At 22.5% G+C, this 72089-nt stretch overlaps 5 protein-coding genes across 9 annotated transcripts in view; 3 read left to right on the top strand and 2 right to left on the bottom strand.

The window, feature by feature from the left end:
• The window catches only part of LOC105366882 (Inositol hexakisphosphate kinase), a 7287-nt gene extending 5642 nt beyond the window's left edge, over positions 1-1645 (top strand). The window contains exons 7-8 of the mRNA XM_011505478.1: positions 688-1302; positions 1501-1645. Coding sequence (XP_011503780.1) covers positions 688-1302; positions 1501-1645 — 760 coding nt within the window. The remainder of the gene's footprint in view (positions 1-687; positions 1303-1500) is intronic.
• A 3152-nt stretch (positions 1646-4797) lies between these two features.
• On the bottom strand, positions 4798-12303 carry Hip1 (Huntingtin interacting protein 1). Its single transcript, XM_011505474.1, is given in 18 exon segments — positions 4798-5028; positions 5262-5491; positions 5886-6139; positions 7781-8022; positions 8594-8881; positions 8986-9166; positions 9244-9447; positions 9511-9599; positions 9682-9769; positions 9830-9968; positions 10046-10239; positions 10392-10512; positions 10514-10652; positions 10739-10800; positions 10871-11228; positions 11307-11370; positions 11501-11704; positions 12195-12303. Coding segments are annotated over 17 exon segments (2859 nt in total). The 5' UTR covers positions 11543-11704; positions 12195-12303; the 3' UTR covers positions 4798-4864.
• A 15041-nt stretch (positions 12304-27344) lies between these two features.
• LOC105366877 (facilitated trehalose transporter Tret1-2 homolog) lies at positions 27345-43187 on the bottom strand. The gene is made up of 8 exons (XM_011505473.1): positions 43117-43187; positions 38015-38170; positions 32491-32620; positions 32061-32196; positions 30617-31073; positions 28789-29248; positions 28117-28309; positions 27345-27843 (listed from the first exon to the last, which is right to left on the bottom strand). The coding sequence occupies exons 2-8, from the start codon at positions 38032-38034 to the stop codon at positions 27596-27598; spliced, it is 1644 nt and encodes a 547-aa protein (XP_011503775.1). The 5' UTR covers positions 38035-38170; positions 43117-43187; the 3' UTR covers positions 27345-27595.
• An 8402-nt stretch (positions 43188-51589) lies between these two features.
• On the top strand, positions 51590-53128 carry ND-SGDH (NADH dehydrogenase (ubiquinone) SGDH subunit). The gene is made up of 3 exons (XM_011505472.1): positions 51590-51770; positions 52510-52727; positions 52793-53128. Exons 1-3 carry the CDS (start codon positions 51677-51679, stop codon positions 53033-53035), a joined length of 555 nt encoding a protein of 184 aa, XP_011503774.1. The 5' UTR covers positions 51590-51676; the 3' UTR covers positions 53036-53128.
• A 3843-nt stretch (positions 53129-56971) lies between these two features.
• On the top strand, positions 56972-66567 carry LOC105366874 (uncharacterized). 5 transcript variants are annotated; one of them, XM_011505470.1, is made up of 9 exons: positions 56972-57320; positions 61987-62058; positions 62296-62428; positions 62772-62902; positions 63346-63385; positions 64094-64186; positions 64877-65075; positions 65472-65588; positions 66390-66567. In XM_011505470.1, the coding sequence occupies exons 2-9, from the start codon at positions 61996-61998 to the stop codon at positions 66505-66507; spliced, it is 894 nt and encodes a 297-aa protein (XP_011503772.1). In that variant the 5' UTR covers positions 56972-57320; positions 61987-61995; the 3' UTR covers positions 66508-66567. The 5 variants fall into 5 exon arrangements, with proteins under 5 accessions (XP_011503772.1, XP_011503768.1, XP_011503769.1 ...); XM_011505466.1 differs by having other exon boundaries at positions 56978-57320; positions 63346-63455; positions 64041-64186; XM_011505467.1 differs by having other exon boundaries at positions 56978-57329; positions 63346-63455; positions 64041-64186.
• Positions 66568-72089: the final 5522 nt, after the last annotated feature.

The following is a 72089-nucleotide window of genomic DNA, read 5'->3' as shown; positions in this document are numbered from 1 at the left end:
TAATGGTCAATATTGTAATTTAATATTTAGAAATATAAAAATCTTTATTTCGAGATTTGATGAATTAGATAAAAGTTCATTTCTATTGGTAATACAATATCACAATTAATTATTGATAATTAATTACAGTGATAAGAGTTAAGAATACCTATAGGAATGAAATTATTAACAAATTAAATATTCTGTAAAAAGTATTTGTAAAATTGTAAATTTGAAACATCTTACATTATCTTATTTGTTTACTTATCGCTTTTTATCTTTTCAACAATAAATTCTAAACAATGCAAAGGTAAGTGAAAATATGTAACGCAATCATTGAAGTTCAATATATTTAAGAATCAATTTTCTTTCTTACTAATTTTGACCAATGTAAGTTACATATATATTCTGTCAATAATATGAATTTAATTTAATTACTTCAAAAATATTACAAGTGCACAATAAAATATCAATTTCTAATTTAATTTTATATAGTGTGTTTTGTATTATTTTACAAGACTTAATAATACAATTATATATATATATATATATATATATCATTATATGAAGGCCTTACTCTTCAATTAATAAAGTTTGAAAGTTTAATTTATTTTTTTCTACAGGTTTCTTTATTATCAGCATTTTTTTATTGTAATTGCAATGGACATAGACATTCTAGTTCATTTCGTGTCAATCCTTCTTTTGTAGCTCTCTTCTAGTGGTCTACGAAGGTTATCAAATAAATGACTATTCGAGCCAACGTCATGCAGTGGCCCTGCACACAGATAAGGCTGCAAATGTAAGCTTTATGCAGAAAGTAGTTGTGACATCACACGGTTCTGATACTTGCTGCTATGATGTGGATTCAAGCAACAACACAGCAGATTACAGCCTGCTAGTGCAAGATGAGGTTAGTCGTGTAGCCTTGCATCGAGGGTTTGGAGAGGCAGCCGCACGTGGCGCTAATCAGTCTACTGGCTTTTACCCTGTCAATGAAGAAACAGTTTTCATGGAGCATCCACCGACCCATGGGCTTATAAGTAGTCAACCCACAAATAACTGGATATTGTATGGAAACAGTAGCAGCGGTAGCAGTAGCAGTAACAGTAGCAGTGTTGATGAGTATTGTTGTAACCAGCACACTCTTGTTCATTCAGAAGATACAAGTTCTGACCTGGATTTAAGTCTTGTTTCAATTGGTACTAAATGTCGGCTGAGGCGAAATTGTCAGGTACATCATAGACATCGACTTAGGCTTTATAACAAATCTGTCAAAGATGATGATGAGGAAGAGGAGGAGGAGGAGGCGGAGGAGGAGGAGGAGGAGGAGGAGGAAGAGGCGGAGGAGGAGGAAGAAGAAGAGGAAGGTGAGGAGGATGAAAACGTGTGCACGAATTTCTCCAAACGACTTAAGGTCAAAACAACCTCTGGTGCAACTGTTACTCCAGCACTTCTGTCAGCAACTCTCGACGATTCTATAGTTGATGTACGTATGATTGATTTTGCTCATACAACCTTCAGTCGTAACCACGCAACGGTGGTTGCCAAAGCAGCAGTTGCCTCTAATCCTAACTCTGCGGTACACCAAGGTCCAGACTGTGGTTTCCTCACAGGTCTCGATAGCTTAAAGCGGCTTCTCCTCGAAATTCTCGCAGAGAAGACATAAGAGGAACGCATAACCTTAAAACAGAAAAATGGCAATTTGAACATTCAAGACGAACGCTAAGTAGCGTGAAAAATATAGTGTAATTATATTCCAAGTTCATTCTTCGAAATGGATTGCATTGATGAATGATAATTGTAAGCAAAGCATAGTGAGTAAGAAAACAAAGAGAAAGAGAGAGAGAGAGAGAGAGAGAGAGAGAAGAGTAATAATGCAAGATGTGGAGCATCTAAAAAAAAAAGAAAAATTTTTTCCAAAATTGAATCTAATTTATTAGACATTCTGTGCAAGATCTATGTATATAGTTACAAAATAAAATTTTTAATAACATATACTTTGAAACTGAATGTTTAAAATTATACTGGATAATACAGTGAATCATTATTGCATCAACGATCATTCATAATCATTAAGAATGATATGAAGATAATACGCATTTTTACGTGTATAAATGTAAATGTATAAATGAGGATACTGAGTGTTGAATATGAAAACTTTTGTCAATTCTTAAAACAATATAACTAGACTGTGAAAACCATTAATTATATAGTTTTTAAATAATTTATTAACTTCCATATTTTTTATTAGCTTTTTTCTTTACGTATTGTGCATTATAAGTTTTAGCTTGAAATCTGTGATGCAATGTAATAAAATTGTAAATGTTAATTAGATAGAACCTTTAAGAAACTTTGATTTCATAATAGTTAAAGCTCCAAGTGAAAACATCTTTATAAGTTTGATTCAAGGAAGCAATTAATAAAAATTTTTTTACATTCTTTTAACTTTTAATGCATGAATATATATTGATCAATCTTATCTGTATGAAAAAACTATGTACAAATGCAAATATAATATACAACATTATTTATGTACGCATATAAATACATATACATATTTTCATGAATATTGTCGTAAACCAATACTCATTATAATAATATCAACTAATTTTCATATATCAAAATTTTATAAAACACTATTAGACTAGTAAAACATTGCATTGATAATATTTTAAACGTTTTTATCTTTTCATATAGTACATAATTTATTATGAATATTTGATTAAATTATATGAGATACATTTCATTTAAGACCAATTGAATGTGATCTTTGTTTTAAATTTAATGAAGTTCCTAAGAAATTGTTTTATATATTGTCTAAATGTAATTTCTTTAATATTTGTTAATACAGTGTAATATATTTTAATAACCAAGTATATATTTGTATTAAAGTATCAAAATTATTTACATCAAGAAATGGTAAGAATAAGTAAATATAAAAAAGATATATTCAATTACTTTGTTATTGATTACAATTCTTTGTCACTGTTTCATTAATATTTTTATCACTTCATAATTTGTTGTTTTATTATTATGCTACTAAAAACTAGAAAGTTATCATAATATTATATTCTTTTTTTTACAAATTAAAAATTTTCTAAATTATTAATGAAATAAATTTATTTGTATCAATGGTATTCTTTTTAATCGATTTATATTTTTTATAAATTGCAGTAAAATATAAAATGTATCTTCTTAATGTTTCATAATACTTTTCATTAAAATGAAATAAAATACATAACTATAATTATATTATAACAATTATAATTACTTCGATTAATAAATAAAAATAAACTTTTTAAAAAATTAAGTGTAAATATTTTCTAAATTTCAATGAAATTTAATGCTTTAATTAGTACAATTAAATTTACTTTCATGAATTTCTTATAATCATATTTTAATAACATTTAATCACTTTCATTAAACAAACACAATGTCTTTTATAATATAAATTTAATGTCGGAATAGAAATCCAAATAAAATAAATTATATTTCATATTTTTGCAAAGTTATTTTAATAATATCTTACCAAAGTAGTGAATATTGATTATTAAATTCATGTGGTCAGTATACAATTTAGTATATATATAAAACTATTATGTAGCAATTTTGAGTTTATTACATATTGCATAATATTATTAATGTATAAAATAAGTAATATTTTATTTTAACATTCAAGTATATGTAATCATTTAGCAACATCAAAACTTTTGTAACAAATTATTTCTTCAATAGCACATGTAATTTACTCTAATCAATTTAATAAATTTTATTAAACTATATTATTTATTGTTTATTATATCCCGAATATATTATTAAAAATATTTTAAAAAATGTAATTAATATGGAGACATTATTTTGTTAAGATTAAAAATTTGATTCTAAAGGATACATGTTTTCAAATATAATTTATTAAGTTTCAATTTTATTTTAACTAGTAACTTTAAATTTACTAGTAATTTTTCCATTGATTAATATTTCAATTTAGTTTTTTATTAAGTTAATTTAGTATTTTATTAAGTTAAAATAATCATCATGATAAAATTATTTTAATATAAATATAAAAAATATAAACAAACATTTTTTTATTGATAGGAAAAAAAACTCTGAAAATTTTTATTTTTAATGAAGTAAATTATTTGTACAAACAAATGAAAATACTTATAAAGTTTAACAATGCAATAAATATTTTTCATGATATATCTTTTTTGTAAAAAAAACTATTAATATTAAATTAATTTTTTTAAATTAAATTTAGAAATAATAAAATTTAGAGTTATTTTATTAGGGGCACAACTTCAGTAGTATTAATCATGATATTAAATATGTAATAGTCCTATGATTACGATTTTATTTTTCCAGAATATTTTATGCTCAAACTTAAAGTTTATTTACTTATTTTTTTTACATATAATGTATAAATTTTGAGTTAATATAAAAAAATATATAAATTCTAAAGAACTTATCAAATTGTAAGGGCTAATTTTATAAATGAAATAGATTTATGATTAATATCTGCACGTTTACTCGAAAAATGTTTATTAGTAATAAATAATTACTATTACATAGACAAATAATCAATGGTATTTTTTTCTACAATAATATATAACTTGATCTATTCGACAACATTGAATATAATAAGAAAAATATGGTGATTTTGTAATTTTGAAATATACTGATTAAAACTTATTTTATGAAAATAGTATTGATAATATATGAAAGAAGATAAACAAGAAATTATTTAATATATTTATATTTAAATTAAATCGACAAATTAAAATATATATCATTTATAAAATCCTGTCCAATATTTACAGATTATTTCTATTTTTATTTGCATTTAGTTTTCTCAAGGTCAAAAACAATTTTCAAAATACAAAATCTTTTAACTCTCGTTTTCACCAGCCATTCGATAATGATAGCGACGCAAAGCAGCTAATTTTAATCGTTCAGTCTCTAATGCCTGCTCCAATTCCAAAACGTGTATCTGAGCGTCCATCTCTAATCTTTTTGCTTGATGTAAAGTTAGTCCCGAAATATCTAAATCTTCTGCAATATAGAAAGCATAAGACTTTATATTAGTTAATTTCAAATTCAATTTTCATTAAAATACATGTTACTTTTATGAACATTTATAATTATCATATTTAATAAATTGTTAATATTTGATAACATATATATTATATATGCATAATAGACTTTTTATTATATATTTGGATTATTGGATACAAATCTTATAGATTTGTAACTTAAGTTTTTGATAAATAATATAGAAAGGTTACCATTATCCTCAACGAGTTGATTACAACTTTTCACTGTTGCAACTACACCTCCAGTAGCTTGAGTTACCAAACGAGAGGCTTCTGATAAAGCAGATAGATTGATGCTACTTCTTTCAGCTTTAACTCTACTAGCAATGACCAATTGTGCTGTAGAAGCTGCTATACCTTGAGATGCTACTATTAATTGTTCCAATTTTCCATTTCCAGCAACGACTTTGTCTGCAGCTTCTCTAAAATATATATTTACACTTAATTAATTCTTCTATTTTATACTAATTTTTTAATTGGAACTTTATTTTTATCGTTAACTTTATTCTATCACAATAATTTCGAACTATAGTTTCAATATAGTGAACAATATTTTTCTTTTCTTGTAATTTATTTGTATAATGAAGTATAAAATGTTAACTAATATATATTTAGACAATTTTTAAAATATTTTAAGAAATATAATATTTAATATATTCCAAATGTTTTATAAACATCAGTTTTATCAACTCATAATTTTTAAATATGTATTTTTTTTATTATAATATACTTTTAGTACAATATAATAATTAAATATAAGGGTAAAATAAGTAATGAAAATAGGAAATAATATTGATTTTGTTAAAAAACACGTACAGTAAAAAATTTGCTCCCATTGCAATGGCTTTAGCTGCTGAAATTAAGCCTTCAGACCATTCATAATTACGTTTATAAAATTCAGTAGTAGAAGCCGATCCTTTGCCTTGTGCTACAATTTCCATTTGTAATAATCGAGATTTTTTTACTAAACGTCTAATGGCTAGCATTAGTTCAGTGCAGGAATCTAGGATTTTACTGTTAACTTCTAATTTCACACCAGAATCGGCAGCACGTGATTTATCTAACATTTCCTATTAAAATAATAAGGCCATGTAGTGTATATTCATTAGTAAATGTATTTTTACTATAATATATACTATAGGAAGATTTAGGAGGGTACAAATATTCAAAATTGTAATTTTAATCTCTATTGTTACTATGATTATGAATACTTAATAAGATTCAAATGTACATAATATTTCCACTACGTAATCGATTAATTCATTTATTATTATTCATATTACTAACTTATTTATTGTATCACATAATTTTCTACTTCTTAAAATAGCAAAAAAATTTAATTTAATTATTTGATAGTATATTTTAGTTTAAGATACTATATATCTTAAGTCTTATGCTCATTAATGATGTAAAGATAAATACATTTGTAATTATGAATTAATTGCACGTCATCTTTTTTAAAAGTACTTGATAATTAAAAACAAATTTGCTATTAAATTACGTATTATTATAAAAAAAACGACTAATGTCAATATATATACTAAAGTTTTTCAATACATAAATGATTAATATTATCAATATTATAAATTGATTCTTATATCTAAGCACAATGTTATAGGACCTTGTTTTACAGTTAATATGATAAATCAAATTTTTAAATATTTATATTTAAGTTTTATTTAAAGTTTAATATATAATATAACGTCTTTAAAATGACAATTTATTCAATATTTCAATCGATATCGTTTCCTTCAAAGTCGTTTTTTAATTAGACTCAATTTATTTTTAAATAATTATTAAATTATGATTAATTTCAAAATTATAATTTATATAAAAATGTCTTCTCAGATTGATTAAGTACGAAATAAAAGTAAATTAATTGAAAATTCATAGTATTTATTTTTATATAAACTATATATTACGCAAAGACAAATTTTATCGTTTATATTTATGCTTTGCAAATTAACACCGATTGTTTTTTAATTTCTTTTGCTATTTTAAATATTTTAAAACTTACATAGGTGAATATACAGTGTTTAAAACATTTTAAAACATTCTTTTTCAAATTTTGATTGTTTTAAATTGAATAATAACAATATTTCAATGTATAATATATAAGTTTTTATTAAAACAAATGATTGAATAAAATAAAAAAGAATACTTATAAAATAATTAAAGACATTTCATTAAAGATATTTCATTATCTATTATCAATGAATTTAAATTAACTCATAAAAAATATGTAAATTTAAAATTCAAATATTATTAAAATATATGTATAAAATATATAAAAAAAATATATGTAGATCAATTTTTTTCTTCAATTATAATATTTAAATGCAATTTTATTTTCAATTATTTAAATATTTATATTTAATATTTTAGATTATGTTTTGTTTTTTATACCAAATTATTATTATATAATTTGATTACATATCAGAAATCAATAATGGTCAGAAAAACACAATATAAAAATACAATACTAATATTTATTGGATCAAAATAAAAACAGAAACTTTCAGGATGGATTATTCCATATTACTGTAATATAAATATAGTTCAATGATTTTTTAAACGATTTTTTTTTATCTATACATTGTTACCGATACATACATTAAGGTGAAATATATGTATTTTGTATTACAATTTCTTATAGATTGAATTCAAAATATATTTTTGAATAATTTAACCAGATATAAAAATATACATACTTGAATTCTTGAAGCAGTATCTTCAATAGCATTATCCATATCCATTAATTCGTTTTCTACTAAATCGCCAATCACTTCGGTATTTCCTAGTGTTTTAGGCAAAGAATCTACAAGACTTGAAATTTTCTCTAATTGCCCTCTTACAACTTGAATTTGATCTGAGGTAGATGCAGATTTTTCTTTGATGTAATTCATCATAGTTATACTTTGAGATCCCAATTGTTTACATTCATCTGTTAATCCTATTAAATAATATTTTCATTTATATGTGAAATTCAATTTACTATATCAAATATCTATATTATATATCTGTTATGTTTTTATAATAATTGACGTTAATTAATGAACTATTTAATTCTATATTTTCTTAAAAATAACATAATATACAAGATTAAATACTTCAAAATGGTAATACTAACTAGTACAATTTTAAAGATTTACCATTCAAAGCATTTATAAATGATTTCATAATGATTTGCAGTTTAAGAAGTTTTTTTTGTATTAGTAAATGTATAAATTAAAAGGGGTTTGGAAAGTTTAAAAATGAATTTATACTTTTCATGGAATACAAGAATAAATGTTCTACTGTATGAAGTATTTTCAATACATATATTTTGAAAGTTTATTATAAAGTTCATAACTGAATTGGAAAAAAAATAAAATCATTTTAAGTTTTGTTTTTAACTTCATAACTTTAAATTTATTTATATTTTATTTATACGCGCATTTATGTATATATATATATTTATAAAAGTACACATATATTTTATGATTATAAAATTTATATTACAAATTAATGTACTAAATACTTACTATCTCCAAATGAAATATCTTTTGATGTATTTAAAGCGAACTTTGTATGTACCAAATATGTTGCAAGCGTATATGCAGTGTATTGAGCTATGCATATTAATTGCCCACTTTGAGAAGAATCAACTATATAATTATTATATACTGTGTTCAACTTATTTAGTGTCTTATCCATAGGCTGTATAATATTGATAAGATAAGCTGGAGTACACGTAACTGCAGAAACTGCTGGATTATCAACCATATGTATTGCATGTTGTAAAATACATTCAGCCTCCGATAAACATAATACTGCAACATTTCGTTTTAAATTAAATAGACTTTATGTGCCATTTAAATATACATAAGCGCGCATGCTTCTATTTTAGTCTCTTTTTTCTGCATCATTGACTTACTAAGTAAATCGTATAAGATCGCATCGAAATCGTCTTTTACGTGTGTAAGAGAGTGTTCAGTTTCGATCTGCAAATTTGTAAACTTCATTTCTAACTCATCTTTTTGAGATATTAAGTCGTGTAACTCTCCATCTACAGCAGCTTTTTCGGATGTAATAAAATCAATCTTAGCGAGGAGACTCTGCAAGTTTTTAGATTTAAATTGTAAATTTTTAATAACCAATGAATTTTTATTTAAATAATTTAAGTGAAAAATACCAAATTTTCAGTTTTTGCAGCATCAAACTCTTTTCTAACATTTTCTAACTCAGCTCGTGCTTGCATAATACGTTGAGTTTCTTGTTTAATTGTTGCCTGACCTTGCACTTGTTCTTGAAGACATTGTTCAGCTTCAAGAGTTCGTCTTTCAAACTGATCCAATTGTAATTTCGTATTTCCTAATTGTTTATCGACTTCTGCTTTCTAAAATATAAATAATGTTAAAAATACAAACAAAACATTTAAATATATAAGGTACGTAGTTACTTTTCTAATTAAATTAATGTGTTCTTCTCTCAATTTAGAATATACATCTTTAAGTTTTTGAAATTTTTCTTCCCATATTTTACTTCTTCCTAAAAATAAATAATGCTATAAAATAATGGAGTATATTTACCTTTTATTTATACTTTATCTTTTTTTTTAATATTTACATACTTTCAGTCGTATTGTATTGTAATAATATTTCTTCTTTTTGTTTTAATAAATCTTGAATAGATTGCTTCTCTTGAAGGATTTCATTTCTCTAAAAACAATACAATTAATTTTTTAATTAGAATAATAAATCAATTCATTAAATTAATACCTTGGATGAAAGTATTGATTCAAGTTCCAAAATACGATTTCTTAACTCCCCAACAATATGATGATGATCAGTAAGTAAGCGTTGCATCTCTTGTCGTTGCCTTGAATTTTCATGATGAAAATGATCGATTAAACTGTCTCTATAGACTCATATTAAGTAATTTAACAAATTGAAAAAGCTTAATACAATAATAAGCAATAAATAGAATTTAAAAACCTTTCTGCTAAAGCATCAGGTGAGATTGAACCATTGTGCTCAAAGCCTGGTTGATCTGATAATGAATTAATATCTGAAGTATCTGAAGCATCAATTAAGGTTCCTTCAGTATCAATAGGTTCTTCAGGTGGCAATACCACTACTGGCGTTATATATGTTCCTAATTCAGATTGTATCAAAAAGTTTGGAGGATTCTATTATATAAAAAGAAATTTAAAATTAAATTGAAAAATTTTAATCTGTAAATATCAAATAATGTTTATATTTAGAATGAAAACTTTTATCTTATCTAACTTCTCTATCATTTATTTTGTATTATTTATAAATAAATATTAAAACGTTTTACCTCTGGTAATATTGGTATAGTTATTAAATGTTTGAAATAATGCATATGCATAACTGTATTATAAAAGCATTTTAAATCACGGAATTGCTTAAGAAATCGTTCTCTATGACCAGCTAAAGTAATTATATAATTTAAACAACATTTTCACGCAATAATCATATAACTGAGATGCATCTAGAACACATGGAATTAATGGAGCAAGACGACACTGTCCACATGGAGTCATTGAATTAGATCTTGATAAATCAAGAGATCCAAATACTGAAAATTTTTATATTGAAATAAATTGAATTTACTATATATTTACATTAGATAGTATAAAAATAATAAAAAAATTAAATATTTACCAGCTAGCTGTAAATTAAGAATGTCATCCATATAATCAAACATCTCAACAGTCATTTGAAAACTATAATTATTTCAAATTTCATTTATAATGAAAAGTAAGCTTTTATTAAGTTAATAAAGAGAATACATACTAAACATTTATATCATTTTCTCCGATTGTTTCAAGCTCTTCTGATGTAACTTGAAGATTTCCTGGCATACGAGGATTACGCTTATGAAAATCTAATTTAGTTATTAATAATTGTATATAAAAATGTATTAAACGACCATATTCTTCCCTTAAATGTTGCCATAATTTTCCAATATCTTCTAATTTTCCTCGATGATGTTGTGAATCAGAAATAACACCAGGATGACCTTCACGCAATAGTTTATGTAAAACATGACAAAACTTCCATGCTACAATTCGATTCTCTTGTAACTGTTGTCGTAAAATATAAGTCCAGAAAATAGTACCACCTTTTTCTTGGTAAGTTCCAATAATGGCAACTATTATTTATTTTAGGAAAATTATTTTTAATAAATATATATATTTTCTACTATATTATATAACATAAAAAAGGATACTGCGCACATGTTTTTCTTTAACTTTTGTTTCAGAAGGATTTACGGCTTTTGCGATGCTAGTACTCTACAGTAGAATCAATATATTTGATTTAGTCATAAAAAGTTTTAAATAATTTTTACATTTAAACGATACTATAAATCAATAATTTTTATATTCAGACAATGTTTTGTACATAGTAAAAAATCAAACTTACCAATTGATGAATTTGCTTCTCATTAAATGGTAAAATAGACATGTTAGTGGCTTAAAATATCAACAAAAATAATTTTAGCAGATTTGATAATAATCAAGATATTACAACACATAATAGTTTTGATATTCTCTTGCTTATTTTTTGCCTTGATAATTTATAATGATACACAAATGGTTATTTTAATGATATAAACTATCTCCAAAGCTAGTTTTAAAAACAAAACAAATAAAATAAAATTCTTTTCAATATAAAATTTTGATTATTACTTACTGTTTATTTAAACATTTTAAAGAATTACAAATATATTATTTATATTAACAATTATAATTATTTTATGATGATGATTAAATATCAACAATTTTTAAATTAAATAAATCACTTTATACAATATTAATCTTTAAATTTATAAAAACATAATAAAATTTAATGTGTTTTGCATTAAATTTACCAAGATAAATTAATTAAATACTTTAAAACATTGTTTAACATCAATTATTGTAAAGCTAAAACAAATTATATCTAAAGTATCTTAATAAGAAAAGGTAAAATTTGTTTTCTTAGTTAATTAATCCATTTGTACTTCTATAACATATAGAAAGCGCTAGGACCATGAGAACGATAAAGAAAATGGAAAAAACTAAAAGAATGTATATATACATTGTAATATTATTTCACGTGATTAATTCAATATTACCTGGAATTTTTCAAAATGTTCTTGTTCAAAATCTAAATTGGTCTTTCTTTGTTGAAGTATTTGAGACAAAGATAAAGAGGCCATAATACAAAAAAAAAAGTAATACTCTTTCGATAATATCTATATTTCGAATACACTTTTTAAATAATGTGTTGTTGCAAATATATTACACCATGTGACTCCAAAACAATTTATTTATTTTTAATACTTAGAAATTTCTGGAAATTAATTTAATGTATAATTGTGCGTAGAACAAACAATAAATAAATAAAAGGTAAAATTAAAAAGAGGAAAATAGAAAAGTGATTGATGAAAATGTGCAAATTATAAATACCAAAATCAATTCAAGACGTTTTATACATCATACACACGTGTCGAACATATCGATATTTATAAGCAACCGTTAATCCAAATTCTAACTAACCATACTATTTCTACTACTGCCTTGATAGGAAGGGATTATTTATCACAATGCATATTTGGTGCATTCATCCAATGATGTGTCGACATCCAGCAGTGTCTAATATTCCTCTTTTCTTAACTGTCTATTTCTTTTTATTATTTTGTAAAGTAATAATTGCTCTCCAGTTATTTTTCTTTCTTCAGTTTCTGTATATTTAAATCGTAAAGACTGAAGGATTATGTGTTGTGCAGTAGGTTGATAAGCATAAGGCATAAATACATACAGTTTAAATTTATTTTGAAGACTATTTTTAGTTACAAATTCAATATTTTATCTTATTTTGATAAGGTTTGAATAATAACTATTAATAATAATTTTTATATATATAACCTGCTAGAATTTAAATAAATATAAAAATGTAATAGTTCAGAAATAATAATAGAATACGTATTAAACAATGAAAATTAATATTAAAAAAATATTACTAAAAAAAATATATTTTTTGCCTACCAACATTGGGTTAAAACTTAGTTAAATAATTTTAATGAATTGACTTATCTTCCTAAAATGTTCTGCCCAATACAGGGTGTTGCAAAATATTTAGGTAACATTTTAATATTTTTTGTTTGAAAACAATTATAGAAAGGAGATTTTATATAAATAGCAAAATAAATTGCATTTAACTTCCATTAATACAAATTTATTGATCACTACATAATTACCAAAGCAACTGATATAGTGATTAAGCTTTCTGCATATTATATGTTTGAGTAAATATCCTCACTGACAAAAATAGAGCAGTTAATATAATTTAAATATTAATATTAGCTATTTTCTTATATTATTTATTTATACAACGAACTTGTTATTAATTAGTGATCCGTAATTTTTACATTTCAAATTATTAAAAAGAATTATTTACATATTTTATTCAATTTCGTATTACAATAACATAATGCATACATTAATAAAAATGTAATTATTTTCGAAAATGAAATAAAAATGTACTTTATGTGCTCATTCTTCACCAGCTTTTTTTGTGAAAAGCCTAAAAAATTAGGAAATTCTATAACTATATATAATATCTCCGTATATATATATATATATATATATATATATATATATACATAATATAGATAACTTCCGTATATGAATAGTTTTCTGAAATGAAACATTTTAAAAATAAAAAAAAATTTTTCCAAAATAAAATAAAATTTAATTATGACAATTTTATTTATGTATTGTTTTTCATTTGAAATTCATATAATTTTCTATTCATTCAATTTGTTTTACGATTCACATGTGCTGTTGTAAATTAAATTGTACAAATACACCTACATAAAAGAATCCCTATTTAAATTAATTGATATGATGAAAATAAGGAAGTTTTAATAATATTTTTACATATGTATTTTTTTAAATTAATTTAACATATCAAAATTATTAACAACTTATTCAAAGATATTTAAAATTGTACCATAAAATAAGTGAACAATAATGAACTATTGAACTGGAAAGAACGAATATAATAGGTTAATTATAAACAAACGAATTATTTATTTACGAAATGGTGATCAAAAATTAAATTTTGTTCTCATATTAAAAGATTAATTATTATTATATGACTATTGAGAAAAATATTTAATTGTTGAAACTGTGAAAGTATCGTTATATCTATAGAAGCATATAATCTAAATGATTCAGTATAGAAATAAATAATCTTAGAAGTAAAAAAGTATTTGGAAATAGACAATCATATTGCTAATTAAAATTTCTTTTTAAATAGAAGATTAATTAATAGCGAAATAGAACATTTTTAGAGCAACTGAGACCTTTAACCTAGATTAAATGTTTATAATCATATTTTCCCAATTTTAACTTAATTTAAAAATATAGTAAGCCTAACATTTTAAAGCAGACTTGGCTGTATACATCTAAAAATAAATCTTAATTATAGTAAATTTAATTACTAAACACATACACAGAAAAACAAGGAAATAAAATAAATAAATATCAATTTTAAGCAATTCTCTTAAGTTGAAATGATTTAATAAAATAGTTTGAAAAATAAGATTATTTTAAATATTTATCTTATACATTATTCTTTTATAAATATTTATCTTATACATTATTCTTTTATAAATATTTACATTAATTTCTATAGACCTCATTTTCATGATATTCCCAAAACCTTTACTAATAAAAATTTAGAGATTTAAAATTACTAAAAAATCATGCAATTATATATAAATATATTTATTTATAATTCACTGCACAAAATGTATTCGCCGTTCTGGCTTGTTTTACCAAGGCCGGTTCGAAGGATACAAATTGATGCCGTTGACAACTCGTTGACCACGGGTGTGTGTGGTAGTGATGAAAGGTCACAAGTGGAAGAGATGTTATAATAATACAATATAAATATGGCTGATGTATATGCTATTTATTCTGTTATTTATTGATGACAAGGTTGACTAGTATTACTATTATTAATTATGGAAATAACTCTTGAGTTGGATTGGTGTGTTTGCGGTGGCAAACGTATAGTTATCTATGCAGTTTGACGATTTGACTGGGGAATGGCGCGAAGCTTGATTCGTCGACACTCGCACTGTTTGTTGCTTAATTTCATAAACGTCCGAACTTGAACTAAGGTGTGGGTTGCCGAAAAGACGCCCTTTTAGCGGGCTCGAACTTGACAACGCGTACTGGGATCTATTCCACACTGTTGCTTTGGGGAGAGCTTCTTCGTTCTTAGTTACTTGTCGATGTCATAATCTCTGAATTTCAGAGTATGTAATTATTGTAATAATAATATTACTTACGAAGACTGCTGGTATATTTGAAATTGGGACCTCCTTGTTCTTTCTTCAAGGGAGCTTGTCACTGGACACTTGTTGGAATGCGTCGCCCGGCAATAGGACTTGTAACTATAGTTGTATTGAACTACGTTAATAAGAAACTTCCAACGTGTCTGGATTTCGATAAGGTAATTCGTCTCCCGCCAATAGGACTTCTAACGATAGCTGTGTTGAACTACGTTAATAGGAAACTGCCAACATCTTCGGACTCTGATATGCGGATTGTCGTCGCTCCTTTGAACTTGTAACGACGGTTTCTTGAACTGCGTTAATAGACATACGGGTGTATGTCGTCGGTCCTCTAGGACTTGTAAGCATTGTTCCCCTGACAGCGTTGATGGACTTCCACTTGACACTTATTGAATAAGAACTATATCAAGAGTGTACTATATAGAAAGTGTTATATATCAAGAGTGATAAGTATTGATAAATGCGACCCTTAAATACATTTGCTGACCGTGAATTTCACTTGAACCCCTTCCCTTACTTTTTCGCCCAATCAGAGACTCCTCCCTTACAGAGCGAGGGCAGCGCCTCTTGTGGTCTTATAGTTAGTTAAGGGCCCAATCGTTTCTTGGTCTTCATGGCAAGAACTCTCGTTGCTGTTGACGCATCTGGCGACAGCATGACAACTTGGGGCAGCGGGAAGGGGGGAGTAGGTCCGCTCGCAATAATGCAAAATTGTTACTACATATCATAGTATATATTTCCTTTTATATAATATATTTAAAAATCAATAAAGGAAATAAGATAAAATTAAATAAGTTTGATATTATGTATTACCATACATATTTTACATTTAAATAGATATGAAATACACTAATGGACAGTCACGCTAGGCTATATTTTAAAGTTCAAAAAAGAGGGAATACAAAGGTATAAAAATTGACAGTATCCGATAATTGTAATAACTTATTTAACAGAAACTTTCTTTATTATATAAAAAAAATTAAATTATGTTCGGTATTTTATATGAATATATATATATATATATGCAGTTCTTATAAAAATAATTGTATTTATTTAAAAGAAGTTTTCTTTAATACATCTATTTGAAGTAAGATTTATTTTTTCTAGTAAGAATTAATTTAATCATAAACTTTAAAAATCTTTTTAGATATTTTAAAGCGAGGCAAATTTAAATTTTTATTTGTCTACAGATTCTAATCTTATGGACAAATAAATAAAATGATAAAATTTTTATATAATTAATTATATTGCATAATATTTTATTATTTCGTTAGAATTTGAAATTTAAATTTATATTCTATGCGTTTGAATAAGTTAAGTAATTATATCTTTTTTAGTCTTTAATAATGCAAAGCTTGTTTCTATATCCTAAATAAATACCTTTAAAACATATTTGTTGTATTTAATGTTTACATGAAAAAACTTTCCATAAATATATTAATTTTACGTTATATTTATTAGATTTTTTACTTAAAAGTGTTATTAAGTTTTATTATTTTATTTATTAATTATTTTATAAATTAACTTATAAATTAACTTATAAGTTATTACTTAAAACTATTACTTAAATCATTGATAATAACAAGAAAATTAAAAAATAAATAATTTTAAGTAGTACTTTATGTAAATATAATTGGGTAAGTTATTTTACAGATCAACAACTTTGATCTAGCGCATACGATGCGTATATATCCATGTTACGGTCAAAAAATTGAAAGTCATAAATGGGAGAGGTATGAATGCGTAATTCAGTTATTTAAACAAAATACTAGCAACGAACGTTCCAGGCTATGCCATGATAACGTCACGACCGATAATATTTAAGGGCTGCGCTTTACGCGCAGCAGTCAGTTTGCTTCAGTCTATTAATATTACACAATCATTATAATACGCACTATATATTTTCGACTACATCTACATAAACGACAGTTTAATAATATATAATTAATAATCAATTAAGTAATAATCTACAAAGAAATAGTGACATTTATTCCAAAATTATTAATAAAGTATTAGTGACTATAAAACAATAGTGAAACATAAAATATATTGAAGCAACTCATACACAAGACAAGACCGATGTAACATAGGCTCGGCATCAACCATACTACTAAGACCGATGTATCATAAGCGCGGCATCAACATACTACTATTGAAACATATTACAGATAAGACCGACGTATCATAGACTCGGCATCAACCATACTACTAAGCCGACGTATCATAGGCGCGGCACCAAAGTATAAAACATACCTCAACAATTTAATGTATGCTAAAATAGCATTTATTCATTATACAACAAAAGAATAATACATACATAATACGTAACAATCAAGGGAACTTTATATTTAATCTATTATATTATTTATACTTCATAATTAATTATTATATTTAATAAAGAAACAAAGATAAACATTAAAGATAATCTTAAATAATTGCACTGTCCCTTCACTTGCCAGCAACACCTCCACACACCATCTAAGGAGGTTTTTAGTCTAGTTAGTCTAGGTTCTAGTCCAGACAATCTTACTGTATTGAACGAGACAAACGAAAGCTCAGTAACACCGTTCTCCAAGTATTTATGCTCTTTAAATTTTACACATTTGCTATTTACTATTTGCGATAACGTACTGATCGCTGTTCTATATGCTTTCTGACATCTATATTGATTTTGCAGTTTCTGACAGTGTGAAGTACATATTATATCTCTTTGAAAATTTAATGTTTATTTATATTCACTGTCATTTAGATAAATTATAGAATATTTATATTGATTTAATTCAAACTTCTTTAATTAGCAAATAATTACAACTAATTTATTATCTTTAAAAAAATCAAGATTATATACAGACCTAATACTTGTAATTGATAAATGCAATCCATGCTGCTTTTTGCAAGGAGTTACGTGATACAATTTTGACAATAGAAGATATGTAAATATATATATATATATATATATATATATAGAGAGAGAGAGAGAGAGAGAGAGAGAGAGAGAAAGAATACTAAACAGTAAGTATTTATAATTATATCCTTCCGATGATAAAACAAACTTCTTCAAAACCCTTTTCCAGAATATGTATATGCTTTCGATTTAAGATCGACTTCTGGTTTGCTCCAAGAAAACATATGTAGTAGTACATTTCACACATATGTAAACTATTGAATTTTTTCAACTATAACGATCAATATTAATTACTTTATTAAAACAAATTATTTATTTTATTTAACGCTTGCAAACTTTTTTTTCATGTTTCAGTTATACTTGGCTCAATTTAGCCCCTTCTATTGCTGTTTATATAGCTTTATTTTTATCTTTAATCTCAGTAATGTGGATAGCTTTCTGTGTTGTGCTGTAACATTAAAAAAAATTTTAAATACAAAATGCAGAAAAGATATAAGATGCTACTACAAAGGTAGTATCTAAGATTTCAACCTAATTTCAAAGGAAAAATTTTTTTAGTGATGAACAGGTGATGTTAAATACTTAATAGAAAAAATATTGACCACTTAGTGGAAAAAATATAATTAGAATCGAAAAACTTGCATTGTGTTTTCGAGTAAAATATATGACATATTTTAATTTTATGGATAATCTATATAATTGGGTGACCCAAAACGATTATACAAAATTTTTAAAACAATTTTATATAATTGTAATAAATTATGTAAATTAACATATAAAAATATCCTTATTTAATGCAAAATAAATATATGTTGTTTTTATAATTTTGATTTAATAATTAATCGTGTAGAAATGTAAAGTTCGCTTAATTCATCTATCTTTAATTTAATTATTAACAGATTGGAAGAACGAATCCGCTATTTTACGAATTGTGAATAATTCTGCAAATTAATTGAATTAAAAAATATATAATTAATTTTTGTATTTCAATAAATAAACAGATAGTAAGTCTCACTATTTAATACTAACTCGGGTAAATTCTTATCCTGATTATACTGATATCCTTATATTGGATCATTTGATTAATATTATATATTTTAGAAATTAAAAAAATAATTTTTTATAAATATGTGATACAAGAACGGAAAGTATTTCAACCTAACAAAAATATTTGTTCCCATATAGAAAAGAGTGCTGTGAATTAATATAAGTGCTTTGCAACCTAATATAAAATAAAATCAAATAAGCACCAATTTCAGCTATTGTATATATTCAATATAAATTAAAAAGTATTAAAGGAACAAAGCAACAGTTAAATTAAGGATAATTAAAGTACATTGGCGTTTGTTACCAAGGCCGGTTCGAAGGATACAAATTGATGCCGTTGACAACTCGTTGACCACGGGTGTGTGTGGTAGTGATGAAAGGTCACAAGTGGAAGAGATGTTATAATAATACAATATAAATATGGCTGATGTATATGCTATTTATTCTGTTATTTATTGATGACAAGGTTGACTAGTATTACTATTATTAATTATGGAAATAACTCTTGAGTTGGATTGGTGTGTTTGCGGTGGCAAACGTATAGTTATCTATGCAGTTTGACGATTTGACTGGGGAATGGCGCGAAGCTTGATTCGTCGACACTCGCACTGTTTGTTGCTTAATTTCATAAACGTCCGAACTTGAACTAAGGTGTGGGTTGCCGAAAAGACGCCCTTTTAGCGGGCTCGAACTTGACAACGCGTACTGGGATCTATTCCACACTGTTGCTTTGGGGAGAGCTTCTTCGTTCTTAGTTACTTGTCGATGTCATAATCTCTGAATTTCAGAGTATGTAATTATTGTAATAATAATATTACTTACGAAGACTGCTGGTATATTTGAAATTGGGACCTCCTTGTTCTTTCTTCAAGGGAGCTTGTCACTGGACACTTGTTGGAATGCGTCGCCCGGCAATAGGACTTGTAACTATAGTTGTATTGAACTACGTTAATAAGAAACTTCCAACGTGTCTGGATTTCGATAAGGTAATTCGTCTCCCGCCAATAGGACTTCTAACGATAGCTGTGTTGAACTACGTTAATAGGAAACTGCCAACATCTTCGGACTCTGATATGCGGATTGTCGTCGCTCCTTTGAACTTGTAACGACGGTTTCTTGAACTGCGTTAATAGACATACGGGTGTATGTCGTCGGTCCTCTAGGACTTGTAAGCATTGTTCCCCTGACAGCGTTGATGGACTTCCACTTGACACTTATTGAATAAGAACTATATCAAGAGTGTACTATATAGAAAGTGTTATATATCAAGAGTGATAAGTATTGATAAATGCGACCCTTAAATACATTTGCTGACCGTGAATTTCACTTGAACCCCTTCCCTTACTTTTTCGCCCAATCAGAGACTCCTCCCTTACAGAGCGAGGGCAGCGCCTCTTGTGGTCTTATAGTTAGTTAAGGGCCCAATCGTTTCTTGGTCTTCATGGCAAGAACTCTCGTTGCTGTTGACGCATCTGGCGACAGCATGACAACTTGGGGCAGCGGGAAGGGGGGAGTAGGTCCGCTCGCAATAATGCAAAATTGTTACTACATATCATAGTATATATTTCCTTTTATATAATATATTTAAAAATCAATAAAGGAAATAAGATAAAATTAAATAAGTTTGATATTATGTATTACCATACATATTTTACATTTAAATAGATATGAAATACACTAATGGACAGTCACGCTAGGCTATATTTTAAAGTTCAAAAAAGAGGGAATACAAAGGTATAAAAATTGACAGTATCCGATAATTGTAATAACTTATTTAACAGAAACTTTCTTTATTATATAAAAAAAATTAAATTATGTTCGGTATTTTATATGAATATATATATATATATATGCAGTTCTTATAAAAATAATTGTATTTATTTAAAAGAAGTTTTCTTTAATACATCTATTTGAAGTAAGATTTATTTTTTCTAGTAAGAATTAATTTAATCATAAACTTTAAAAATCTTTTTAGATATTTTAAAGCGAGGCAAATTTAAATTTTTATTTGTCTACAGATTCTAATCTTATGGACAAATAAATAAAATGATAAAATTTTTATATAATTAATTATATTGCATAATATTTTATTATTTCGTTAGAATTTGAAATTTAAATTTATATTCTATGCGTTTGAATAAGTTAAGTAATTATATCTTTTTTAGTCTTTAATAATGCAAAGCTTGTTTCTATATCCTAAATAAATACCTTTAAAACATATTTGTTGTATTTAATGTTTACATGAAAAAACTTTCCATAAATATATTAATTTTACGTTATATTTATTAGATTTTTTACTTAAAAGTGTTATTAAGTTTTATTATTTTATTTATTAATTATTTTATAAATTAACTTATAAATTAACTTATAAGTTATTACTTAAAACTATTACTTAAATCATTGATAATAACAAGAAAATTAAAAAATAAATAATTTTAAGTAGTACTTTATGTAAATATAATTGGGTAAGTTATTTTACAGATCAACAACTTTGATCTAGCGCATACGATGCGTATATATCCATGTTACGGTCAAAAAATTGAAAGTCATAAATGGGAGAGGTATGAATGCGTAATTCAGTTATTTAAACAAAATACTAGCAACGAACGTTCCAGGCTATGCCATGATAACGTCACGACCGATAATATTTAAGGGCTGCGCTTTACGCGCAGCAGTCAGTTTGCTTCAGTCTATTAATATTACACAATCATTATAATACGCACTATATATTTTCGACTACATCTACATAAACGACAGTTTAATAATATATAATTAATAATCAATTAAGTAATAATCTACAAAGAAATAGTGACATTTATTCCAAAATTATTAATAAAGTATTAGTGACTATAAAACAATAGTGAAACATAAAATATATTGAAGCAACTCATACACAAGACAAGACCGATGTAACATAGGCTCGGCATCAACCATACTACTAAGACCGATGTATCATAAGCGCGGCATCAACATACTACTATTGAAACATATTACAGATAAGACCGACGTATCATAGACTCGGCATCAACCATACTACTAAGCCGACGTATCATAGGCGCGGCACCAAAGTATAAAACATACCTCAACAATTTAATGTATGCTAAAATAGCATTTATTCATTATACAACAAAAGAATAATACATACATAATACGTAACAATCAAGGGAACTTTATATTTAATCTATTATATTATTTATACTTCATAATTAATTATTATATTTAATAAAGAAACAAAGATAAACATTAAAGATAATCTTAAATAATTGCACTGTCCCTTCACTTGCCAGCAACACCTCCACACACCATCTAAGGAGGTTTTTAGTCTAGTTAGTCTAGGTTCTAGTCCAGACAATCTTACTGTATTGAACGAGACAAACGAAAGCTCAGTAACACCGTTCTCCAAGTATTTATGCTCTTTAAATTTTACACATTTGCTATTTACTATTTGCGATAACGTACTGATCGCTGTTCTATATGCTTTCTGACATCTATATTGATTTTGCAGTTTCTGACAGTGTGAAGTACATATTATATCTCTTTGAAAATTTAATGTTTATTTATATTCACTGTCATTTAGATAAATTATAGAATATTTATATTGATTTAATTCAAACTTCTTTAATTAGCAAATAATTACAACTAATTTATTATCTTTAAAAAAATCAAGATTATATACAGACCTAATACTTGTAATTGATAAATGCAATCCATGCTGCTTTTTGCAAGGAGTTACGTGATACAATTTTGACAATAGAAGATATTAATATACGACTATAATTCCGAGAAGTAATAACAAATGAAACCTACAAAGCTATGCCCTATTGACGTCACGAGAAATAGCGGCATGGTAACAGCCACCGATGCGCTATCGGCGCGGCCAGTTCGTACGAGAATATGTAAGGAGTTGCACGTTTTGCGATTGCCTATTGCTAGTATCAATCATGCACTCTTCACATCGGGCTCGCTATCCAACCCTGCCATCGCCATTGGGATGTCAAGCATTAAGCAACTTAAGGAACTAATAGCGATGCCACAACTATACTGGCACCCACGCCTCTGTAAGCACCGCAGACGCTCGTTCCTTACTACTTCTTACTAGTTAACAAGCACCCATCACGACAGGACCGCCAATCTACAGTCGCGGTTTACGCCCGCATATAAGTAACGCCAACGCTCGTTCTTACGACTACTACTACAGCGGTTCCTGCCAACTCAAGTAAGATGCGACCAGACGGTCGTTCTTCCATCTTACCTTTACACCGCGGTTCCCGCCAGCTCATATAAGATACGACCAGACGCTTGTTCTTACATCTCATCTCTACACCGCGGTTTACGCCCACATCGAGCACACGAACGTGCAACAATACCAGCACTACATTTGAGCTCACGCACGCCCGCAGTGACGTCACACGGACGTCCTCCCACCACTCCGTACACTACAGCTCACCCCACAAATCACAAGAATATTACAGATTTATAAAAAACAAACAATTATTAATATTAAAAATAATTCATTATATCAATGAATTATATTACGTAAAAATTTTCTTATATCAACAATCTTAAGTATATTATGGAATTTGTTTCTATACTCGATTATTTATTAATTTTTATATTAGTAAAAAATATTTGTATGAATTCATTATACCAGGAATGCTAATTTACAAATCAACGATATATTTAAATAATAGCTTAATTATATAATTTAAATAATATAATTTAAACAATATAATTAAAAAAATATATTTTTTGCTTTGCTGATTGTAATTTTTATTTCTTAACGTAATTACGAATATTTTATTTTATTCATATTTTTATATTGACAATATTTTTATACAAAATAAAGGCATTCTATAATCTTGCACGTGAATTTTTAAATATTAATCTTATCAACATTGTAATTGTTAAACGGTTGGATAATATAGCATTTAAATAAAATTAAATGAATGAGTTTCATTTCCAGAGAATTAAAAAAAAATAAAATCAAAATTTTAATAATTTAAATATTTTTTAAGCAATTCATGACTTAAACTTTTCATATACTAATATTTAAAATACTATTATTTATAAAATAATTTTATTTATTGAATTGGATTTGTATAATGAAGAATTTATTAATGTTCGGGATTGAAACAGTTGAAAGCGGAATTCATAAGTGGGAGAAGTATAAGCTCCCGGACATTATGTTAAAAACAAAACAATATAGCGAATTCGAGAAATTTCCTATGCTGAAAACTCGTATATACGATTATAATTCGGCATAGCAACAGGCACCAGTGCACTGCCGGTGTCGCACCGCTTCTACGAAAAATATTTGAGCAGCGCTTGATGCGCAGCTCTTTTGCTAGTTATAAATTACGCTGTCATCACAACGGACTCACTTTTTTATCATCAAGCATTCAAACTACAGTCATCCCTCACTGTAGCTATACAAATTAATCATCAAGTAACAAGCAATCTAATAAACCAATAGTGATGCCACAACAATCAAAATACATTAAACGATATCCAAGAAGTGTTAGTGCAAGCATAATTTAAGAGTGAAATTAATAAACGTATAACTCCCAACATATGTCAACATAGATAAACAGCGGCGGCTCATCACGCATATGTGTAAAATAATTGAAGAAACTTAATACATAAGTCACTCATACTCTCCATTTATACACTTCTATAACTATCAACTATTATTACATTATTGTATTTAATAAAGGAAAAATAAAGATATACTATTTGTAGAATTGAATAATTGTATTTGCCTCCTCCACTTGACAGCAACACCTCCACTCAACATCAACACGAGGTTTTCAGTCTGATCCCAGACAATTAACGTCATTGAAATATTTCAATTTGGAAAAATATAGCTGTTAAAATAAACTTAAAAATACAAGAGTTTATTCCGTGTTTGCATAAAAAAATAAACATTTGTAAGAAGATATATAATTATGTTTATTTGTTCTATATTCATAATTAAACAAATATTTCATATAAAAATATGCTAAATATTTGGGACGAAATAACACAAATACTTATCACATTTACTTTAAATTTAACACACATTTGTTTACATATTACTGAAAAGATATATATTAATGATAGATTAATAAAAAAAATTATTAGTTTTATTAATGTACAATGTAATTTTGTTATTAATCTACACGGTACTATAGTTGGTCTTGTATTTTAAGTACTATGTAAACTTCATTGAAAATTTAATAAAAATCTATGTACAAATAGAGAAAAAATTTTTTTTAATACAATGTGATTACATATTTGGCACTATTTATTTGTAAAAAGTTAATGTTTTATAATATTCATATATCTATATTGTAAATTACTAAGCACTATTGTGCTTTTAAATATATTATTTATTGATATATTAAATATATTAATAATAGAAAACATTAAAAATTTTTAATTTTGTTTTATGAAATTAATTACATATATAAAATAACATATTCATGGAATTAAACACATAATAATAAACTTAAAAAAATGAAATTATAATTGAAACTGAAATATATGTAATAAAAAATTTAGTATTTATAAAATTTTAATTTTTGCTTCTTTCAGGCTCAATTTTTAACAGCATACCATAAACTATTTTTGTTTAATTTAAATAGATATTTGGTTTTTAATAACAGAATTCTATTATTAAATTTCTTGAATTATTTACGAAAGTTATCAGTATTATGTTTAAATCGTAAAATGATGTTTATAAATTAGTGAAATTAACTTTGTGAATGAAATTATTTTAATGCAAAAGTTACTCAATTAATCTTTCTAGGTTAGGTAATATATCTATTCAAAAATAAATTTTAACTAAAATAGTAAAATACTGCAGGAAAATATATTTTTATTCAAATAAATTATCCTGTACATAAATTCAATAAAAATTTATAATTTATCTAAATCATTGGTTTTATTATATAATACAAATGTACATATATATTTCATAGTAAGAAAATGTGATGGTCCAATTAAATATTAAAATCTTTGTCCAAATGTTTGCTATAGGCAAGTGGCAAGTTTTAAAAATATTAAAAACGTATTTTATAATTAATTATATATATGTTATACTAAGTTATATATTAATTTATTAATATTTTTTAATCAGATATGGATTAGATAGTATAATACAATTTTTATTTAATAAAAGTGATTTATTTTTCTAACAATTTTAAGATATTGATAAAATATCTGATCTTTAAATATATATATAAAAATAAATAAATATATTTTATTTAGCTTAAAAATTATGAAGATAAAAATATAAAATGCTTATCAAGTATGGGTCACTGAAGTTTTTAAGATTTAAATTTTTATTATGAAAATGTTAGATATAATATACTTTTATTACTTTTTATTTATACACATATAAGCATTTTTCTATTTACATTTGATAGAATGCTAGAAAATGAATTTTTTTTGAAAGATTTTTTTTTAAATAAATTTAATTTAATTTGAAAATTGAATTGAATTAGAAGTAAAATAAATTATTTTATACGCTTGCATGAAGTTTTATACATCCATACCTCCCTCTACATATATATTAAAATAAAAGTATAAAAATGTATCTTTTAAAATTTAAGGTAAACTTCAAACATTCAGTTTTAAAATATTGATTGATTGTTACTCAAAGTATATTTCTTTTACATTCATTAAGATTTTATCGAGTCAATGAAATATATATAAACAAACATTTTTGTCATCTCTAAAAAGATTCTGTATCATAGATTGTTAAATTTCTATTAAGAAATTTGAATTTTTAAGTGTTATTGTAGACATTTAGTAAAATAAATTGTGAGTTTTTACATAACAGTTACATATTTTTTTTCTACAATATAAAATGTAAAATAAAAGTAAAAATGGATTAACTTTGTAAAAATAAATTAAGTACTTTCTACAGGCTCATTTAAATCTATATAAAAGAATATCTTTTTTTATTTAATTTGAAATTGATATTCTTATAATTGTGTTTGCTAACATTGTTTAAATAAAATCATATTCTGTTTCCTAACATCAATATTCACAATCTGATTGTGAATTTCGAAATAATTATTTATATAACAGGTACACATATGTTGTGAGTGCGTTATATAATTTAATGTAGTATAAAGTAGAGTAAAGAAATATTCTGATAGAAAAAAAATAGATGAAAGATAATGAAAAATACAAAACTAATAAGGAAGAATACTCATGTTTTATCAGTCGCTTAAGCGGTTTCAGCGGTTTTTGGCGAATTAAGCGGTTGTAAAGCTGCTGTTTGTGTGTTTTGTTGAGCTTGATACTTGATTCTGCGTTTTTTACTTTTAACGTTAACGCCACATGCCAAGAAATTATTATGAAAATAATCCTCTATCTCTGACAACTTTTTACCATGTGTTTCAGGTAGCAGTAGATAGACAAATATAGACGCGCCAATTGACACTGTGGCAAAGAACCATTGAATCCCATGAGAACCTTTAGCGAATTAACGAAATATTTTAATTTTTTTATTATACATTTATTTACTTATACAGATATGGCAAATAATTTTTCTTTTTTGAATTCTGAAATCAATCTAACAATTCAATTTTTAATATTAACATAAATTATTAAAAAACAACTTACAAGCAAATTGATTTCTTCGATTGAATTTATTATTTTAAGTATACCAATATTTTTACTTTATACTTATTATTATTAGAAATAAAATGGTATGGTTAATCAAATTTTTAAAAACAACAACTGTACCTCCTAAAAATTCTGTTAAATTTCTATAACTTTGGACAGCTGCAAACATAAGTATATTAGCTATAGAATAACTAATGGAGTGAGCTATTCCTCTAATTTCTGTCGGAAAAAGTTCGGCTGTCATTGTCCAAGGAATAGTTAGCATTCCCACCATTGAGGTACAAACATATAATAATAAGCAAGCAACAGGAACCTGAATTAAAAATAATCAATAATTAATTCTATTTTATATATTGATTATAAATTGATTTTTTACTTATAATAATTACAAATTGGTAGTTCAATCAATTTAATACATGGTTGTTATATATATACAATAATTAATTAAATTTTTAATTTAAATATTTAAATATTCAAAAAATTAATTGATGCTTTTTATAAAATTGAAGCATTTCCTAACTGTAAAACTAAATGTAAAGTATTTCTGTAAGTCGAATTATTATATTTTATTAACTCATAAAAATTTAAATAAAATATATTTCAGTTTCTTAAAGAATAGAAAGTCTTAAAATTTGTACAGATCAAGTAATTTTATTATAAATAATATTATACAAAATTGATTAAGCATTTAAATTTTAAAGTAAATCTTGGAACTATGAAAACTATAAAAATTGTGTTGCGGTAAATCTTCACATAATTTTTTATTAATATAAAAAAAGCTACTAAACTCACCCAACTACCAGTTTTATCACCGTCATTAATCCTCATAGTGAAGTAACCAGAGACAGTCATACATACAGCCATACCAAGTGATGAAATAATGCAGAGTATTCGCCTCCGATATCTCCTGAGTAGCCAAGTATTGATCATCGAACAGAAGAAGCGGGTGAGGCCTACAAGGATTGAAGCAATATAAGGATCAAAGCCTGCTCCAACCTCTTCGAACCATGTTACAGCATAGAAGAGGGTAATATAAATTCCTGAAAATTGTTGAAAGAGAAAGAGTAGAAACAGGATGAGCATGGGCTTCCATCCTGTAGGCTTGAGGAGAGCGCGAAATTTTGCTATAGCACCACCTCCGTGTTTATTGCGACGCTGTTCACTTAACTTTATCTCATTTTCCTTCATAATTGTTGTAAAGGCAGTTTCAGATGTGGATACTTTTCCTACATCCATCTCTGACTTGTATAACCTATGAATACAACAAAAATTAATTAAATCTATACTTCATTTTATAATCTCTGTTAGAACAATTGGTATTCTTGAAGCATTAAAAAAAATTCGTTTTAAGATAATACTATACACATGAAATAAATTTAATTTTTGATAATTTAAACTTGAGAAAGAACAGCAAATTCTTAATTTATTAAAATTAAATGATATTTATTTTGAAAACTTTGAATAATTCGAAAGAACATTACGGAAGAGAAATAAAATAAAATTGTAATGAATTGTTAACTAAAGAATGTTTTTAATAAAGGATTATGAAAAATTTAGTGTTTAACTACTAAATACAGATTTTAAGTTTCAGATAATTATATAAATTATATTTTATATTATATTTAATTAATCAATAAATCATAAGTAAAATATAAATGTGCAAATAGGTGTAAAATTATAGATTTTTAGAAATATTCATGTACAAATATGATACAATCTATAATTGTCTTTACTATCTAGAGAAATAGTACAAACAATTTTAATTTTAATTTTGCCTTTTTGGTACAAAATATTTTTTAAGGTTTATTCAATTTTCCATATTAAAAGCTTTGTAAATAACAGTATAACCTGAAAATGACATTTAAAAGAAATTTGTCATACTTTAAATTTATAAATTGAACAAGAGTCATTTAGTATCAAAAAATTCATATTGTTTTTTTTTTGTAAATAAATTTTATATTCACTTAATAAATTTATAAATAGTTTATTTATAAAATAGCTGTACTATTTGTTTTGCATATTTATACAAATTTATATTATTTGACAACTTTTTCCTTGAATAAGGAATTTATTGAATAAAAGTAAAAAAAAATTGATGACTAAAATTAAAGATAACTAAAATAACTAAAATTAAAAAATATTTAAAATTTATAGAATTTTATTCTAAAAAGAGTCAATGATTTTTAGTTGATTCATATTGATGGAAATTTTAATAATAATCTTTATGTATACCAATAGCTTTTACATATGAAATTTAAAAAAACATGAATTTTTAAGAATATTTAAATAGTTTTTGCAAAAGCTTACAAGAAAATTAAAGAAATAATTAAAAAATATAATATTTCTAATAAGGATTGATATATGTTTTTAAATTAAATTTTTTATAAATTTGATCCAAAGACAAGATAAACAAAATTCAGTCCCAATTTGTTAATAATTTTTTTGTAATAATTATCATAAATAAGATTATCAAAGATTAAACAATTTTTTTTTTTTATTATAACAAATTTGATTTTTAAATATTGAAGCAATAATTTAAAAAAACTAATTTAAATATTTAAAGGGCTTGACAATTTATGAAGCTTCCTCAATTTACTCATCAACTAATAAAATATGGTACCATTGTAAAGCTGTGCGTGCTTCATCAAATCTATTTTTGGATACTAGCCAAACTGGTGACTCTGGGATAATAAACTGCACAAGGAGGACTGGCACCAGACCATAGGTGATGCTAAGCCAGGCAACAAGACGCCATGGTAAAAAAGCACCCTTAAGGTAGGAGAGTACCATACCAAAAGAGGCAAGAGTTGGACCAAAGGAGATGAGAGAGCCTCTGAGATCAGGCCGAGCAACTTCTGTGATATACACAATAGCTGGTGAGGTGGCAAGGGCGGTAGCCAATCCAGCCAATAATCGACCTATGAGAATCATTGGGACATTTTGGGCCAGAGCGATGAAAATCCAACCTATGACACAGGGTACTGCACCAAATTGTAGTGTACGTAATCTGCCAAAAGTCTCCATGAAAAAACCACCAATTAGAGCTCCAAGTGGTGCTGTCACCACCACTATACTTGCTAAAAAATGTTAAAAGTATTAATATTTTCAGTCATTTTAATTGATTAGTTGAAAAATAATTTTTTTCAGTTAGTCTTTCATGTTCAATTTTTAAATTTATTAAGGATTTATTTGAGGTTAATATAATTTTGAACTTCTGTTATTATTAAGAGCAATAATTATTTACAAAAACTTTCTGTACTATTTAATACTTTCCTATTATATTGTAGAGTAGTTAAATAATAATACAATGATAAAACTTTAATATGCAATTAGGTTTCCTGCTACTTATTCTTGCACCAAGGTAACTAGATACAAATAATTTTAACTAAGCGAATCAATATAAGCTTATATAAAAATAGCTGAAATATTTGTAAAATCATATATCTATATTTAAATTATTTGCAATCCCAAATTGTATCTAATTAAAAAAATAATAAAAATTGTAATTTTTAAATGTTTAATTTCAAGAAAAATATGTATAAAAATGATATATAACATTTAGTTTACTATATTTTATTGTTCATTATAAAATGCTATCAACTAATAAGCAAAAATATCTAATTGTTCAAGAAATTAAAATAATTATAAATGAATATTCTTAAATTTATTTATAATGAATTACTGCAAGTGTTTATATTTAATCAAATATTATGAAAGCATTTACATTGTTATAAAGATTTAATTTAAATTTTAAAAATATTAGTTAATATTAAACCAATAACGGCCAATAATTTATATAATACGAGTTTAATATTAATATTAATAAGTAGATTCATTTTTTGGAAGGAAATAAATATTGTATAAGAAATAATTAATCCTAACATTAAAAATATTAAAACATTTGGTATTAAAAATAAGTGTAATAAAATACAAATTTTACATTATAAACTTTTTTATAAATGAATAAAAGTCAACAAAAAAGACTAATGATATCATTCTTAAGAATATAAAAATTATGGATATAATATTTTACTTAATTAACAGTTTAGACCGAGAAAAATTACCTATCCACGAAGTTTCAACTTTTGTTGCATAAACTTCTGAATTTTGATCTTCTAGGTTAGGAATAAGGACTGCCGAATAAGCCATACTGAGCCCAACGGCTATATGAAATGTTGCTGCAATGATGCATGCAGCGATCTGTAAAAAATGAAATCGAGTTTATTTTTGTAAAATCTGTTATATTTAAGATACCTTTAAAATATTTATATGTAATAAAATCATTTTTAACTAACTTTCTTATAAATGTATAAAATGGATGCATTAAAATTTTCTGTATATACGAAAAATAACTTGCACTTAAATTTGAATCATTTAAATGAGAAGAAATATCTGTTACATACTCCATTTAATAAAAATATATAATTACTAAAAATAAATGTTAACTGAAATGTATACTAGCAATTGTAGTCTTAATATCTTCAGCATATTTACTTCTGGAATGGCATTTTTTAATCGTGTTGGTTCAGCGTAACCTTTGTTAAGACTTCTACTTGAAACGATTGCATCTTTAAAACATTCTCGTTCATTTTCTTCAATATTTTTCGATGCCTCACGCTCAACGCTGTAAGAAAAACATTATCTTATACATAATTATAAAATGGTATAAATCTACAAAATTTTATTGTTTAATATTATTAGATAATATTGATGTATCATCTGGAAAAGATAATTAAATTAAAAGCTTAATTTCAATTATCTTTGAATAAACACTAATGCGTGTACGTTTATAACTTCTATCACATAATTCTATATTTCTGTTGAACTATCGGCTAACTATTTTTTCATATAAAAAATACCTTAAAAAATCAATTTAGAATTGTAAAGTATAGATCAATCATAAAATACTTTTCTTGATAGAATTATGAATTCGCTTAAGGGTTTTTAAATTTATTTTTAATGCAAATTAATATTTCACTTATTTCAGATATTAATTTTTATAAATTTTAATGATAAAATATGGATTACGATAAAAATGTATAATTTTGAAACTCTAAGGCTTAGAAAATTTATATGATTTATTATGCTGTATATTTATATATATTTATATATATATTTATATATATTTATATACTCTTCTTGTACAAAATCATATTTTTAGTATAAAGAAGAATCAACACAAATATTTTTTCAATTTAAAAATAGTCGATAGCATATTCGATACTTGTAAGTATATATTAATTTTATTGTTAAAAAATCAAAAATTGATAAAAAATGATACACATCTTATTTTTATTAAATAAGAATATTTAGATATGCTTAAAACAACAATTTTGTCAGATTTTATTTGTGTTATCTACAAACATGAAACTTTCATTACAATGTTTAAATAATCAGTATTAAATATTGTATACTATCGTGTATTGCATAATCATATTTTGCATACATCTCTAGACATGTCTTATGCAATATTACAGTAATTGATAAAAATTCCTACAATACTCAATATCTATTTCATCAATGATAATGTTTTAAGGAATGATTTAGCTCATCTATATATATTTGACATAATTCAATATTATTATCTTTTTTAAAAAAAAATTTAGAATTTTGGTTAAATATTTGAGAAATTTTTTTTTAAACACTATCACAATTCAATAATTGATCATTGAAATACATTTGAAGAATATATTTCTCGTAATTATTAATGAATTTATGGTATACTTATAAATTAATATTCAATTTTGGTGGTTTCAAATTCGTAGTTTTTATAAGTTTCATAAATTTGTATACGTAATAGTATTATTGTCAAATTGTAATGTAATTGTAATTTAATTATTAAGATATTCTATAAGACCTATTTGAGTAAATTTTTTTTTTTAATTAATCAATTTATTTATATAATGTATCAACATTATATGTTATAAAAATAAAGATACTTTTTAAGAAGAGATTTTTTACAATTCTAAACAAATTTTTTTAATTTTTCACTACTCAAAATATTTCTCTAAAAAATTATAAAGCAAAATGAATTGTATATATGATTGTTCTTACAAATTTAATGTTCGTATTTTAAGACTGATTGAGTCACAAAATAATCTCGGTTAATAATCATTTTTCAATGTTAATGCTTTAAAATGTGAAATTCTTAAATTCTTATCAAATCCATACAACACAGATCTTAAATAAGAAACATTTTTGCTAACATAGCATTAAGATGAAATTCAGTATTAATATTTAGTAGGATTTTTTAATAATATAATATAATTTAAAAAATATATAATTAATTTATAAACAATTTTAGAATAATAGATGATAAATTTTTAACATCTAAGAAATTTTTAATACAAACAAGTACAAAAAAAATTCAATTCAATTAAGTGAAATTTAACTTTGTATTAAAAATTATTTTAACCATAACTCATGATCTTAAATAAAAATCGAATGACATTGTTTTTTCTTAAAAAAAATTAAACAATGGCTAAATAATTACTGCGTAATTTAGAAATAGCACCATAGCCGAGATGTATAGACAGTTCATCAAATGTTAGATATCAGTGATTAAGGAGTTACATTACAAAATACTGCAAGCAACTACATGCAGAATCTGGGAAGACTTCTTAATTATTATACGATAATATGATTATAACATTATTGTTATATATGATTTGTGCTTGTATCCTTTGGTATAAAAAACGTTATCAATGCTAGCACTCATATTTAGACATAAATGTAAGAAAATCGCATTTGTTATTTTGCTACATATACTGGATAAATTCAATCAAATATATTACAAAGCTAATTAGCTTGATAGATTCATCGATAATTACTAAAAAAATCGATACATTAATTTAAAAAATGTACATAAAGTTCGCATATTCTGTAAAAGATAAATCAAAGTAAGTTGACATATACTATAAATTTTAACTTATATAAGTTTTATTTGGCGTAGTCATTTCAAAAGTTTATAGAATCAAAACTTTGTTGAAAATCAAAACGCAGTAGATAATTGGAGAGTAAAATTTTTCATTACTATCGATAAACTGAAGTTAAAATATGCTGAAATATATTTTTATTAAATGAAATATAAAAATCATTCTTTTCTAAATATGTCTAGTATTAAACTGGAAGATAACCGTTTTTATAATTAATTTGGTAATCTAAAAAATGTAAGCTTAAAACTGTACTGTTAATGAGTAATTGTAAATAATGATTTTAATAAAAAGTATCAATTTATAAGAATGCTAAATGTCATATTCAATAATTTATTTAAAATTAGAGTTTAATACATTTTACGTTAATTTTTTTAAAGTTCTGTTTTATATCTCATATTTTAAAATAATGTGAATTGTAATATAAAGTTCTAAAAATTTATATGAATATTAAAGTTTCTGTATTAATACATATATAATACAATTTTTTAAAAATTGCTTAATTAAAATAATTTTTAAAAGTTACTTTTAAAATCATATGAATGAAGTTTTTTTAATTAACATAAAACTCTAAACGTATATTTCTTAAAATAATATTGTATTTAACATTGATAAAACAACAATATAATTTACAAAAAATAACAAATTTATATGTGCAATTTTTTATGGTATAATTAATGTAATTAATATAATAATACTACTTTTAGCACATTTTACACCGCAACAGTTACTAATATGTAAGAAAATTTTAATTGAACATCAGCAAACAATTAAACACTAATTTATGTATATTTTAACCCATTGGTTGTAATTTAAGTGAAAGTTAAATAATATTTTTTTTATTTTAAAATACTGTCGTTAACATTAATCTTTTATTTTGGTAAATTTATTTTTGAAGCATTGGTAGAAAATTAATAAATGATATAATTTATATTTTGTATGTTATTTTCTTAAATAATTAGAAACCGATTGCAATATTAAGTAATTCCATATTTATAAAATATGTTAATATTTTTTAGAATTACCATAGTTATGAATACAAAATTAATGTTTATAATTCTTAAAATTGATAAGTTTTTATATTGAAAATTAAAAATTTTAACTCCTGATTGGTTCTCCTATAATTATACAATAAATTTAATAATCATATTACTAATATTTTCAAACTTTATTTAAATTATATGTATATATTAGTATTATCATATGGATTTAATTAAGTAATCTTTTCTTATTCGAACATTAAATAATCTTCGAATATTAAATATTAAATGTATAATATATCATTATTTATTTGCAAAGACAGGATTTAAAAGTAAGTAAAATGAATTAATAAAAATGACTAAAGAACAAAATTCTGAATAAATGTCCTGGAAATTAATTTAATTAGTTCATACTATTAGTAACGATTTTAAATATTATAATAAAATAAGAATTAAAAATAATAAGCAGTTGTAAAAACGAAGAATTTAAAATACGAAAATTAAAAAAAAATTTAAATATTCATAGGAATTGAATAATCAAGAATATTAATTGTCGTAAAATTTGTCCAATTTGCTATAACTTAAATTTGTTCAATTTGTTATCACTTAAAATTTTGTTGATTTGTGCTAAAACCATTATGTTACTTTACATTACTACTAGTAGTCAAGAATTATATACCATTTATATCGTGCATAAATATCCCATTATAATACATAGTCAAATAAGTAAAATATAATACTATCAACTATAAAATACTAAAAATGGGTTTTATTCTTAAATTAGCTACCATAATGTTATCAGTTTATAATGCCAACTTTAAAATTAACATTTGAAACTGAGAAAAATAAAGTCGATATCATGTTCATAAAATTCAATTTAATTTAAATTTAAATGCATGTTATCGTTATTTAATTGTATAATATTTAAAAAATACATAATATAAAAAATGTATGTAGTTAAATAAATTATTTTGTAGTCAAATCTATAAGTAAAATTCAAACATATTACATTTTTGCATTAAAAATAATTTAATAATAAATTTTTGTTCAAATTCTTAGTTTATGTAGAACTGATTTTTATATTAAGAATAATTATATAAAGGTAATTGATATTTTAATTACTTTATAAAATATAATACTTATCCAATTTGAAAAATTACAAATTTAAGTTTCAAGAAAAAAGACTGAAAGCTCGTGTAATAAAGTTTTCATTTATTCTCGATGATTAAATTTACATCTTTAAAATATTTGAGAAACCTTGAATAACTTAAATTTTTTTATTTTAACAAATCATTTGTAATTTATAAAAAAAATTTAATATTACAAATATTTTTAAAGTAAATTAGTATTTACAACGGATTATTATACATTACTATTTTTTTTTACAAATATTAATTTTTATGAACGTTAAATCACATGTTTTAACTTTCATTACAATTAAGATTAATAAAAAACTATACTATGTATGTACGATAATATTTTAAGAATAACAACTACTATATTGATATTAAAAATTAAGAAATAATAAGTTTAATCAATTGTTATAAAATTTTAATATCGATTCCTATACATTTTGTAAAAGGGTATATAATTATTACGATATCAAGAATTGTAATATATTAAATATTTAATTTCTTATGTTTTCTTTTCATCTTGTATTATATTAATTTGTTTTTAAAGTTTAATCTTTAAATATTATCGTTTTTCAATATGTTATTTATAATACTCTGAATTCAGGTATTTATAAATAACCTACGCAATTTTATTACATAAAAATTCTACACTTCAAATAATAGTATTATATGAAGTTTGTATTATTTAATGTAAATGTAAATAGTATTTGTTTGTAAAAATAATTTGTTAAATTAATTGCAAATAATAATAATCTATAAAGAAACATAAAACTTAGAAGCTTTAAATAAGAAGGTATTAAAAGAACGATAGAGCAATAGATTATTTATCCGCTACTCAATTGGTTCAAAAACATAAAAAAATGGATTAAAAATTGTAGTAATATAACAGACTGCCAACTTTATTTTCAAAGCATATGAATGCAATAATCTGACGGGTTTTGTGATTTGTTATAATCGCCTAAAACGAACTTACCTCAAACAGTAAGGATCCATTATTAGAAAATAAATGTAATAAACTTTCTTAAAAAGTTTTACTTTTGAAGTGTTTGACAAAACTAATTAATGTTAAATATGGTGCACCCTCGTTAATTTCATCAAAGCCTCAATTTCCATCCATTGTTTTTATAGTCTGAAATAAAAAAATCGAATTGTATCAGATGAATGATTAGATGATAAACATTTATGGAATTAATTTCTTTCAACAGAAAGGAATTTTTACTCGTTTCACGGGAAGATTAATTATATTTACAATTATGAAAAATAAAATCGAATTGTTTACCAAGTTGTTTTTTTCTTCCTTTGAAAATTATTGGTATTAATTTTATTCCCGTTCGTTACAAAAAGATCGACGAAAACAATTTTCGCATTATATATTTGCGAATAATTGATTTTTATTTAATTTTATTTAACAAATTTGGTAATTAAATAAATTATACTTATTTTAAGTTTTACCTTTGAATTAATGATTCTTCTATAAAGAATAATATTTTAAAAACTTGCTAATATAATATCTAAATATATCTTGATTATAGGTAAATATTTAAATATTTTATTATAATTTACACGATGTACTTTCATTGTCTATGTATTGATATTAGCAATGTCTAAGATGGCATTTATTGAGAAAATAATCGAATGACTGGTACAAGTACAATTTACGCAACACTATGTTAAGTTCATTTTCGTTAGAAAAAAAGATACAAATTAGTAAAGTAAGACATACTGAATATCGCATCTACGTAATATGAAAATTATTTCATTTTAGTGAATGGGATATAAATGTCATTGTAATGCAAATTCTTGTTTTCAAATAATACAAACAATTGAAACATTTTATTAAACAAACGCTTATCAACTAGAAAAATTAACAAGTATACTGACTTATCGTTGTTGAGTTTATTTGAAATTTTTTAATTGAATAAAAGTAGAGATACTGTAAAAATATTGTTTATACAGGTATGACTGATTTTGTTATTTGAAATTTTATTTAGAATAAAAAACAAAATAGTTTTGTATACTCATATATAAAAATAAATATTAAATATCAAATCAATCTTATACAAAATAATTATATTATTTATAATCATTAACTTAAATTTAATAATTATATTACTTTTATATAACTAAGCTAAAGATTTCTTTATTTTCTTTTAAGTTTTTGACCAAAAATTGGTTAATATTTCAAAGCAATAAAATATTTAAGACTTAAAAATTGGTGCTTCTAAAGAATATTCGTATTTATTTTAATGAATTGTTTAAAATTATAGTGTTTATTTTTATTTGTGATTATTATGTTACTTACAATGCTATTGAATTTTTAAGAATAATTTAACTCTATAAAACTAATAGGTTTTATTTACTTATTTATGATTTTTTTTATCTTTATAGCTTATATATAGATATTAATATATCTATTCATTAGGTAAAACAATTTAACGAAGGTTATCATTTACAAATGTGCATTTCTAGCATTATTCATAACTAGTAATATATTTAAGACGATTAAGATATAATTATTCATACATCAATTAAAATTAAAATTGTACAGATAATAAAAAAAGATATTGCATCAATATCTGTAAATGTATTTCGAATGTTATGATATAACTTAATCAGAAGTTTCATGATGAAATTTAAATAATTTAATTTTGTCATGCATTTAGGAAATAAATTATTCACAATTTATTTTACTTGTTCAAAATTAATGATGGATGATGTCCTAGCTTAAAATGCGTTTATCAATTCATACTTTATTCGGTAAATATTGCTATAATTATGTAATAAATAAAATAAAATTATTATTTGATTTCTATTATGAACTATAAATTATAATAAATGTAAAGATGACAATAATTGTTTATACATTTCTAATTTAATGATTTTAGTAATTTTTAGTAGATTTTAGTAAAACTTCAAGAATAAAAAATCTTTTTAGATAGGTGCAATAGATAGGTGCTTTTAGATAAACTTGCACGAGCATAAAAAAAGCTTAAAGGTCAAACATTTATCAATACATGATTTCATCTAGTAAAATCTGGTTTCCACAATAGTTTATAAATAAATACATTAATGTATTAATTATTAATTTATATTATTATAAATTTATAAAATAAAAACAGCAATCAATAAATTTTAGTTCATATATAAAGTGTATTCTTTAAGAATGTAGAGATATCAAAATGATGTGAGGATCTTTAGTTAAACTCGTACTTTGAATTTACAAATACTTTTCTTGTGCGAAGTGATTAAAGGTTGTACCATAATATGAGATTTCATTAAATTAAAGATTATGATTTGTTGTTGTTATTTATTATGTTTATATATTTTTTATTATTATTTTATTATTATTGTTATTTATGTTATTTATATATTTATTATTGTTGTTGTTAATATGTTTGTTTATGAAAAAGTTAAGAATCTGAAGTTTTTGGATAAAAAATAAAATGATGACATGTAAAGACCAACTGTTATACATCTTGACCTTTAGTCAGAAATAACTTTCAACTACAATGAGGTATTGAATATCATCCAACAGACTGATAGGCAATAATTGACATTTATACAATTCATGCGTATGTATGGAAGAAAAAACATCAATGATGTTCAGCGTAAGAACGAGCTTAAAAATTCATCAACTAATCAACCATTTGTGCTATCCTATTTCGTATCATTTTATTGCTAGGCGTTTCATCGTTAGTATACCAACTTAGACTTGTAATCTGTGACTTATCATTCTTATTTTTTTTACTGAATCTCTGTAGTTTACGTGTGCGCGAGTGCACTACACATTGAGACAATGCTACTTGTTAAAGACGTAAGAATTTGCATTCCATCTTTCCTTATATGTTACTTGACCTATACGAATGACAAATGAAACATAGTACGTCACAAGTTATAATCGAAACATATTGTCCTTATCGTTAAACTCGCTTGGTTCGAAAAGTAATTCGTTTCTATCAAATACAAATTCTGCTGCCGCATGCAAACGGTTTTTCAACAACTTGAGTAAAAAATTTTCTGATCATGTTACAATTGCACGTCATTTATGCTGTTATGTCTAAAATGCGAAAAATTGTTAAATTAATATTGTAAAAGATATACATAATACGCTGGTTATTTTAGAATAAAAAATAAAGAATTTTTAATTTGTTAAAGCGATTAGTTAATTATTTACGTCAGGTCAATGTTTTTAGTACTTCTGTAATTAAAATATTATGCAATTATTTTGTAATTAACTTATTTTTTCAACGTTATACAAGCATATTTTTTCACCTTGCAATTTTTCAAGAAAATGGTTTAAAATTCTGTTATGTATAAAATTTATATTACTTGATTGTTTCAGAAAATATTAGTTTAAATATTAATGTAAATCATTTAGTTACTTTATAAATTATAACAAAATTTCGAAGAGAAATTGAACTAAAAAGAAATTATTAAATTAAATTCACAGACTTACTTTTATAAAACTTTTAAGTTTCAATTAATTAATTCATGTATTTATTCAATTAAAGGAATGAAGTGAAATATAAAAATATTTAAATATCGGGGGAAAAGAAATAAAAAGTAGTAACTGGATTATATCAGTGAATAAAGAAAAAACTAAAAAAGAATGAACAAGCGGAGCTGTAGTAACAATAAATCGTATGACTGATCAGCCGTTTAATAAGTTGGCTTTCGACAATAGACTAGTATGTAAGTGGAGTGCTGTGAAGGTTAAGGCCTCGTTTATTGTATGAATGATTTTTCGTCTCTTCAAGATCTCCACGAAAATAGTAGAATCCTTACATTTAGTGAGAAGCTTCAATCGTTCTTTCTCGTTCTCTACCTGCCTATCTCTTATTCGTTAGTTTGCGCGTGCATGTATTTAAGTATGTTCGCACGCACGCTTCTTTCTGAGAAAGAAAAGAGAGAGTAGGTCACATTCAGAATTTACACCAATATACCTACCTTTCGGCTTCACTTTGCTCTCTCCGTCTATCTATCTAATATATATATATATATATATATATATATAGTCCAAATATCATTTGTTGACTACGAATGATTATATTATAAAGGGTTATGAGAAATGATTTTTTCGTGTCATAGAGAGTTATTGCACTAACAATGAACGTGTAATGTCAACAGTCAAGTTTATTTTCAATATTGTTTGATGCAAAATGATCGCAAGGTATTAAAGATGGTGTAATATATGCGTATCATATTGGTACTTATATTCTTTTGTTATAAATCTTATAATTTTTTATTTTGAAATATGTCTTGATCGACAATTTACGTATATTTTACGTATTATTTTTTTAAACGAAGTTCATAAAAGATTTTATCTTTTAGCCTCTGTTTTCATCACTAGTAGGTTATATCTCTTAGTTATATTTTTGTTGTCTGTCATTATATAATTTCAACCTTTGTGCTTTTTGTACATAATTATTTTTCAACATTACAATCAATCATATTCAATTTCTTATTAATATTAATAAATTTATATTTTTATTTATAATTTATTATTTGTTATTGATACCATCTAAATCTAAACGCAAAAGTTTGAATATGTTCTGTTATTTACCTCTGATATATGTTTATAGTGTTACTTTTACATAGTATTGTTTCATTAAAAGTTACACGATGTAAAGTAATATACAGTTTATAATATCACAAGCTAATTGTAAGTCTGTGTAAGTTTGTATGGATAAAAAAACAAAACTCACTAACATACATATTAAAGCGATGAAAGTAATTCTTTTTTTCCAATTTTCTTTATTCAATTATCGTTAAAGTACATTACGTCTTAAATTAACATAATCAAGATAATTATTGGAAAGTAGTGGATGATTTAATAAATTTTAGTCTTTCTGTGGCAGTGATCATGCGTGAATTTTAAAAATAGCATTAAAAGATGGGAGGATGTCACATAATACAAAAGGTAAGCAAACTTTTTTAACAAACTTTAAGCCTAATAATTACTTCAATAAACAGTAGAATGCGATGTAAGGATATCAATTGGTAAATTTTTTAGTGTGCAAAGTCGTGTTGAAATTTTCAGTACTAAAGCGATGGCTCATTGATAGGAGCACATACCTGATCGCTCGATGATAACCCCCAAGGTTGGGGTGAGCAAAGGAGCTGTCTGTTGGGGGCTGTTGGCCAATATTCCTTAATGCCCGATGTGAGCTGCACGGTTGTTCGGCCGCAACTGCGAGTCCGGCGCTTAGCTCAGTAACCACAACGGCAACTCCGCAGCTACAGGGAATAGCAGTGCGGATTTTGTTGAATTGGCCGACCTTGCACTTCCGTTCTACCGCCCCTTAGCATGTCATAACTATAGTTCTGAGTCAAAGTTGGTAGACTTCATCTTCGTGAGGATCTATTTCCAATTATTAATCCCCAAACTTTTTGAAACATTATATTTCACCTTCTCGAAATTCAACAGCATTATTTACTTTAACAATTTTCTTTTCAAATTTTGGTTGAATATCAAATTATACAAACTTATTCACCTATTAAAAATATCACATAAATTCAAAATTAAGCATCTTTTAAAAACAATTTATAATTAATATAGACGCTTTTAGTACTTGCTTTGTTAAAACACAGCTGCATTATACAAATAATTACTTGTTCTAAGTTTATTAATAATTATTAAACAAAAATAATGGGACTTCTCAAAACAATTATTTAATTATTTATTTATTTTTATCTATATATTGTATTACTTGGAGCTATTAAATAGATACTAAGTAATAAAAAAGAGGAATAAAAATATTTATTTTAAATCATTGTCTAAAATAATAATAATTATTATTTGCAATAGTATATATATATATATATAATATAGGTTGAATATTTGAAAAGTATAATTATATAATGTCAAATTTTTAAAAGCAATGATAAACTTGCTTTCAATAACAAAATGGTCTTCTCAATTAAAAAAGAAAATCATAAATCTATTTTAATTATAATTCTCAACAATTTAATCATGATTTAACGCTACCAACAGTGTTGAAAAAAATAATTATTATTTATTTATGTAATTTATTGCCCAACGTTTCTAATTTGAATTTGAAATTTTATATAATTTTATATATTATATTTTATATAATTACAAGTATGTAATAAATCATTTAATCAATCATCAATTGTCATTAAATAGAACATAAGCAGAACATTATTTTTATGAAACATTTACGAAAGTATCGATAGCAATCACTGGTAATCTCCATCTATGGCAATTGTTTGCATGAATAGAAGAACGAGCAGACAATTGGAAAGCAAATGGCGATATTTCCATTTGTATATAGTTAAATGAGTTAAGACTCGGGAAGTACTTGAATAAATCATGCTAGGCAAGACCTACTTTCTTATAACTCAATATATAAGAAAACTGAAATCAATGTCCTTTATATAATTATATGGTTTTCTTTGAAATTTGTTATTATTCGATGGAGACACATGTATTTAAGTAATAATTATTATGAACTTATTTAACACTTTTTAATTTTTCTAATTAATAATAAAATTAATTTGATGAATTTGAATTGCAAATTAAATATTTTTTTTTTAATTAGTCTTTACTCCGATTCTTTATTATTATATACTTAATATATTTCATTTTAACATATTTATCATTCTTATAACATTACTGGTTTTATTATACATATTTGTATAACATTTCTTCTAAATTGTGTTTCTATTCTATTCTTCAATTCTAAACGTGCGACTCTAAATTTTCAATCTAACAATCAAATCTATTATTTTTATTAGTTCTCATGCATCTTAACGATAAACTACATTTTAAATAAGCTGCTTATAATTTTATACAAGTAAAGTTTTTAAAATATAAAGATTACAATATATAACTTTGAAAATTTAATTTTTATTTATATTTATAGTATTATATTATAATGCCTTAAAGGCAGAATAGCATTTTGTAACTATTTTATATAAGATATTAAAATATATTTATGTGCACATTAACCATTGAAATATAATAAAATACAAAATAAAAACTAATTTTATAGTAAAAAATCGTAATATAAATTTCATGAAAACCTTATAAATTAAAATAAAATGTTTATTTATCTAATTTAATTAGATTTTGATATTATTTTTTTTAATAAAATATTTTGAGATAAGGAAAACTTCTTTCGTACATTCTGGAAAATATTTTACAAAATATAAATTTACTTTTAATTTTAAGAAAATAAAATTATATTAATTTATAGTCAATATTATATAAATAAAAAATAACTATTAAATAATAATAATATTATATAAATTAAGACATAACTATTAAATAAATGCCATCTTTTCTTTGTAACATTATTAAATTTGAATCAAACAATATTATATTTTTTAATTATAAATATTGTTAAAATCCATACTTAATCACTTTTTTGTAAATTAATGAGAAAGATAAAGATAAAATTTGAAAATAAATATTTTTATCTTTATTATTAAAAATTTTAGCCTTTTTAGAAATGACTATTTTGTTTGACTATTTTGTAAAAAACTATGTTATTTAAAACGTTGTCCTCTAGAACATATAAATCAATAATCGCAGGCGATCATATAATTATTGTTCTTTTCGTTGAAATATGCTGATAAAAGGTAAATTAAAAATGGAGTACTAAATTAGTTAATATTTTTAGTTTTTTATTTTAATCTATTTTTACTATAAAGCTCTCTCTCACTCTCTCTCTCTCTCTCTCTCTCTCTCTATATATATATATATATATATATATATTTCTATAATTATTATACACCTCAATTTCAGATATTGAATTTTGTATAATAATTATAGAAAAAGTCAGCTAAAATAGAATTAATATAGTACGTAATATATCAATTTTTATAGATTGACTTAATCAAAACTATAATTTAGGTTAAAATATCAGTTAAAAAATATAGATTTGACATATTAAAAATGTTTTTAATATTCCGACAAATAAAAATTGTTTGTAAATATGTATCTTTATTTTATTCTACTAATTAAATATATATTTAATACAAATTTATTCATAAATTGAAAAATTATAAAATCCGCCTTTAAGTATTTATAATATAATATCGATAAAGTAATTCAGATAACTAGGTATTAATAAAATCGTATGAATAAAATTTAATTACGGAATTATTGAGTTTTCCAATAAATCTAAATAATTTAAGATTATAAATGTATATAGCATTCCATTTTTAAAACAGTTTTAATAATAATATGTACTATTGAACAAATGAAGAATATTTTGAAATTAAACATGAATTATTTTAATTCCTACAAGAGAAATTTTGTTAATTTTGCGTGTTATCAATAAAATAAATTACTGAATTAACTCAATTATTATGTTTAATGCCTAAAAATGTCTTTAATATATGAATAATAAAGATATATTTAGTAGAAAAAAATTAAAAACTTTACTATCTTAAATATAATATTCTAAATAATGGAATCAAGTAAGCCTCAAGGGTTAATTTTAAGATAATGATAATATTCTTTTATGAAAATAATTATTATCTGCATTAGAAAAATATTGTAATCTATTTATCATGCGTCAATAGTTTTAGCCAATAATTATGTGTTTAAAAATCATCCGAAAAGACATTGCTAAGTATTAAAGATGACTTATCTTACTAAATCATACATTATTTTTATATTATTAAAGAAAGAAAGAGCACAATAATTCAATAATTATTTTAATTATAAAACTATCTTTCTACGCAAATTTTATTATTAATAATAATCTTTAATTATGTTTGGAAAATTTATTTAATTAGAGCATTATATTTTACGTTCTTCCTATGACAATAATAATGATATCTATAATTATATGTATCAGCACCTCTGTTGGGTAAGTATCGAGGAGCACTTTCATTATCATGGATAGTAGTTACCTCTTGCACTGTTTACTATTCTGTCATTCGTACTTAGCTCAGTTTTAGTGAACATACTCAACTACTATTTTTCATATGTATAAACAGTTGCTCTACACCTATAGTTCATTGAAAAAGTTTGTACAGCATTGATTTTTAAAAATTATAAAGTAATTATTTTTAAAGTTAAAATTAAACATTCTAGTTATGAAATTAAAATTTAGATTTTATATTAATATAAAGGTTAATGTTTTAATGCTTCAATTTATTTAATGTATTTTACATTCAAATAAATGTAAATATTTTATAAGACTATACATTCAATACAAATAATTATTACCCATTTTAAATATAAATCGAGATAGAATTAATAAATAAAAATAATCTTAGACTAAGGTATTAATATCACTGATTTTATAAAAATTAAAATTAACTAAAAAACAACGCCAATAAATTTTTTGACCATATTTTTTAAATATAATTTAAATATAAGTTATGCAGTTATAGACACAAAAGTACTAAGAATATATAACATTTATGGAATAAAGTACTCAAAAGATTAGATTTCAAATCAATATTTAAAAGTAAAATCAGCTAGGATTAATTCAAAATCTAAGTGAAACTAATATTTATATAATTAATTAATTTCACTTTGATTTCTTATAATATTTCATTTCAATTTATTATTATAATAAAATTATTATTATTGAATTTTGTTTTTTTTTATTTGATCTATAACTTACAATTTTAACTTATGATAAATATTAAGATAATAAAGCATGAATAATTACAATAAAAAATATTCTTTTCCTTTTTCGTTTCTTGTTTAAAATTGTGGATATTTCTTTGTTTATTACAATTATTCATTTGTTAATAATATGTGAAAACTAATCAGATTATATATTAAAATATACGTGTATTTACATTCTGTTTCAGATAAAACAATTATAGGTTTCAAAAACAAAAAATTATTTTTATAATCGATAGAATTCTCTCTTTCTCTCTCGCACACATATATTTACTTTCTTTTCAATTATTTATAGTATTTCAAAATAATTTATAATCATTTATAATATAATTCACTAATCCATGTCTATCATTGTTCTAATGCCTGATAGAAATTAACTTATAAATTTCTAGCTATGAGAACATTTTGTAATAATTTTTTTATTTTATAAGAAAAATTATAATTAATTTATATATAAATTAAAAACAGAATTTTGCATCTTTTACGAAGGTTTTAGTTTTTTTTTCTTCAAAAATTAAAAAAATCATACATGTAATTATTTATTTTTATCGATTATCTATAAGTTTGTGTTATTTTAATATACTATAATATATTATAATATAATATCATTAAATTTAGGTATTATATTGAAACACGTTAACAATATTGATTGTTATAAAATATTTAATTAAAAACAAAATCATCCAGTCCAACATTTATTAATTTGTTGTTTACTGTATAATATATTCATAGACATTTTGAGTAGATTACTTCGTTTGTAGAACGATGTATTTATTAATATGCATTTAATATACATTTTATGCAGATTAGTTATTATAAAAGTATAAAATAATTAATAGAAATAAATATAAATTTTTAATAAATTTATACTATGGATTTAAATTCGTTTTGAAATAAACAGTCTTAGTCGTTATTAAAAAAAAGTCGCTCAAGCATAAACTTACGTATACTTATTTTTATTTTATGCGTAAAAACTTAATTTAATAATTAATACAAAGAATTTAACTAATAATTTTATTATATTTTTTTCCTTTACTTTAACAAATTTTAAGGAAAAGAGAATCAAAACATATTATATTTTTATTATTTCATAAAAAAAATCTTAAAAAAAATTGTTGTGGTAAATAAAAGACACATCAATATATCATTTGGGTTTGTAACAAATTACAACATTTTTACTAATTACTTATCAATATTTTACTATGATTATCTTTTTATTACTTTTTATTATCTTTTATTACTTGCTACTTCTTATTCTTTCATATACTTAATAATATTGTTAAACTTTACTTTGATCATTTTAAACATTTAATAAACATATTTAATAAAATTGTATTTATTAATCAAATAGTTACAATAATAGAATGAAAAGTGATACATTTATCCAAAAAAAATTTTTGATTGTAATTCTATATAATCATAGTTTATTAAATCTTAATATCTACATAAGAAAAAATTTTTTAAAAATCATTTATCAATTAATTAAATCCTATTTGTAACACACCCTTCAAAATTGAATGAGAAATAATTAAAAAAAATTTACATTCTGAAGATGAGAGTAAAGTGATAAAATGAAAGTAAATAAAGTAGATGAGAGTAATAGGTATTTTTTTGCAACCATTTAAAAAGCTCAATTAATCGTTTAACCTACAACATGTTCAATAAGAAAAACTGTAGTGACGTTACTTATACTAGAAACTCATACTATTATTAATTAATATTATCCAATTAAGTTTTATTTGTTAAAATTTATTTAATTAAAATACATTTATTTATTTATCTCCAGATCTTAGCCATTTTTCTTAAATCTATACTGTTCTATTTATTATCTTATATCATATTCTTATATTTTATAAGCATTTTATATCGCAAATTTCTTATTCCATTGTAATCGAATATATTATACAATACCATATATAACTAATAATCTATATTTCAATATATTACAATATATGCTTTTGTATTTAATATATTGTAATAAATAATTTAAATAATTTATTCGTGGTTCATAATAATATAAATATGTAAATATATAGAGTTTCAAAATCGATTTTCTAATTGAAAATTTGGACTAGAATGCTTAGATTGTAAACTATAGATTTCACTATTAATCTATCATATAATAGTCTTCTAATATGAAGTGTACCTGTATAAAAAATCTGTTAAAGTATTTATTTTCATTATAATTACGTAATACTCTATATTTATTTGAAAAATAGTAAAAATCGATAAGTTCACCAAAAATGTTATTTCTTATATTTTATCAAATATAAGTTTGATGCTTGTGTTGCCTTTTTATATAATGCTATTCAGAAAAGAAAAGTTATAAAAAAAATATCAATTAAATATGTGATTTAAAATGATAAAATTTATTAACTAATATTTTTATCGGAAAAGAAATTTTATATCTTCTTTTTTAAATGGAAATATTGATAAATTAAAATTAATTATATTGAAATATCAACCATATACTAAATGTTTTATGTTTTTTCTAGTATTTTATAAATTTTTAATTTTCCAAATGTTTCTGTTAATCTTACTATTAATTATATTTATTAATCCTTATATTATCTACAAATAGAAATTATATTCGTATATGATAGAGCAATATTTCAAATTATAGTCTAATGAAATCAAATTAACATGATTAAAATTTAAAAATTTAATTTATTCATTATAAATGTTTATTTTTTTTAGTGAATCTTCATATGATGAATTATTACTAATTATTCATATTTGTTGGCTAATTTTATGTTTCACGAATGTTGCATACTAATTGAAAAAGTGTAATTTTAGTGTTTATACAAAGCAAAATATGAATATAATATGATTAATATTATTTAAAGAATTATATGTTTTTATATATATACAATTCAAAACATATTATCAATTATAAGTTTATATAAATCAAGTGTCGAAAATTGTTGATATTATTAAAATCTATTTATCAATTAAAAAAGTAAAACTAAAAATCTACGTGAAAATATAATTTATAAATATAGATTTTACTAATATCATTAAATAAAAATTCTTTGTTCAATAAACTTTCTACCAATTTTTATAAAAATACTTTAGAAACAAAATAATTTGATCTAAGGACAATCTTTATAAGCATTTTTCTTACGTAAAATATTATAAGTTTTTATTTATATGACTGAAAATTATTTTATAAGAAAAACTATGTATTTATGAGTAATAAGAGTAATATTACTCTATAAATGAATTATTTTAAACCAATTTACTGATTTAGTATTTATTTGTTATGTTGGATTAAGTAATATATAAATTATTAATTATTTATAAATTATTTACTTTTAAAATTGATTGAAATTTTTTGTCTATATTATGAACATAGTTTCAAATAATATAAAAATTCATTTATAATAAAATAAGAGATAAAAAAAATTTGCTAATTAATTAAAATGCATAAAAAATGCAGAAAAAAGACTTTTGATCAATTTTTTAACTCTCATAAATACCAAAACTGTAAATTTTTCAATTTATTTATCGTCCTAAAAATGTTCAAGTATTCCTTTTGACTCTAATTTTTCTGTCTTCAGTTAAGTTACAAGAACTAATACTCACGTATGGTAATCCATTAGGAGTAAAATCTGTTATTTTCAAATGATTTATGTTAATATAAATTACACATTAGTTGTTTTCACAATTCGTAATTTAATTTATTATAGAAAACATATTTTTATAGTAATTCCTCCTCTTTTGCTTGTCGATCACCTGCGGTTTTGGCAATAGCTCTAAGGTCAAATAAATCTTGCTCAATTATTTTTATGAATATTTATATAGACACTATATGTGTCAAAATATTCATAGAATTATTATATATATGTAAACCTTTTATATTTATATCATTATATTTTTAATTTCACGTAATTCATTCGGAATTAAATATTATAAATATTCGTAAAATTATGCGAGTGCACAAACATAATTATTGACATTACTTAATAAAACAGAACCAGTATAACGTATTTGACTTTATCGACATAGTAGGTACTTCACAAAATGGTGGTATGGAGCACATTTGTTCGTTCCTGTTCTATAAGTCAAAATTTACAAAAAATATATATATTTCGGAATAAACTTTTACTAAACAACGGTGAGTTGAGATTTATGATTATTTATTATTAACATGTTTAATTTATAATAATTATTTGTATACTAATATAACAAATCATTTGTATTATGCAATCAAAATAATAAGTATAGGCAAATATTCAACTAATTTTATAAAAATTCCATTATAAATCCCCTAAAATATAGTGTAGTAATCCTTTATTGAATAAATATAATAATTTATTTGAAATATACTTCGATTCATTGTATAATGAAGTTTCTATTCTGAAACATAATATTTCAATCTTCCATAAAATTTTAAATAAAATAATTTAAGTATAGAATTTTAATTAATCCATATTTTATTTTAATGATTTTCAATTTGCAAAGTCTGTACATTAATTAAGTTTGGATTAATTTACTTTCAACATTAACTCGATTTATAAAATATTGAATAAAATTGTAATTATTATCAATTGGAAAATTAAAATCTTACGGTATTTCAACATTTTTTAATTGAATGTATCTAATATATTTAAATTAATCAACGTACAATATTGAAATATATAAATAGAATTTTTATCAAAAGTTAAATTTAAAAAATAAATATGGTATTGTTTCTTTAAAATTTTATGAAATTATAAAAATAGATAGATTTTAAAATATTCCTAAAATGAATAGATTAAACAATAATGTATTTCATTTAATATCATTCAGATTTAATATAAATTCAAAATATAGCAGAAATATGTATTGTAATATAAAAACAATACAATTTTCAGTTATCACTCCCAGCCAAACATGTTGCATGTCTTCAGAGATGATTATTACAGCTAGCAGATGGCAATGGCATAAAACAAAAGATATGATTCACTTTTATTTTTTGATTATGGCTTTACCATTAAGCATTGTCACATTTGGTGCCAATGTATTGGTTGGTCCAGCAACTCTTACTGAAATTCCAGAAGATTATTATCCACAATATTGGGAATATTATAGGGTAATTATATTAAAAATTGATATTTTATATATTCAAATAAAAACTGTTTATTTCTTAACTTATAGAATCCTATCACAAGATTTATGGCACGTTACTTATTTTTTAATCCTCAAAAAGACTATGAAAAAAGCATTCATATGATCTATTTGGAATCACAAATTATGGAAATTCGCAAATTAGAACAAAAAGTATGGGATTTGCAAGATGAGCGAAAAGACTTCAGATATAACTTATTTATACCATTCAACTATATTAAGAAAAGTTCATATATGCAGGGTTTACAAGATGATTATGATTTCGGAGATTAATTTGAAATATTTTGCCAATATGTATTTTCTATAAATCTAGTTTCATTAATTACGAAATTGATTTGGTACAGTTAAAAGTAGTTAAAAAAATTGTTTCATATAAATAATCTGTATAACTATAGTATAAGACAAAATACATTGTGCTATAGGGTAGAATGAAATTTAGAAAGAAATTTTTCATTAAATCACTAAATATTAATTTATTTTAACAAATGTTTCATTTTTTAACTCGAATATTATAAACAAATATTCAAGTATTCTATTAAATGCAAATTATACTTAACAAAATTAACAAATTAATATATTTATAAATAATAAATTATAAATAATAAATAAATATGAGGATTGTTATTTCTGTACAAGAATATATTAAGCATTAAACTATTTATGATTTTCAAACTCTTCTATTATGAAACAAAAATGGTCGTTACTAGAAAATTAAATATTAACTATATTTGAAAGTGCTTTATTAAATTTAACTTAAATAGAAAATTTATCAGAGATGATGATCCTAATAGGTTAATATCTATTTCTAAATAAATTGAAAATAACATATATTATAAATTTTAATTTCTCTAAGTATTTTAACGTAAATATTCTAATAATCTTAAATATACAATAAATTTTAAAAAGTATATTTTTTAATAATAAGTATTAAACGGAAAAATAATATAAAAATAAAAGTACTCGAAAAAAATGTAAATTAATCAAATAGATATAAGTAAATATAATTTTTTATATTTGTATATTTTGTACCAAAAGAAATTTATATATAGAAATATACCTTAATGTGAATATAATTAAATTGATTATATAAAATCAGTACGATTTTATGTATAATTGAATGACTATTTGACTCAATTTTGAAGTTAGTTATAAATTGAATCATAAGAGATAATTATCCATTATAAAAAATATTCGTTATTTAATAAGTTTTTACAAATGGTAAGTATGTGTATAAATTATCAAATAATAAAATATGTAGGAAGATTAAAAAGATGTCTAACTATGCAACAATATTCAAAACGAAAATTTTTCTGCAAACATAGTTTTTAAATTAAAAAAATCTAAGTTTTGTTTTCCAAATATATATGAGTTAAATAATATAATAGAATATAATACAAAATAAAAAGTACAAGCTTAGATTAATCTATACTTAAATTCATGAATACATGAATACAAATTATTATATTTAATTTACAACTGAATACATAGCTCATTCTAATTTAAGGTAATTACATTATATTTATTACATAACACTAATAAAATATTAATAGTATCGACAGACTGTTCATATCAATCAACACAAGTGTAAATTTACAGTAGGGTACGGCTTATAATAAACTATGTCATTTCATGATAGCAAATACATCAGGATATGGTAACAATACTTTTGATTATTAGATATTTTGGCATTTTGGAATTAGGAAAACATTCAATTAAAACATAGTTTCAGAAAAAAAGGAGTAATTATGAATACTTGTAACTTTGAAATAAAGGTGGAGAAGATACTTATTGATATACCAGTTGTAACTTAAATTTAAAAACTTCATTAATCTAATTTTTTTATTTATGTCTTTAAAAATATCTACTGGTAATAGAAGTTAGATTATATTTAGTTAGTAAAAACTAAATAACTAAATCATTATAAAATAATAAGAATATTTATAAAATTTTACATACCTCATGGAGTTGTATTGATAATTAAATTAAAATCTTTGATAATATTTATTTTACTTTCTTTTTTGAATATAAAAATAATTTAAATAAAATATGATAGTGGGATACTGATTAAGCTTTCCATTAATTCATTTTTATTGCAAGCGGAATGTTTAAATACTTTATGCATAACGGAAGCGTAAAGTACTTGCTCGTAGCGATCAAGGATTATTAATATTATTGTGAAATGAATAGAATATACAATATATATGTTTTTATTACATTTTAATAAATTTTACTTTCAAATATATATCAATACGAAACCTTGCATTTATGCATATAATGAATAAATTTCAGAATTAAATAAAATAATTGCTATATTATATTAAATTATAGTTCTTAGTTTCAAATTAAGTTAAGAAATTCATAGTAAATTGTTCAAATATTTCTTGTGCTTAAATCATATAGTAATTATTAATTTTAGAGATCGAATCAAAAGTGACAATGAAATAACATATCATTTATTTTATATATTTTAAAAAAATATGCAAATTTATTTAAATCATTATTACTAATTAATAAATTATATTGATTCTTATAAACATTGAAATGAAAGCTATTTCGATAAATACTCTAATAAATAATAAAGATTGGAATATAGCTTATTTCAATCTAATAAATTATCTAATAAATAATCTAATAAAAATTAAATATTAAAAAAAAATATTTTATCAATTAATATTTAATAAGTCCAAATTTATATATATTTACTTTAATTTTAAATTAATAAATATATGTACGCAAACATAAAAATAAAATATTATTTATTTATCATTTTCTTACGATTATATAATAATTCAACATTTATATCAAGCGGAAATTTAAATTTCATTTCTTATAATGATAGTGAATCTAAAAGAATTTATATATTCAATATTAAATGCAGACGATATATTTTAAAGAAATAATTTAATTCCACAAATTGAATCGCGTATTGAATTAATTTAAATAGAAATAAGATTAAGTAAATAATTTATTTAAACATAAAATTGATATATCATGGAGTAACTTTGGCATACAGATGAGCATATAAAATATTAACATGCTTATTTAAAAAAATTACAAATAATGAAAATTCATGGAATTACTGAATAAGATATAATAAATATAATATTTAATATTAAATACAAAAATCTAATTATAATTATTAAACCAATTAATTTAAAAACTCGTTAGTAGAATAAAGAGTTAATTTTCTTTTAAAAACTGATTGGAAAGTGCTATCATTAGAAAAGTGTAAATGCTTAATTAAATACTTATTCTATGATAAAATCACAAACTTTAATTATTTCTAAATAATAATTATTCATTTTAAATATTATTTGAAATATATTAAACAATAATATTTTATAATATTTACTTTCTTATTTCCTTTTTTTATAATAATTATCAGTTAACTGATTCTTTATCATATAATTGCAAAATAAATTTATAATAAAATTTTTCTTTTTCAATGACTTCGATCAAAATTAATCGCAACATATTAATTTTTCGTATACTAATAAAATTGAGTTTTTTTCTAATATGAACAATAATTTGATTTTTTATTAAATTTAAAAAAAAATAAAATAATTTGGATAAAATACAATAAGGAAACGACAACTACAAACATATATTGTTATAGATAACAATTAATTATGCAATAATAGTCGAAATTTTATCTAAATAATTTTTGTTTAATATCTTCCAACCATGTTTGTATCTTTTTTTTGTAATTTCATTATTGTATTATTTTTAAGAGAATAAGTAAAACAATTTCTTCTTTTTTAATAATATTCACATTCTTATTAATATAATTCTGTATAATTCATTTCAAACAAAGCTCATCATATGTGAAAATATTTTTCATGTATTTTTATAATAGAATTGTGTGTAGTAATATTTTAATATTTTTAAAAGATATAAAATTATATTCAATTTTTCATACTGATAAATAATGTAGCAATGAATAATATATAAAATAAACTTACAAAATATATTGATTATAGAAGTGTTAAACTTAAAGTTTAGTATATAAGTGATTTCATAAGTGTTTATGCGGTAGAACCGATGCTTTATGCAAGTTAAAATTGGAATCTATAAAGGAATATTTATAAAATATTTTTTATTGAAAGAAAACTTTGCATGTAATAAATAATCATGTGAACGTTTACTGTGTAAATTATAATAATTCTTCCATAATACAAAATGCAAATACGTGAGATATTGGAAGTGATGCTAATAAATGATTAGGTTAAAAGTGTAAGAGGAAAAGATAAAAGTATCGGCAGTTTCCTTTTTATATTTATCAATAATTATATTATTAGTAACTTTCTTAAAAACTTAAACAGTGTATTTAGAACTGCGACAGCTGATGATCTAGGATGGACCTCGGTATGTCCGATTGGGCGGATCTTTCTTATCGCACAGCACTTTTCGTGGTCAATCGTACTGTTCTTACCTCCTTACTCCATTGTAGTTGCGTCGTTTGTGCCGTTTCCACATCTGTCGCGCCCATATTCTATCAGTTGTCAACGTGCCGGTGAGCAGGGTAGGCGATCATATGTTTACTATATTGATCTACCCGGTGAGCAAGGTAACTTTCTACTTAAATAATCTAGATAAGCTTCTACTGCAAAAAACTTATACCTTAATTTATTATGGCGACTTAAGCCACTTTTATCACTCTATTACTAAATATACAATTACTCATAACAAATACCCTTTTACTACTTTACTTTTTAGAACTTTAGGCATTATCGATAAGGAGAACTTAATTATTGTAGGTAAATTTGTATTTTAATTTGATTTGCTAAATATAATAGATTATTATATAATTTGCAAATTGAAATTTCTGAATTAAATGCTAAATTATAATTTTACTAGAGAGATAATCAATGTGAATCAGAATTTATATTATTATTTTTAGTAAGTATATAAAAGATAAGAATATTTACTTTGAAGAATTATATAATTAAACATTATTATTCACAAATCAAATTTTCTTTGACATAGAATTACTAATACATCGCTGTAAAAAATGACTCGATTTACAAATAAAATTTTATTCAATTATAAAAATACTACACCACAGTGAAAATGCAAACACAAAAGAATGAATAATTTAATATTAAACTTTTATTTAATTCACATAATTTATATTTATATTTTAATAAATTACAGTATAGGAACTAAATTAAAATATAAGATTCACAATTGTTTGATACTCACAATAATATGAATGTTATTTATTTATTCAAAATTCATGGACAAAGCCTACTTTAAGAAAAATATTTTTAAAATGATTATATGTACTTTTGGAACAAAATTTAATGAATAATTAAAAAACTATTGGACTGAGGAATTTAGTTAATTCTTTTCAATTTATAATAGTATACAAATTATAAAATTAATATTAAATAATACAAACATTGTATTCATTTCTTTCTTTCTCAAAAACTAATTTTTTCTTTCATTAATTGCTAACGGGGGAAAAGTAAATGTAAATAAAATATATACATAATGTAAGTTAAAATAAGAAAAGTTGAAATTAATGTAATTTGCAATAAAAATAATATTTATAAGCACGGTAGATAATATGGTTCAATTTGTAAAATATTTCGTTAAAAAAAAATCGAAAAGGATAATACAGATAGCTATTTTTGTTCAATAAAGAAATTGTTTGGTTTAGGTTATGAATAATTAGCTCGTTTTCCTTTCGTAATATTCGAATTAATTTGAAGGCGAGTCACATGTTTGTTCGAGTTTACGAAGCAAAAACAAATATAAAGTAAATGAGTACAGCACTTAACGCATTAGTATTATTTGACTTTGTGGCCGATTCGTATGGCATATCTTACACGCACCGATGTTCTCAATTTCAACAAAAAACCGTGATATTAGTTTTTCTTTAATTACTAAGTCGTTATATTTGACTAATCAAAATGAGTTAAAAATTTTTACTTTCTCAAACCTCGTATTTCATTAAATGAAGAAATTTAGATTATTACTTCAAACATATATCATTAATTTTTAATATAGTACAAAATTTATAAAATAATAAACTTGATATACTTTCCGTATCGTAATCGTTTATTCATCTATATTGACAATCACAAAATTTGGTGATAAAAATAGTTCATTAACTCTTTAAAATATATAAATGAAATTTATTTTTCATGTAAATTTATAATATTTTATTATAAATTAGAAACAATATAGGTACAAATCGATTAAAAGAACAAGAATTAATATGAACAGATATCAAATATAAATCTATTTTACCATGATTTATATGTATAAAAGTCTTTGTTTCCTTTATTGCATAGAAAATATAAAAAATTCAGTTATATAGTATGCCAGAGTAAAAAGTAATTAAAAAAGTTCTGATAGATATTTTTATATGATAATTATATAGTAATAATTATTTATTTAATTATAACTTGATTATTCCTTATTTATTTAGTTTTTTAAATAAAATATGTAAGTGGTATTATTACAATAATCTTATTGATTAAAAATGTTTCATAATATTTTAATCATTTAACTTAATAATAATAAAAGAATTTTATTGCAGATTAATAATTTATATAAATAGTAATGCATTAATTTTATTATATTGATATCAGTAAAATGTTTAATGAAATTTTTATAAAAATAATATTTTTTTTAAATATTTGCTTATACTTACATTTTCTTATGTTATAAATGCATTCATAATTATGAAAAAATTTGTTTGAAGAAAAAAGAAAAAATGCAACAAATATAAATAAAATTTTTGTAAATGCATATTTACTTATCGTTTGCTAAATTAATATTAATGACATACCAATAATTTATATTCCATTTATGTGACAATAAATTAATTGTTGCACCTAGATCATAATTTCTATTTAAGAACAGTTTTGCTTAAATTTTTATGTAATAAAGTAATTTAACATAGAATAATCACTCAATTGAAATGTAGAAATGTGCTTGTAATAATTAAATAAATTTACTTAAAATTTTATTTAATAATTAATTTTCCATATTTAAAATGTATAAATGATATGATTGCATTTTATATTTGTTTATAATATGTTAAGTTTCTGCACAAATCAAATTAATATTTGATATGTTTTATAAATATTAATTTATGTTCCAACTAAATGTCCAGCACGATTAAAAAAAACTTTTTATTTTATATTATACTTAAAATTAAACATTTTATTGAAAACTAAATATTGAAATTGCATTCAAGGTATTTAAACTATATTTTCATCAATAAAATCAAAATAATTAGAGAAATAAAAAATATATATATATTTCACATCTTTTATCCAACACTAATGTAATTCAAGAAGAGAACTATAAAATCAATTTCTCAGTAATATATTGATTGCTTGAGGGCATAGTATCAAATACTTATTCCACTTGTTTCTTATAATTTATACATTTTTTTATATAAATTTTTATATAAATTTATACTCTGATAAATTTGTATAAATTTAATTTATATACTCAATTTCATATAATACATAAATAACATTTTTATTTTTATTATGTATGCATGTGTAAATAAAAATTACTTCTTTTATGTACATAATTACTTTAATAATCTTTAGAATCACATGATTATATTTACTGAAATACATTAAGTAAATTTGTTTTTTTATAAAATTCAAAGATATATGTATAGTTTCACTTTCCATTTTGCTTAATAATCTACTTTAAGAATTATTAGATAAAATAAATAATTTTGTGATAAAAATTTTAATTAAAATATGTACTAAAATTAATTTCCAAACTGCACTGTTCCTTTAAGATTTTATATACCAAAATTTGTTTACAAGATATTATATTGTTAATTAAAATAATATATGATACTAAAAGGAATATATAAATTGTTATTTACAAATTGTTTGGAGAATCATCTTAATCAATTTTAATTTTAAAAGCTTAAATTTTTCTAAATGATTGTAAATCCGTACATTCATTTTACAACATTGATTCACGAGTATATAATCGCAATATTCTGTTGAACTTATAAACTTGTATGTATTTAATAATATATATTTTTCATATAAAAAGTTATTATGAATAAGTATAACATACATTTACATCTCGTTTTTGGTACATAAATTAAAGTAAAAAATTGTTTTGAAATATTTTATTGTGTTCTTAGAACATTATTTTCTGTTTTCATATTCGATTTACTCTTAATATTTATAATAACCTTTAAATTTTGCAGAAAAAACAATATTCTTAAATTTGATTAGAAATAAAATAAATTTGTATATTTTTGTTATAGAAAAAATTGAAAATCATGACATTTTTACCGTATTCACGCATAATAGTTACTTTTAAATCTTTTAATTAAAATTTAATTGTTTTTAATAGTAATTAGATTAACAAATGGTATTAGAATCGTAATGGAAATATTAAAAAATTTTGCAAGAATGATTCAATTACTCTTCATAATTAAAATGTTTAGGTCATTAAATAAGATCTCTTTATGTCTTCTATATTACTAATGTATAGAAAACTTAATTTTTCGTTTACCTGAAAAGTGTCTAAAATTTAAGGTATCCATACAGTGTATCCATATATCTACAGACATATACTTAAAAATATATATACTTCACACCGGTTTCTAGCAGGAAATATTTCACAATTCATATTTTGTTTTATATGGAGAGAGTTCACTATGCGATGTGAATATTTTATATAAAATAGAATAATATTTCAAAACTTTTTAAAGGTAATGAAGACAAAATAATTAAGAAATATTTATTGATTTAACTATAAATTCATTTGATATTTGAAATTTGAATCATCTATTTTTTGTTAGTATAAATCATTACTCGAATATATTTTAGGTAACAAATAATTTGCAAAATGTTTAAAAAAATCATTATTTCAAGATAATTTATTAAATATAGTTTTAAAATTATCATTTATAAATGTATGAAATTATTAATTACTGTATAATTATAAGCATAAGTCTTAATGTAATAAATGATAAAAAATAATTAGCGAAATATAATATACATAAAACATAAGTATGTTTAGACACGTGCATAATTAATACATTATACAACCACAGAATTAATAAATTTTATTTAATAATTTTAAGAAATCTTTTTAATTTTTAAATTGAATATTTGAATATGAATAATTAACAACTTAAATTTTTTATTATACTTAAAACATTTGTTGAAATCGAAATATTTTAAAAAAAGATTTAAGTTTTTATCAATTATTTCTTATTGCAGATTTAAATCATGGAGCAGAAAATGTCAATGTTAAAAAATACATTTGCGATCGGTATCTTCTTATTATTGAAAGTAAGGCAACTAATTACACAGTAAGACCATCGCAACATCAAAATATTTATTTTATCGCCAATGTAAATAATACAATAGAAAAATGTCAATCAAAGTGGAAAATTTACTTACTTATTAATAAATTAATCTTCTTTATATTATGTTTTGAACAACTTTATGCTGATATTAATGATATTAAACAAAGTAATTAGGTAAAAAGCGTAAGCATAAAAAAATCTAATTGATCGTATATTAAAGCTACCTAATGATATGGGAGTCTGGGGTCACGGACGACTCATGGATCCCCCGGCACGCAACAGCATGTGGCGCTTTGGTTTCCCCAATCCGGTCAACTACAATGATAATGAACTTTACTGCGGCGGATACTCGAGTTTGTATTCTTTACAAATAATTTTTTTAATATTTTTAAAATTGATGAATTTTAACATATTATTCTTTATAAATATTATACTCATACAATTTAATTATTTTTATATTAATTCATTCAAATATATAAAGAAATTCAAATAATTACATATAAAGTATATATAAATAAATAATTCAAATAATTAAATAAAAAATATAAATAAATAAATGATTTATTATTATTCTAAATATTGCTTATATATATTTAGTTATCATTTTATCCAATATGTTAAGAAAGTAATAAATAATATTTTTAGTGTTTAAAATATTAAAAAATACCACCTTTAAAAATATTTTCTCTTTCATAGTACAATGGATTCAAAATAAAGGAAAATGTGGCACCTGTGGTGATGCTTATCATTTACCCAAACCAAGACCACACGAAGCTGGTGGGGAATATGCTAAAGGAACCATAGTTAGGCATTATCAAGTTGGACAGGTTAATATTTTCATTAAATTATACTTTGAGTTATAATAATTTAATTACTTTTATAATCAATCGTTTTATAGTCGTTATTATTTAATATTTTTAACACAACTTTAATATAAATTAAAAAAATTTAAATCTTTTATATAATTATTTATTATTAAAATTTTTAAAAAATGTAATAATTTTTGTACTAAACATTATATATAAATACTTTATTACATTATACAATAATTTATATAAATTTCTTGATATTAAAGTTGTAAACTACATGACGTATGTGAATATATTACCTAAATATTATTTATATACATAATTTAATTTTTATTTAATATTGAACAAATATTTCCATTATTATTTATCTTAAATATGAACATGAAATTTAAGAAATATAATTTGACAAGAATTGAGTGTTAGCACATTATGTAGAATTTTTAATTGTGCTTCTTTCACAGGAAATTGATATTGAAGTAGAACTGACATCTAATCATCAAGGTCATTTTGAAATATACATTTGTCCTAATAATAATCCTACAATTGATCCTTTGCAAGAATGCTTTAATAAGTAAGAATATAATTTATAGTATTTAAATATATAGTTTACAATGGTAAAAGTATATAGTGAAATAATTTAAATGTAATAAAAATTTAAGCTATTGTCTTTCATAAATAGGCATAATTTGTATTTTTACAATGTGTCATAACAGATACCAATAATTGCAGTATATTATTGAAAGAAAAAAATGAATTGTATATGATTGAAATCGTTTAAAATATAAAATTATATTTAAAGTCTATAGAAATTGATATTTTTAATAATTATGTTTTACATATGATATATAGCTTAAAATTTTTAATAAAGAGTATACAAATAGAGTATATGAAATATACTTGATTTAATGTAAAATGTAATTACATTTTTTGCTAACTCACGTAATAAGATGTAATCTATTATTTTTAAACACTGTAAAATTTCATATAATAAAATAGTATAAAAAATATGAATTAATAATAACAACTAATAATAATTCATTATACTATATAAAATTAAATATCCGATAAAAAAAATAAGAATCTGGGAAAAATGAAATCTTTAAACACTTTAATGCAATTTAATGAATTAAGTGATTTATTCTATATATACTTACAGGTATCCACTTTACTTGTCTGGAACTAAAAATGTGAATTTTATAATTCCTATAGAGTCAGAAAAAAAGGCCATTTTTCGATATAAGGTTATTCTTCCACCGTTTCTCACGTGTACTCAATGTGTGTTACAATGGACATATTATACCGGTAATAGTAATCATAACAATTATAAAATACTACATACAAATAAATTTTATCATATCAAATTCAAAATATATAAAATTTTAAGTTTAATCAACCTCGTGTCATTTAAAAGATTGAGTACTGTTTTGTAACCATTTTCTTTTAAAACTTTTACATTTTTTTCTTTATATACATAAATATTTAACTTTTTCAAAATGATATCTTAATTGTTAATTAACATCTATATTATGCAATTGAAAATTAAAATGAAAATAAAGTATTTAAATTAAATAGTAATCATTAGTCATTTTTAACATGATTTATATCATATAATTAATAGTATTATTATAAAGAGAAATGAAAATTTCAGATAATAAATGCATAGTTACAAGCTGCAGTTTTATAATTTTCTCATATTTCCACTACTACTATATATTAAATTATATCATTAATCGCAATAATTATCTTTTTAACATAAAATAATAGATATGATAACAAAATTTAATATATTGTTTCTTTCAGTTAATTTGTTAAGTAATTACAGCTTTATTTTTATTACTATATTATTGTTACTATATCGTACTATATCATAATTAAAAATAAAACTACATATGTAATATAAAATTTCATATTTTGTACCGTGATTATAACTAATTATAATTGATAACATATTTATATTTTAAATTTATATATCATATTTATAATATTTTATAGGAAATATGTGGGGTACTTGTCTCAATGGTACAGAAGCTGTAGGCTGTGGTATGGCAGAGATTTTTAGAAATTGTGCAGATATTGGTATTATAACAAGTTCTGCAGGTTTACCACCTATTTTTATTCATCATGACAATCCATTTCTTCTTTATTATAGAGATCATGATTCACCAGAAAATATATTTCCTCTTATTGTTAGGTACTTATATAACCTACTACGTAATTTTTAAAATCACATAGATTTATTTCTTTGATAAATTATAATTGGTTGAAAATTTTACTTCTTCACTGTTAGGAATAAGTAAATATATATTATAAAAATACATTATTTACTTTTAAATAATGATTACAATATATAATAAAATAAAAATTATTAAATTTTAAATTTTAGTAAACACAATTATCTTTGTGTAATGAAAGGAGTTTAATATTACATAATCATTTTATTCCTAACATAATGATTGCAGTTAATTAAATTAGTTTAACTATTTTTGATCAAGAATAATTAGAACAGATTATTAGTAACGATTTTCACTCATATTTAGAGTTATTAATTTTTTAAATTGTCAAGAGTAAAAGAAAATTTATGTTTTAGATCTCAAGTTTGTAGATCAAATAATTTGTACCGTCGTATACCAGGAATGGACAAATGGTGTCAAACAAATTGTTTGCGATATCCACCGAATTGCCCTGCCTCCATTTGTACTTGTCCGTAAGTTTTGCCATTAGATAAATTCAATTTTAATTAAAATGAGTAATTCAATAAATTATATTATTTAAATTAAAATAATATTAATACAGTTTATATTATTTTCATTTCATACTAATTTGATTTAATTAATTTTGTTATGTATGTAATCTAATCTAATTTGACTCTAAAAATTTTTAGAAAAATATATGTGCATATCAATTTAATATTTAAAATTTTTTACCTATAAAATAATGGATTTAAATAATCTAAATGTTATACAACATATATACAATAATTAAAAATAAAGTTTTAACTACTTTTTCAAATATTTAACTTGATTTTAATGTAATTTGCAATAAATAAGTATTTGTTTAGAAACAAATGAAATTAATACAATTTAAAATCCATTATATTTTTTATAATAATATACTAACAAACAATTTATTTGACAACGATGAACACTATTTATTACTATAAAGTATACTTAACAAGATTCTTTCAATAATTAGAAATATTATTTAAATCTAATATAATTTTTAATATTTTTAACTTAATAAATTAAAATTTTGTATTTGATATATTTTTAAAACATGCTAATACATACAAATTAAAAATAAAATATTACAATTATTAATACAAAATTAGGATCAAATTATTCCACATTAATTGAATAAACATCAGAGTTAGTATATATAATTAAATTTATTTATAAATATACAAGTAATTAATGTATTACATTATTAAAAGTAAGAAAAAAAGAAAGAATAAGAAATATTGAAATGAAAAAAACAGTATTAACTAATATATTGTAAAATTTTACAGAGAAGTTTGTGAGCCAATCGGAGAAATTTTTGGTATAGAAGGAGCCACAGCATATTGTTTAGATCAGTGCTTAGTATATTCAATGAAATGTCCCATTGAACGATGTCGATGCTATTAAATACATATTATTGAAAGTTTTAGTTAAAAAAGCCAAATTAATATTAAACACTGCAATAAACAGCCTAATGAATACTACATTGTAATATAATATCACTAAAAAAGTTATTAGTATATCATAGTAATGCTTATTAATAGATGATTAAAAAATATTTATGGCGTATCACATACTAAAAACTAAATGAAAGTATAAAACTTATAAAAAAGAACATTTTCTAAATATATTTATATATATATTTGTAATTTGATTTGTTAACAATGAAAAAATAGAAAAAATGTTAAATTAAAGAAATTAATTACATACAATGGGTACAGTTAATGTAATGGAATATATAAAATTAACAAGAAATAATTGTTTTCATTACTGAATAAAAAGAGATTTGTGTATATTTTTGATTTTTTAATCTTTTGACACATATATTTTCTATATTAAGTATTATTATTATTGAAGATTTTAAATAACAAATAAAATAATTGGAAACCATTTCGTTACAGATCAAAGTTTTAATTTAATAATTTATTTAAACTGTACAAAATTTTTTTTAAATATAAAAACTAAATTATTGCGTTCAATTGTTTTCTAAATGGCGACTATAATTTATGAGAGTATATCTTAAAAATCATCCTCTCTTAATATTAAGAAAAATATATCTATTTAATATTTATAACAAACGTGTATACAATTATTACATATATTTATTTTTAAAAAATATTCTTTTGTAACGATTGTATATAAAATAATCTACAATGTTTATAGATGTAAATGTATTTAATGAAAACATGTTTATATTTTAGTAATTATACTGATGAAATGTTAAAGGCTTAGTAATATGTTGCCATACGCACTATAAAAGTTTGTTTTTATGTTCAAATTATCTCTTAATTATCCTCTAAAGAATTCAATGCTAATAAATATTCGAAGAACTCCATGAAAATACTCTTAAATACTGGTGTATTTCAAATATTTAATTTATTCTTTTAATTTTATTTTCAAACGAATTAAAGAAAAGATGTAAAAAATCAAAATTTTATTACTGTATGAAATTAGTCTTTCATTTTTCTTTTATGTGAATAATACTGTTTTATTTATTTATTATAATAGTTATTCAATAGTTTTTTTGTTATACTTTTTTTTATGTATATTAATAAAGTTGATTGAATATTGCTAAACTTTGTAAAATTATTTTTATATATAGTAAAACGTATGTAGAGAAATGATTTAGATCGTTATTTGTATTTCTAATGAAAATTAATAATTTTACTTTTAATATGTCATAAATGTAATTGAGCAATATTATTTAATTTTCTATGGTAATAATAGAAGAACCTAAAATAATTAATAAGATATTGACTTGTTTTATCAATCGGTAATTAAGAGAAATAATGTAAAAGATATTTTTACTGAAGAATTAAAATGACATTGTATTCTATTATTACCATAGAAAATTAAATAATATTGCTCAATTACATTTATGACATATTAAAAGTAAAATTATTAATTTTAATGCAAATAATAAAAAATCATATACAGTTAATGTATTTTCTTTATTTGCATTTAATAGTACATTAACAAATATTCAACAAAATTAATATATTAGTTATGAAAATAATACAGTATAGATATAAATTTTTCTGTATTTCTTTTAAACTATATTTATAAAAATTTGTTAAAAAATTTATAATAATGAATGAAATATTATTAAAAAACAATAAGATACTTGCGATACAAAATTTTAAATGTTTAGTAGTGATATGTAATTCATGCCATAAATGTTTTAAAAGCATGTTATTGTGTTATAAAATTTTAATTTCTTTAATGTTTATAAGATTTTTGAAGAATTAATATGATTGAAACTGATTTTTTGTACATATACCTTATTTTATGATTCATATAATATGATTCATGATAATATTCTTCTAAAGCAAATACTAAATGTACACGCATTATTTCATAATTCTATTAGATTATAGATGAAAATTTATTATTATTCGTTATTATGTAAACAGTATTTTATTTATGTAATTTTTTTTTTGTTAATTTAATTTGTATAAAATAAATATCTTTCGAATATATAATCATCATTATCAATATTATTATATTATTAATATCTGAATTATTTGTCAAATTATAAGTTTTCTGTAAATACCTCTGTAAGCGATCATGATTTTTAAAAATATATTTAATTAAAGTACTACCTAGTAATTGTATGTATTGATCATATTTTTTGTTTATTTATTACTTATTATGAATTAACATAAAATTTTATATACTCTTATACTAAATTGATCTAACAAATAATTTTTATTTTATAATGATGATTTAACGTATTATAGATGTTATAATAAACTTATTTAATTTCATTATTATTTAGGATTTATATTCTTAATAATAATATTAAATATAACAACGTAATATTCTTTATTTTATAATTTAATATAACTTAACAAAAAAGGAATATTTTATAATATAAAAAGTATATAAAAATTTACATCACTTAATTAGTATTATATTATAAATATAAATATTTTAAATATGTTAAAATAACTATATCTTCAATTCTAGCTTTCATTTATTCTTAATGGGCGATATATTAAATTTAATAAATATAATAAAAACTATCAGTTACATAAGTTTAAAATTTGCGAATTCAAGGTGTATTAAGAAAATTTGCTTAGTAACAGAAAGTTTAATCATAAACATAAAACAGGATAAATTAATATAATGGCGTAAATTTAATTTATGACACTATATTTTATATTAGGACATTATTTGTCAGCTTACATATTAATGCTTATACTATATACTACATATAATGATTTTCAATTATATATAATATATTATGTGCATTAGCATTTTGATGAAACAGTCGATTATTATTCATGTGTCGTTTTGATAACAATTTTTTTCATATTATTCTAATTCATTTTTATCACTTTCACATAATTTTTTCTTATAATTTTCTACTTTTTTTTAATATTTAAAATTCGTCCGTCAGTTTTTTCTTGAGCCACATTTTATACCTCGTGAGTTCTTTACATTTCAATTATATTTTCACAGGCGTTAGCAACTGAAAATTACTTGTTCAAAAATTACAACTGTGTTTTCCTGATGGTTAATAACACTTTACAAAACTATATACATTAAATCCTTTTATATTATATAACGGCTTAATTTCAAACTAGTCGCATTTTTATTTTTTTCACTTTATACGTTCAAAATCATCTGATGTTAATTTTTTTATTTTTATTTTGCTTCTTGCCTGCTTTCATTTTTCACAAGTCATGTACAATATATTTTTCAGTACTATTATTTATACATATGAAGTGCGCTCTATTTAATATTTGTATTATAATAATATTGATAAACCTAATCACAACATTAAATATCATAGTGCTTAGATCTAATAATGATCATGATTAAGATGGTGGTAACGATGAAAAAAAATTCTAATAGTAATAATAATAAGAATATGAATATGAATAACAATAATATCAATAATAATAACAGTACCAACAGCAATAATAAAAATAATAATAACAAAAACTACTGAAATAGCTGAAATGAATAGTAATTTTTAATAAAGAAAAAAATGAATACATTTATAATACATAAACGAAAAAGTTGACTAAGAGCGCATCTTCTATTTATTATAATATACACATAATTTCTGAATAAATTTTTTATGTATTGTGATTTTTATACTTATTCTTTTCATGTTCATTTATAATTTTAATAAATTACTTGAGGATCTTTTGTTTTAAACAACTAATCAATGTCCATAATTTATTATTGTATTTTCAACATTCAATGTTCATTCTAATATTTTCCTATTTTCGATTCCAGTTTTACTTTAATAATTTACTATATGTTTTTAAACAAATAGAAGAAACAATTATGCGCATACATTTTCACACTATAATATCGAATATTTAATAATAATAATAATAATAATAATATAACGGGGACGATGATGATGAACATAATGACGGCGATGGTATAGACGTGGGAACGATGTTGACGACAATAACAATTATAACGGCAATAACAACAACAATATTAATCTCATTTTTGTAACGAAACATTTATATATCATTTATATTTTCATCAAGTTTTTGTTTACCTAAAATTTGATGTGTTTCTTAATACTCAGTTATCTTATCAGTTATTTAGTATATTTTATTTACCGCAATTAAAATTATACTATCGAAAAATGAGAGACTCGACAATGGTCTCTTTGCATTGCATTAAATTTCTCATTTATCTGTTAGAATATGTTCGTGCACAAAATACCGAATAATAATTCAATATTTATAAAAGATTTGTAGGGTTGTTCTAGGGCGACATTAAATCTTGGAAAGGCTGACGAACAATTGTCTGTATATATATGAACTTCTATAACACTTCGTGCTATAGAAACAAAACATCTCGTTAAAAAAATCATATATATATAACCTAATGTGTTTTATTTCATTTATTGTACGATTACAGCAAACTGTTTCAGTTTTAGATGGAAAATAAATTATTTTTAATTTTATACAGATATTTTGAAGTACGAATTTTTTTATAGTTTCGACAACGAAACAAACAAATTAATTAAAAATGTTACAGCCATATAGACAATTTTTGTTTTCTTTTAAATTTTTATATTATGAATAGGTGTTTTTACTTATAAGTATTTATTAATAAGAATATATTTTCATTGCATTTTAAACAAAGCATCTGTCTTTAGTTAATTAGTTGTTTCATTTTATTTTTGAATTTTTATTAAATATTTAAGTCATATGTTGTATTTTCTAATCAACTAATAATTAATTTTTTTAATGAATGAAGATTATGAAAAATTATTTATATCAATTAATTAAAAGTATACATAAGCGGTAAATTTCGAATTCTATAATAATTTATCAATGCATTTCACTACATATGCGTAATTTCATTATTTAATTTTGTTATAAGATTTTATTAAATTTATAAATAACTAAAATAAAATTAAATAGATTTCCGGTAAAAATTTTCATTTAATTTTATGGCGTTTTTTTATCGCAATATTTTTTAATAACAAAGAGTTTGCACAATTAATTTATATATTTCATCGATTTTTTACAATCGTAAAGGATTGATTCACATTTGTATTATACTTTTGATTCTTTTCATCAAAGATTGACAGAAAAAGGAATAATACGTACAAAATTATAGATTGAAAATGTGAATAACGACAGTCAATGACGATTTAACATTTTTTTTCTAATATTTTATTGATATAATCATGTACATTAGTTGTCTCATTTAAATAGCGAGGGATACACACTCAAGATAAAGAGTTTTAGTGGGCAAGTATTTCATTATTTAACATTGCTTTTTCCATGATATACTTTTTCAGATACACTTTCAGTTTTCAAATTAATCTATGCACGATTTTTTATCTACGCTACGTTGAAAATTATTGATATTAATAATTAACGAAAAAAAATATTCTTTTTGCCTTTTATGAAAATAATATAAAAATTGATTTTAAAAGTGAATAATTCATTGTTTTCATAATTAAAATATAATGATAAAGCAAAATAATATTAAATTTTTTT

Source organism: Ceratosolen solmsi, unplaced genomic scaffold (genome assembly GCF_000503995.2).
Source record: "Ceratosolen solmsi marchali unplaced genomic scaffold, CerSol_1.0 scaffold80, whole genome shotgun sequence".
Taxonomy (NCBI): Eukaryota; Metazoa; Arthropoda; class Insecta; order Hymenoptera; family Agaonidae; genus Ceratosolen; species Ceratosolen solmsi.
The sequence above is the reverse complement of the archived record's forward strand: the minus strand, read 5'-3'. Positions and strand labels throughout refer to the sequence as shown.

What these genes read in the sequence shown, in the direction of transcription:
- LOC105366877 (XM_011505473.1), bottom strand. Translation starts at nt 38,034, where the DNA reads ATGGATCCTTACTGTTTGAG. An exon ending in ATGGATCCTTACTGTTTGAG is followed by an intron (nt 32,621 to 38,014) that starts GTAAGTTCGTTT and finishes TTTTTCTTACAG; the next exon opens with CGTTGAGCGTGAGGCATCGA. An exon ending in TTTAACAGAATTTTTAGGAG is followed by an intron (nt 27,844 to 28,116) that starts GTACAGTTGTTG and finishes AATTCGCTAAAG; the next exon opens with GTTCTCATGGGATTCAATGG.
- ND-SGDH (XM_011505472.1), top strand. Translation starts at nt 51,677, where the DNA reads ATGGTGGTATGGAGCACATTTGTTCGTTCCTGTTCTATAAGTCAAAAT. An exon ending in TAAACTTTTACTAAACAACG is followed by an intron (nt 51,771 to 52,509) that starts GTGAGTTGAGAT and finishes TACAATTTTCAG; the next exon opens with TTATCACTCCCAGCCAAACA. An exon ending in AATATTGGGAATATTATAGG is followed by an intron (nt 52,728 to 52,792) that starts GTAATTATATTA and finishes CTTAACTTATAG; the next exon opens with AATCCTATCACAAGATTTAT.
- LOC105366874 (XM_011505466.1), top strand. Translation starts at nt 61,996, where the DNA reads ATGGAGCAGAAAATGTCAATGTTAAAAAATACATTTGCGATCGGTATC. An exon ending in TTACTGCGGCGGATACTCGA is followed by an intron (nt 62,429 to 62,771) that starts GTTTGTATTCTT and finishes TCTCTTTCATAG; the next exon opens with TACAATGGATTCAAAATAAA. An exon ending in ATATTTCCTCTTATTGTTAG is followed by an intron (nt 65,076 to 65,471) that starts GTACTTATATAA and finishes TTTATGTTTTAG; the next exon opens with ATCTCAAGTTTGTAGATCAA.